The sequence below is a fragment of the Eleutherodactylus coqui genome, chromosome 6 (assembly GCF_035609145.1).
Source record: "Eleutherodactylus coqui strain aEleCoq1 chromosome 6, aEleCoq1.hap1, whole genome shotgun sequence".
NCBI lineage: Eukaryota > Metazoa > Chordata > Amphibia > Anura > Eleutherodactylidae > Eleutherodactylus > Eleutherodactylus coqui.
In genome coordinates, this window is record NC_089842.1 from 13,604,517 (window position 1) to 13,675,437 (window position 70,921).

General features: G+C 50.0%; 3 protein-coding genes across 7 annotated transcripts in view; 2 read left to right on the forward strand and 1 right to left on the reverse strand.

The window, feature by feature from the left end:
* Positions 1-9,226: 9,226 nt before the first annotated feature.
* Positions 9,227-11,899, reverse strand: LOC136631851 (uncharacterized). Its single transcript, XM_066606295.1, has 2 exons — positions 10,941-11,899; positions 9,227-10,398 (listed from the first exon to the last, which is right to left on the reverse strand). Exons 1-2 carry the CDS (start codon positions 11,393-11,395, stop codon positions 9,495-9,497), a joined length of 1,359 nt encoding a protein of 452 aa, XP_066462392.1. The 5' UTR covers positions 11,396-11,899; the 3' UTR covers positions 9,227-9,494.
* A 143-nt stretch (positions 11,900-12,042) lies between these two features.
* Positions 12,043-43,520, forward strand: PLEKHM2 (pleckstrin homology and RUN domain containing M2). 4 transcript variants are annotated; one of them, XM_066606296.1, is made up of 20 exons: positions 12,043-12,164; positions 17,395-17,501; positions 17,777-17,886; positions 17,955-18,054; positions 18,334-18,421; positions 20,635-20,821; positions 20,949-21,008; positions 26,193-26,574; positions 29,899-30,564; positions 31,104-31,173; positions 32,423-32,513; positions 32,588-32,652; positions 32,724-32,812; positions 33,545-33,677; positions 37,829-38,019; positions 38,100-38,165; positions 38,242-38,401; positions 39,469-39,648; positions 40,370-40,486; positions 40,609-43,520. In XM_066606296.1, exons 1-20 carry the CDS (start codon positions 12,105-12,107, stop codon positions 40,741-40,743), a joined length of 3,057 nt encoding a protein of 1,018 aa, XP_066462393.1. In that variant the 5' UTR covers positions 12,043-12,104; the 3' UTR covers positions 40,744-43,520. The 4 variants fall into 4 exon arrangements, with proteins under 4 accessions (XP_066462393.1, XP_066462395.1, XP_066462394.1 ...); XM_066606298.1 differs by having other exon boundaries at positions 26,331-26,574; XM_066606297.1 differs by lacking the exon at positions 20,949-21,008.
* Positions 43,521-55,012: 11,492 nt separating this feature from the next.
* The window catches only part of SLC25A34 (solute carrier family 25 member 34), an 18,088-nt gene continuing 2,179 nt past the window's right edge, over positions 55,013-70,921 (forward strand). The window contains exons 1-4 of one of the 2 annotated variants that reach the window (XM_066606301.1): positions 55,039-55,124; positions 55,213-55,615; positions 61,019-61,084; positions 69,773-69,925. In XM_066606301.1, coding sequence (XP_066462398.1) covers positions 55,078-55,124; positions 55,213-55,615; positions 61,019-61,084; positions 69,773-69,925 — 669 coding nt within the window. In that variant the 5' untranslated portion in view covers positions 55,039-55,077. Of the gene's footprint in view, positions 55,616-61,018; positions 61,085-69,772; positions 69,926-70,921 lie in introns of both variants that reach the window. The other variant, XM_066606302.1, reaches the window with a different exon arrangement.

A 70,921-nucleotide genomic window follows, 5' to 3' on the forward strand; every position in this document is an offset into this window, starting at 1 on the left:
TTCTTCCTCAAACATAATGGAACAAATCTAAAGACTCATTTATATGAAAACCATATAACATCCTCACGTTCCGTTTTTGTCCTGTTTCCCCAACAAGCGCTGAGCTCACCAGGCCATCGCCCATTTCCCCTCCCTCCTCATCGCAGGCTTACCTGTCTTCCTCCCCTCCCGTTCTGTGCAATGCTATGGGGCGGAGCTAAGCGCCGGTCCGCCTCTCCCAATGATAGCTGTGGCTCCACCCTCATCCCACCCTTGTCCATAGCATCAATGGGAGGAGGTGGGGTGGACCAGTGCTTAGCCCCGCCCGGCCCCCGCCCATTACACAGAACAAAAGAGGAGGAAGACAGGTAAGCCTGCACGTATGGGGGGGCAGCCACGCTTCTAAACTCCCTCCCACCTACGGTCGCTGCCATGGGCTCCCATAGGAGCCCGTGCAGCGGCTGGATGTATTCCGGCCAAAACATTGTTCCAGAACTATGTTTTGGTCCGACATAAAAACGCCCGGCGCTATATTGGCCTGGCCGGGCGTTTTTACATCTCACCAATACGCCTATGTGATCTGATGCATTGTAATCCAATGCATCAGATCACAGCGCATATCGGCTGGCCGTGAAAACGCCGGCTCATGTGAAAGAAGCCTAAGCCTGAGGAAGAGCCGTAAGTAGGTGTGAAAGCTCGCTGTAACATCATGTATTTTTGTTAGCCATTAAAAGGTATCATATCTACAAGATTACTTGGTTCCTCTCATGGAGAACAATCCCACTAAACATTTAATTGTAATTATATCACTTCTTCCTTCTATTGTTAAAGGGAACTTGTTATCGAGTTTTTACAATCCAATCCATGATAAACCTTCAGCAGCGCTGCGTATGAGATTTCCTTATGGCTATTTGGTTCTGTAATCCGCGCCCCGGTATCTTTCACAATCTGCTTTTGAAGTTTTCCTGCACTGTATTCTCCTATACTTATCCATCGACGCGGCCCTCATACAGCGACGTCAATGGATAAATAAAGGAGTTACGATTTTTGTAAAAGGGGGGGGACGAAATTGGAAGAACAAAAAAAAAGGTTGGTCACCAAGGGGTTAAAAGTCAGATTCTTTTTCCCTCAGCGCTGCGCCAGACACGCCCGTTCTTGATTGACATGCATACAGACTTCTATTCTGTGCATGCACCTTGAGGATCGTAATTCACACTGCAGCCGAGGTCAGATGACTGTCCTCAAGGCACATGCGCAGTACGCTGCTGAAGTCTCAGCAAATAATGGGAGAGCTGAGGTGCACGGGCGCGAGAAGGGTTTGGTACGACGGTTGCGCGGGATTACAGCGAAGAAGAGAAATCCGTATGCAGAATGCATGCCAATCAAAGACGGGTGTTCTTGGCGCGGCGCTGAGGCAAAAATCTGACTCTCTTCAACTAATTGAAAGAAAACTTCAAATTAGTGACAATGAGGCGCTGCTAAAGGGTTATCGTGGGTTACATTGTAGAAGCTTGATGACGGGTTCAATTTAAGGTTATTGTCTGTAAATTTGGTATTGGCACCCAAAACTCTCTAAGAAACACACAAGTTTGTTCAGAGAAGATAAAAAGCACTTCTCTAACGCAGTGTAATCGCGTCACACATGCAGCCATACAGGTTTGGGTCCATATCGGCCGTTAAAGGTGTTTGAACCGGCCGTGGATTCAGACGACCGTATATCGGCTTGGTTTTCACGTCGAGCCGATATACTGTGTCCTTACCTGCAGGGGGGGGGGGGGGGGGGGAGGATGGAAGAGCCAGGAGCAGGAACTGAGCTCCAACCCTTCCTTGCCCCTCGCCACTATTTGCAATGGGAGGGGTGGGGGTGGAGCAAAGAGCCGGGACTTAGCTCCGCCCCACCTCACCCCCTCCTATTGCAAATAGTGGCAATGGGCGGAGAGGGATCCGGAGCTCAGTTCCTGCTCCTGGCTCTTCTTCCCCCCCCCCCCCCTGCAGACAAGGACATCCTATATCGGCTCGCCTTGAAAACCGTCTCAATCCACCCTAACAGACAGAAATTTCATGTGCTGCTGACTTTTTTTGGGACAAAGTCGGTGCACCATCCGTTTTACACGGTCCAATTCATGGAAGAATGTTTGCTCAGGGAGCGTTTGATCAAGCAGAATGCTCATTCGTGGGTTTACGCTGCAGAGAATGATAATCGTTGGCTCCAGCGCTCCTTATGTCAACGGGATGAGCTGCCAACACTGATAAAGTATGGGAGATACAATCGTATTTATGATCATTCATTTCCATTACAGTCGGCATCGGTCTGTGTAAAGCCATTTAAATGAACACCCATCTCGTTGATTGGCACATGTTGTAGGGCCGTGTAAAAGGGTCTTTAAATGATCGTTCCTTGTTAATGTCCGCCTGATGAACAATCATATTGGGTCAAGTCATCCATTTTCATCGACTTTTAGTCTAATGTGTACAGGCACCCTAATGGTGTACAAAGAAGTTTGAAGATTTGTACCACTGAGTCTTGGACTAAAGGTTGCCATACGTACGAGACTCAGGGCTCTTTCACACGGGCGCTGTGTTTTTTCTGGCTGTGTCACGGCCACAGCGTGACCGAAAATCGCATGAATGAGAAGCAGACATGTCCAAGTCACGGGTGCATCTTCCATTTATGCGCCCATTCAGACAGCTGAGTGCTGCCTGTATATGCCACACACGGAATACCAGAACTAAACTCTCTCCCCCTTTCCGCCCCCTGCCGGCTGTCTGCAATGGGAAGGGGCGAGAGCTAGTTTTCTAAACTCCCGCCCCCTCCCTTTGCCAATAAGGGGCGGAGGGAGTTTAGCAGAAACGCTGCTAAACTCCCTACCACTTCCTTTTTCCGGCAGCTCTCATAGGTGCCCATAGGAGTCTATGGGAACGGCCACCGTATTCCAGTCGAAAGATAGTTCCAGAACTATGTTTTCGGGCTGGCGTAAAAATGGACGACTGGAATGCACACCATATACACTGTCTTCGCCGGTCGGCCGTTTTTTACGCACCGGGAAAATGCCCATCTGAACTAATGTATTGGAAGCCAATGCATCAAATGGGTGGCATATATCGGACGGCCGTGAAAACGGAGCAGATATACGCTCATGTGAATGAAGCCTCAGGTTGATAAAAATGGATGATTTCAACCAAAATGATTTACTCATCATGTGCAATTTAACAGCTGAACAATCATTTTAGTTGATTGATGATGGATTGTCAGCCATGTTTGAAATTTTTGTCCTACAGTCAAATGAAAAATCTTTTGATCTCAAACAATCTCTCTTTGAAGAAACATTTCCAGAAATGACTTTCGTCCATCGCCTGGTGTCACTGCAAATGTATGGACAATTCGAATGGCTGATGACCAATATGGACTGAAATGTGTACGCTTGTGTCTGCAAAATGATGAATCACCAGATGATCGCTTGTTCAGTGGTCGATCGACCATCAATCTGCGTCTATCTCATGTGCATGGCTATCTACTCTACATAACACATGGCTGTATATCTCATAGCATGGGTTGTAGGAGGGCAGTTCATTACATACAAAAGTGATGGAACTTGATCTATCTAGAAAGGGAAGCTTTACTTGCTGACAACCCTTTTCTGGGCCCTTTGAAACTGCACAAAGAGCGGGTTCATTTTACAGAAGACGCTGGTCCAATCCAAGTGCCCCACCACAGCCTGATCTAAGTCCAGATGAAGAAGAAGGCTTGCTCTTCACTCCGAATTCTCAAGAAGATCAACAGATAACAGCCCTGATTAAGGTACCTAGCAGAAGACCCATTAAGTAACAAAAAAGAAGGTACAGTCCGTAGGAGGAGGCCACCCGGGTGCGCCCTTAGGAAAGGTTCTCTGCACAATAATGCTTGCAGCTCAGAAACTCTTCGAGCGGTAGACATCACCGCCAAGTACTTTTGCAAAGAGGGGAATTATTCCTACCGATAGTTCCTTTCCCATGAGTCCATCATGACAGCACACATGGAGGTTGCCCTTTGACCTTGTTGGGACAGGAAGAGGGGAGTTTAAGGCCACCTCCTACTGCTATTCTCCAGTGACTTTCCAATCATCACAATGGGTATGCAGCCAAATCCTTTTTATTGTTACTGCAAAACAAGCAGGTGTACTGAACATTACACATACAGTAATCACAATAAGGTGGTAAAGTATGTGCGGCCATGATGGACTCATCAAAAAGGGACTATCGGCAAGAACAGTTCTCCTTTTTCCACTACATCCATCTTGACAGCACACATGGAGGCAATACCAGATTATTATGGACACATAAGGGGGGGACAATAGCCTGAAGGACCTTCCATCCAAAGGCCAGCTCCCTCTCGGAGTGTAGGTCCAAACAGTAATGCTTAGTGAAGGTGTGGATGCTAGACCAGGTAGCAGCCTTACCCATCTGTTTGGTCAAGGCTTCTGTGCTCGGCCCATGAAGAAGCGAGGGCCCTTCTTGAATGGGCCCTTATTCCTTCTGGAACCGCCAAATTTTTAGATTTGTATGCTTCCTGTATGGCTAATCTCAACCATCTAGCAATGGCATCCTTTGTAGCTGCCTTCCCTTTGTTTCTACCTTGAAACTGAAGAATAATTTCTCAGAATTTCTGAAGGTTTGTGAAACTTGTAAATAAGTCAATACTACTTGCCTGACATCTAGGCTATGCATGCGCTATTCTCTAGCATTTTTAAAGTTTTGACATAAGAGGGCAGGACAATTTCCTTCTCCATGTGAAAGCTAGACACTACTTTTGGAAAAAACCCCGGGTCGAGTTTTAAAATCATCCTGTCATCCAAGACTCTTAGATAAGGTTCTCTACAAGACATATTACCCAGAGAAGCGTGCATGGCCATTTGAGTCTCCTTACTTAGTTTATAGTTGCTCTCCCTAAGGAGAAAAGATAGCGTTTTTGACCCCCCCCCCCCCCCCCCCCCGTCCCAGGCCTCTCACTAGCAAAGCCAGACTCCTACTGTACACTGATGAAGGGCAAAAACCCTGAAACAGCTGTATTTACATGGAGTCTGGCTTTGCTTGTAATTCCCAGTCATTGTAACAAGGCTTGTATAAAACGTCTGACTTTCAGTAGGTGGCACTGTGGAGGATTTATTCTATCTCCCTTAGTTGGGACAGGAAGAACACTAGAGAATAGCAGTGGGAGTCGGCCTTAAATACTCTGCTCTTTCTGTCCCAACAGAGTCAAAGGGCAACCTCCATGTGTGCTATCAGGATGGACAAAGTGGGAAAAGAGTATTGAGAGGAACCTTGGAAGTTTGCAGAGTTTCAATGCAGCAGTGAGATTTCTGGTAGGACATGGATTCCTAAGAAAGGGTTCAGAATTCAAAGCTCTGAAGAATTTGCAGTCTACCTTGAGAAGCACCTATGATTACATAGAGCATTGATTTCTGCAAAATAGACCTTCAAGATGTTAAGCCTGAGATCTTTGCAATAAAATGGTAGAGTTGGAAGGGACCTCCAGGGTCATCGGGTCCCCCTGCTCAATACAGGATCACTAAATCATCCCAGGAGATATTTGTCCAGCCTTTGTTTGAAGGCTTCCATTGGAGGAGAACTCACCACCTCCCGTGCCAACCTATGCGACTCATTGATCCCCTCACTGTCTAATATCTAATCTGTGTCTCCTCCCTTTCAGTTTCATCCTATAGCTTCTGGTCTTTCCTTGTGCAGATGAGAATAGGGCTGATCCCTCTGCACTGTGACAGCCCTTCAGATATTTGTAGACAGCTATTAGGTCTCCTCTCAGCCTTCTCTTCTGCAAGCTAAACATTCCCTGATCCTTTAACCGTTCCTCATAGGACATGATTTGCAGACCGCTCACCATCTTGGTAACTCTTCTCTGAACTTGCTCCAGTTTGTCTATGTCTTTTTTAAAGTGGGGTGCCCAGAACTGGACAAGGAATTCCAGATGAGGTCTGACTAAGGAAGAGTAGAGGGGGATAATGACCTCACGTGATCTAGACTCTATGCTTCTCTTAATACATCCCAGAATTGTGTTTATCTTTTTGGCTGCTGCATCACATTGTTGACTCATCTGGTCATGATCTATTAGTATACCCAAGTCTTTTTCACGTGTGCTGCTGCTTAGCCCAATTCCTCCCATTCTGTATGTGCTTTCTTCATTTTTCTTGCCCAGATGTAGGACTTTGCATTTCTCCTTGTTAAATATAATTCTAGTCGCTGCCCACTGTTCAAACTTTTCTAGATCTTTTTGAATACTCTCTCTTCCCTAGTGTTAGCTATCCCTCCTAGCTTTGTGATGTCAGCAAATTTGATCAGCTACCCATCAATTTCCTCCTCCAGATCATTTATAAAAATGTTGAACAACACTGGGCCCAGGACAGAGCCTTGTGGTCCCCACTTGATACATTCTCCCACTTGGATGTGCAGCCCTTTATGACCACTCTTTGAGTACGATCACTCAGCCAGTTGTGAATCCACCTAACAGTTGCCTTGTCAATCCTATATTTGGTTATTTTTTCAATAAGTATGGCATGAGATACTTTGTCAATTGCTTTACTAAAGTCAAGATATACTATATCCACCACATTTCCCTGATCCACCCAGTCGGTGATTGTCATAGAAGGAAATTAGATTCATCTGGCATGACTTGTTTGTTACAAACCCATGCTGGCTCTGGTTAATTACTCCATTTGTATCCAAGTACTTGCATACATGCTGTTTAATAATTTGTTCAAAGATCTTTCCCGGTATAGAAGTCAGGCTCACAGGCCTGTAGTTTCCTGGATCCACCTTCTTCCCTTTTTCGAAGACAAAAGGACATTTGCCCTTTTCCAATCTTCTGGGACTTTTCCTGTTCTCCAGGAATTTTCAAAGATTCTGGCGAGTGGTTCAGCAATTACCTTCGCTGCTTGCTTTAGTATCCTTGGATGTAATTCATCTGGACCTTGAGACTTGAATTCAATTAAGTTAGTCAAGTGTTCCCTCACCATCTCTCGACTTATAGACAGCCTGCATTCTTTTGTTTCCGCAATAGCACAGGGAAGATCAATTGATGTTCCATCTACTTTCGGAGAGAAAAGAGATACAAAATAGAAATTTACGGCTTCTCTGCTGCTTGTTGGAGGTGCTCAGGAGAAATAGGATCACTTACTCACATTTGGTGGTCCTGCCCTGGGATTAGTGGTCTAGGGACGGAGACACTGGCCCTATATAATGTCTTGAAAAGAAGCTCATTAACACTATCCCCGGAGATCGCTCTCCTCTCGGTCTTGCCGGGCTCCATCGCTGCCAGTAAAAAGGATATTCTGAGATTTTTTCTTCTAGCCATGAGAACGGTGATCCCTAGACTCTGGAAGTCCCAGACGATGCCGACACGCCTGAATTGGGCAGTGGCCTTAGAAGACATTAGGTACATGGAAGAGCTGAGAGCCAAAAGATGACGACAAATGGTCAAAGTACTATGCTGTATGGGAGGTTTGGACGATGTTCCGTAGTTCCACCAAGTTTGAACAGTGGCTCGAGAATGGGGTTTTACCCACTTAATTGACGGTAGGGGTCCAACAAGAGGCTTTCCTCTGAGACGCTATTTCTTATTTCTCTTCTTCGCTATCCCTTTACTCTTTCTTTCTATCCTTACCCATTTTCTTCCCTCTCAGCTTCTTTTCTATATCCCATTTTTCTTTTCCCTAATACAACACTCGTTTTGAGTTGAGGATCGTTTTGAACCGATCCGACTCTCATAAACTTTCTAAGATTTAACTGTATTACAAGCAATCTACACGGTTTAGCAAATTGAAGTTGGTATTTTCTAGTTGACTGTTTAGTATAAACCCTGAAGCTTAGCGATAATAAAATGCGTAACAATGGCTGGAGAGATCCTGCTGCTTAAGGCATAGTCATCCATCTGCACTGATTTCCCAGTTTTGAAAAGTAAGGTTCACACCCGCAGCACAGAGGTCGCCCCAGTTATGCATCAGGCTAGAGAAATGCAGCGCCAAAAATAGGAGACCAAAAAGCAGAAGGGCTCCAAAATCGTAATCCAGTAATAAAGTAAATGGCAGCATATGCGGATGTAAATAGTGCAAAAAAGTCCTTTAGTGCCCCATCACATGTAAAGCGACGTTTCAGCCGTGATGGCCTTCCTCAACCTCATGAGTCGAATAGGTTGGCACGGGAGGTGGCGAGTTCTCCTCCAATGAGCTTGAGGAAGGCCATCACGGCCGAAACGTCGCTTTACATGTGATGGGGCAATAAAGGACTTTTTTGCACTATTTACATCCGCATATGCTGCCATTTACTTTATTACTGGATTATGATTTCCCAGTTTTGTCATTGATGTTTCCATCGTAATTGCCACCTGTATTCTTTCCAACTGATATGTTAATCTGACTTCAGGGTCTGTCAATCTGTATGTTATATGTAATACTTTGAATAAACATATTTTGACACAAAATAGAAATTTAAAAGTTCGGCCTTCCCAACATCATTCTTCACCAATTCACCATTTTCATCTCGTAAGCATCCAATAGCTTCTTTTGACTTTTCTTTTGCTTTTGACATACACCCCAAATTTTTATTGCTTTTGGCCTCGGTTACAAGCCTCAATTCATTATCGGCTTTAGCTTTTCGGACACTTGCCCTACAGTTTCTGCAGACCACATTATATTCTTCTTTAGATATTCTCCCCCCCTTTTTTCATTTGATAAACATATTTTTTTCATTTTTAGCATGTATGTAAGTTCTGTGTTCATCCATCCGGGTCTCTTTAAATGCTTCCCATTCTTCCTTCTTTTAGGGATTGTTAACCATTTTGCTTTGAGAATCTCATTTCGCTATATTTCCCAACCATCTTGGACATTTCTGTCCTTAAGAACATCCAGCTATTGGATTCTTCCTACCCTTTCTGAGTTCATTGAAATCTGCCTTTTTGAAATCCCACCTTGAGGTCTGAGTCTTCTCAGGTCTTCCTCCTCTCTGCTGAAACTAAGTACATGGCCAACAATTCCATATAGGGGTGTCTCCAGGGAGGAGACCTGCTATTCAAGCAAGTCATCCAAATTGAATTTTTTGAAACACTCAAATTTTGCTCTTTTTTAGAAGCGCAGACATTCTGAGAGATTAACGCCCTACGAGAAGGCTTAGTACTTAGTAAACTAGCCTTGCTTTTTTATTGTACCAAAATGTGTGAAGACTCGTGGTTTATATTTTGACGAAGCAGACAATGTTTGGCCAATTACCGTCAGAAATTTAGACAAATTTGCCTATTTTTATTAAATTTAAAAAAAATTAAAGAAAAAGAATTTGTATTGTAAGCAAGAGTCAACTAGAGAAAGACATTCGAATTACAAACGATTACCAACATAAGAATGGTCAAAAACACAACGGATCGCTACACACATCAAGGATAGCCATTGCTAAGAAAGTGCCAAACTAAAGTCACACTTAAGAAATTTTTGGCAAAGAAGTTTCCACGGAAACTAAAAAAGGCAACTTAAAAAAATTTAACGCCTTCCCTGGAGACATTCATTCTGCCAAGGCACAGAACCCACCGGTGACGAAAAATAGTCTGCAAACTGCTCCCGGATGCGCAGGCCAGATTCTGGAGCTCTTCCAAGAAGTGGGCAATCTTCAGAGCCGAAAGCCATATTGGGCGGAGGGTCAACCACAGGGTCACATGGCCCATCATGAAGACGACTAAAGTTATGGAGGACCACACATGCCTGAATGATGGCGGGCACCTTCTCCCGATCAAGCTGTAGTGTGCCCTGAACAACGCGCCACTTGGCGACTAGCATGCCAAAGGCACACTCCACAAACCGGCGCGCCCGAGTGAGCCTGTAGTTAAACACTCGCCTCTTTTTTTTCAGGCCGCGGCGGGGAAAGGGGCGCAGCAGATGTTGGCTGAGCTTGAAACCTTCGTCTGCTACAACAACAAAGGGGGCAGGAGGGCCAGCGGATCTGGGAAGCTTGCGAGGAGGCGGGAAGAAGTGTTGCTGTGACTGTAGCAGCTGCCCCATCCGGGAAGCCATGGAGACTCGCGCATCCGCCATGTTGCTATGAGTCCCAATATCCACCATAACAAACTGGTAATTACTGTCAGCCAAGGCCGATAGGACCACCGAAAGATACTGTTTGGACCTGTGGTACCGGGACCCCGAGCGTGGCGGCTTCCACACACTAATGTGCTTCCCGCCCAAAGCACCAAGACAGTGCGGAAACTGTGCCGTACTCCGGAAGCCATCGGCAATCTCTGACCAGCGGGCTGCGGTTGGCGGCGGCATCACTTCCGGCTGAAGACGGTTCCAGATCGCCTCGCAGGTTCGATGGACAATGTTGGAGATGGTGGAGATTTCCAGCAGAAACTCGAAGCGTAGCAAAGCAAAGGAGTTCCCCGTAGACAGAAACCTAAACAAGAAAAAGAAAAATGAGGCTACGCCAACGCGGCCGCGCCACAAGAAATACCCAGTGTCCTCAAAAATAAGACCTACCCTGATTTTTCAGGGAGGCTTGAAATATAAACCCTAGTTGCATTACATTAAAAAAATTAATAAATAAATAAACTTACCTAGCAGGCTTGGGCCGGGTCCTCCCGCTGCTCTCCGGAGTGCCGATGGGCATCCTGCAGTCCTCATTCACCCATAGAAGATCACTTCCTGGTTACGGGATTCATAAATCCCACCTCCAGGAAGCGATGGCTGTCATTGGTTAATCGAGCGCTGCATTGATTGGCTGGGCAGCAGTCGAAGAACAAATCACAGCCATCAGGTTGTGGAGGCGGGATTTATGAATTGGCCAATCAATACCACAGCTCAGCGTGTTGGCGCTCCAGAGAGCAGTAGGAAGGGGCCTGGACCGAGCCGCTAGGCAAGTCTAATAAAACCTAGCGCCTCTTTTGGGGCAAAAATTAATAAGACAAGGTTTTTTTTTCGGGGAAACACGGTACTTACCTGAGAGTCATCAACAGCCTCTCCTCTGCGGAAATACTCCTCGTCATGCTGGTATCCCGGTAGGTGAGATCGGAGCGCACCGCCGCCAGGAGAACGTCAAACGTGCCGACCGACAGCCGGCTGAAGGCAATAAATCTGTCAGGGTGCCGGCGCAAATCCGAGAACAAGGACTGGAAGTGGCCATTATCAGAGGGCGGAGCCACCGGGGGAGGCGCACACACCCTGCGTGTTCTTTGTGGCTCCTCCTCCATCACCCTGGGTGCCCTTTGTGGCTCCTCCTCCAATATCCTGGGTGTCCTTTGTGGCTCCTCCTCCAATATCCTGCGCCTTCTCTGTGGCTCCTCCTTCAATTTCCTGCGCCTCCTCCGTGGCTCCTCCTCCATCATCCAACGCCGCTCGCCAAACCTCCGGGAGATGAGCCAGCACAGGAGGACATTGTTGAGCTTGGAATTCATGGCTGAAGATCCCAAAACGGAGCCGACGAATCACCGGAATATCCGATCACTCTCTGTACTCCACCAAAACAGCGACGGCCGCAAGCTAGCGGCGCTGCATGTGTGCGGGCGCAGGGGGCGGGACTACTGATCAGCAAACCTGCATCCCTTGGTCCGCGAGACTATTTTCAAAGCGCAATAAAATGGCATATCCACAATCGCGCTCGCCCGGGAGGATGTAGCCTCCTGCGCCGTGACGGCACGGAAGTAGAACACTTTACAGCTTCTGGAAAGTCTAAACAAAAATCCCCCAAAACTTGTTGGGTCTTTATGGCTAAAATGGGCCGCGTCACTAAGGGGTTAAGTGTCCTTCCGGGGGGCCGTTGTTGTAGCGGTTCTCCTCGTGACTAGACGCTCTGCAGCGGTCAGGCTCTATTATAACAGCTCACACGCGGTGCATACTGGGAGTTGTAGTCCGGCAGGCTCTCACCACTATGGCACAGGCCACTACGAATGTTAGTCACGTGTCCGGAACCAAAACAACGTTGTAGCCCCGCCTTTGACGTTTCACGACCAATTACTGACTTGCTACGGTATGGTCACGTGCTCTGATTAGAATAGCCACGCCCTGACGCCCTCTGCTTCGGCTCTGCCCCGCCCTGGTGAATGATGTCATTTCCGGTGTGTCACATGACGGGCCCGGAGGTCGGGAGCCGGGCGGTCGGGGCGGATGGATCCGCGGGAGGTGAAGGACCGGATCCTGGAAAACATCAACCTGTCTGTCAAGAAGGTGATCTATATAAACCTGTATACCGCCGCGGGCACGTTATATAGTGCTCCCGTAGACTGTATCTAGTGGCTCCCACAAACTACATTATATACAGCGAGTCCATCAGAGTGGTCATATAGGCTATATGATATACGTAGTGTCGTCTATAGACTATACATTGTATACATGACCCCTAAAGACCATACAGTATATATGGTGGTTCCTGTTGAACATACATTATATATAGTGGTGCCTATGGACTGTACAGTATAGACGGCTCCTATAGACCATACAGTATATATAGTTGTTCTTATGGACTGCACAGTATATACAGTGGCTCCTATAGACCATACATTATATATAGTTGTTCTTATGGACTGCACAGTATATACAGTGGCTCCTATAGACCATACATTATATATAGTGGCTCCTGTAGGCTGTACAGTATACATATAGGGGCTGTAGTGGTCAGCATATATAGCGGTTTAATAGCATCCATGCTCCTGTAGAGGGCGCTCCCATCATCTGTATATAAGGGGTCTGTATGTCTCTCACTATCCTCTATATATCTATAGGTCCGGCTCTCGGGGCATACTGGGAGCTGCAGGCTGTGATGCCGGTGCAGACAGGCGATTAGAGTGCGAGCTCTGCGGCCCAGTCCTGGACATCACAAGGTGCTGCAGCCGCTCAGTAGATGTGTGTGCAGTTAGCAGGGCCTGATGTGATGCAGCAGTGCGGGGGTTAACCAGACAGACCTGTTTTTTTAGGTTCCTCCCTTACAGGTTGGTGCAGCCAGGGGCGGCAGGTGCTGCAGAGCATCGCTCCCAACCCCTGCTGTGATTACTGTGGATCACCGGCTAAGCCAGATCAATATCGTTAAATCAAGCTCTGAGCCGTGGGGCATTGTGGGCAACTGGTGCCAGCCTTGAGCCAGGTACATCATGGGCAATGTGTGCCAGCTGTGAGCCGTGATACATTGTGGGGCAATGGGTGCCAGCTATGAGCTGTAATGCATCGTTAAGCAACTGGTGCCACCCTTCAGTTATGGTGCATCATGAGGCAAGTAGTGCATTTGTGGCTAAAGGGTGCCAGTCGTGAACCGTGGGGTACGTAGTGCATTGTGGGTAACAGGTGCCAGCCATGAGCCTTGATTCTCCATGGACAATGGGTGCCAGCCTTGAGTCATGGTGCATTGTGGGCAATGGATGCCAGCTGTAAGCAGGAGATCCCGTGGTTGGCTGTTGTGAAAAGCCCTGGCATCAGACCCCTCTCCTCCTCTTGTGGTATTCTCTGGGCATCTCGCGGGATCTGCAGGCTACATTGCGGCGGGCGAGGGCTGAGCTTTGCCCCTACTCTTGGTTTTGGGCTCAGACACTGCTGTTTGCCCAGTGATGACTCCTTGGATAATCCAGGTTGCAGCTGGCGCCCCCCTCGGTCACTGGGGCATCCTGACCTGTAGTGACCCTTCCAGTCACTGTGCCAGCTGGGAAGGTCAGAGGTGCCAGCAGGGCGCTGCAAATAACCAGCCCGGGGCTCGCAGCTATTTTTGGTGGTCTGACCTCTTGCTTTGGAGGGGGTGAAGGAGTAGGGAATGCTGGGACTTGTTTTCCGGTAAATTACGACCGTCCTCTCATGTCTTGCGCTCAGACTCGATGTTGCTGCGTCCATCATGGGGCGCCATTTCCCCGCTTGCTGTCACAGTGACCCGGTGATAAAGGAAGCCGCTGTATCGGTGGCAGGCGGGCGTCATGTGACGGAGGGGGGTGTGGACAATTACCGGAAATGCTGCAGAAAGTCTGTCCGGATTTGCGCAGCACGGCGGTTCTGGCCACGTGGCGGAGGGGCGGACAAGTCTCATCCATGCGCCGCAGAACTTGTCACTACAGATTTCACCCCTTGAATGCAGAATGGCGACATCCGCTTGTTACGAGTGCAAATTCCGGGCCCAGTTTTCGGTTGCGCCCGCAGCGGGTTGGTGAAATGTCACATGACCAGTTTGCATTTCTGGAGCGCCTGCCTGTGTATGTAAGGAAGTAGTCACCTGGCCGAGGCCGTTAATGAGCAGTGTAATTGGGGTTCATGTCCAGATGGTTGCTCTGCGTTTGTTACTCCCTGTTATCAGCCATGTCAGGCTGGATGAATGACAGGAAGGCCAGAGACCTCCCGTTCCCCCGTATATTACGTATCTCCAGTGCTGAGGACCTGCTATGACTGATATCAGCTGCCCCGGGGGTCGCTCTGTATCTCTTAGGCCCTCGTTATATGCGGGCTCCGTGTGCCGTGGGGCCCCTCAGGTCTGAGGCTGACGAGGTGCGGGCCCTTTAATATTCAGTGCTGCAAGCAGAGTCTCGTGATCACTGGTAGTGTGACTTTGGGGCAGAAGTTCCCTTTTTTGGGATTTGTAATGCAGTCATTGTCAAAACAATACCCCCCCCCCCAAAGGAATGTATGTGTATATATGTATAATATATATATATATCCACTCCTCGTCAGTACCCCCCCCCCCTTGAAGTTGTTGGATGACACTTTCTCTCTGATTGTAACGTTGATATAAGTGGTTACAATATCAGAGCAAAAGGGTCATTTATGGTGGAGAACTGACTCCGTGTAGGGAGACTCTAATAACCTGTTGTACCGCCTCTAGCTTGGATACAAGATGTGATACGGGGGGCATGGAGGCTCTAGTACCCCGTTGTACCACCTCTAGCTTGGATACAAGATGTGACACAGGTGGGCATGGAGGCTCTAGTACCCCGTTGTACCGCCTCTAGCTTGGATACAAGATGTGATAAGGGCAGGCATGGAGGCTGTAGTACCCTGTTGTACCCCCCTAGCTTGGATACAAGATGTGATATAGGAGGGCATGGAGGCTCTAGTACCCTGTTGTACCGCCTCTAGCTTGGATACAAAATGTGATACGGGTGAGCATGGAGGCTCTAGTACCCTGTTGTACCGCCTCTAGCTTGGATACAAAATGTGATACGGGTGAGCATGGAGGCTCTAGTACCCTGTTGTACCGCCTCTAGCTTGGATACAAGATGTGATATGGGAGGGCATGGAGGCTCTAGTACCCTGTTGTACCACCTCTAGCTTGGATACATGATGTGATACGGGCGGGCATGGAGGCTCTAGTACCCTGTTGTACCGCCTCTAGCTTGGATACAAGATGTGATATGGGAGGGCATGGAGGCTCTAGTACCCTGTTGTACCGCCTCTAGCTTGGATACAAAATGTGATACGGGTGAGCATGGAGGCTCTAGTACCCTGTTGTACCGCCTCTAGCTTGGATACAAGATGTGATATGGGAGGGCATGGAGGCTCTAGTACCCTGTTGTACCACCTCTAGCTTGGATACATGATGTGATACGGGCGGGCATGGAGGCTCTAGTACCCTGTTGTACCACCTCTAGCTTGGATACATGATGTGATACGGGGGGGGGGGGCATGGAGGCTCTAGTACCCTGTTGTACCCCCTTTAGCTTGTATACAAGATGTGATATGGGGGGGCATGGAGGCTCTAGTACCCTGTTGTACCACCTCTAGCTTGGATACAAGATGTGATATGGGAGGGCATGGAGGCTCTAGTACCCTGTTGTACCACCTATAGCTTGGATACATGATGTGATACGGGGCACATGGAGGCTCTAGTACCCTGTTGTACCGCCTCTAGCTTGGATACAAGATGTGATACAGGGGACATGGAGGCTCTAGTACCCTGTTGTACCGCCTCTAGCTTGGATACAAGATGTGATACGGGTGGCATGGAGGCTCTAGTACCCTGTTGTACCGCATCTAGCTTGGATACAAGATGTGATATGGGAGGGCATGGAGGCTCTAGTACCCTGTTGTACCGCCTCTAGCTTGGATACAAGATGTGATATGGGAGGGCATGGAGGCTCTAGTACCCTGTTGTACCGCCTCTAGCTTGGATACAAAATGTGATACGGGTGAGCATGGAGGCTCTAGTACCCTGTTGTACCGCCTCTAGCTTGGATACAAGATGTTATATGGGAGGGCATGGAGGCTCTAGTACCCTGTTGTACCACCTCTAGCTTGGATACAAGATGTGATATGGGAGGGCATGGAGGCTCTAGTACCCTGTTGTACCACCTCTAGCTTGGATACAAGATGTGATATGGGAGGGCATGGAGGCTCTAGTACCCTGTTGTACCACCTCTAGCTTGGATACATGATGTGATACGGGCGGGCATGGAGGCTCTAGTACCCTGTTGTACCACCTCTAGCTTGGATACATGATGTGATACGGGGGGGGCATGGAGGCTCTAGTACCCTGTTGTACCACCTCTAGCTTGGATACAAGATGTGATATGGGAGGGCATGGAGGCTCTAGTACCCTGTTGTACCACCTCTAGCTTGGATACAAGATGTGATATGGGAGGGCATGGAGGCTCTAGTACCCTGTTGTACCACCTATAGCTTGGATACAAGATGTGATATGGGAGGGCATGGAGGCTCTAGTACCCTGTTGTACCACCTCTAGCTTGGATACATGATGTGATACGGGGCGCATGGAGGCTCTAGTACCCTGTTGTACCGCCTCTAGCTTGGATACAAGATGTGATACGGACGGGCATGGAGGCTCTAGTACCCTGTTGTACCGCCTCTAGCTTGGATACAAGATGTGATACGGACGGGCATGGAGGCTCTAGTACCCTGTTGTACCGCCTCTAGCTTGGATACAAGATGTGATACGGACGGGCATGGAGGCTCTAGTACCCTGTTGTACCGCCTCTAGCTTGGATACAAGATGTGATACAGGCGGGCATGGAGGCTCTAGTACCCTGTTGTGGGTCGAATCTCTTCTCTGCGTCGTAGAGGCGTCTAGTGGCCAACAAGCTCTACGAGAGGAAGAAGAGGTCCCTACACACAAGGGGCCTCCGAGGGGCTTTTATAGGGCCTCCGGTGACCGTCCATCTAATCACCACAACTCCCATCATTTACAGATCTGCCTGAGATGGAACTGCAGGACGGGTTTTGCAGCACAAACAACTTCTTCTGAGGGTCGGAGTGTTTATTGTCATAGTGTATATAACTGTGCTGTAATAACTGCTTGTATTATAATGCGTGCGGGGGAGGGGGGGGGGGGAGGGTACAGAGGATTTTAGGAGGGGGATATGCTGATCTTCAGAGGATGGAGCCGTATCCCCCAGCAGCACAGATGACGTCCGGGGGGAGTTGTGCCGCCGGCCCCTTGTCTGCAGTAACGTCTGGTGTTTTCTCTCCCCATCAGTTACAGAGTTACTTTGCGGCGTGTGAGGATGAGACCCCCGCTATACGCAACCACGACCGGGTGCTGCAGAGACTGTGCGAGCACCTGGACCACGCGCTGCTGTATGGGTGAGTGCAGCCTGGGGACGTTGGGGTGACGGAGCAGCCTGGGGACGTTGGGGTGACGGAGCAGCCTGGGGACGTTGGGGTGACGGAGCAGCCTGGGGACGGGACGTTGGGGTGACGGAGCAGCCTGGGGACGTTGGGGTGACGGAGCAGCCTGGGGACGGGACGTTGGGGTGACGGAGCAGCCTGGGGACGTTGGGGTGACGGAGCAGCCTGGGGACGGGACGTTGGGGTGACGGAGCAGAGTCGGTGACCGGGTCCTGTCTGTCTGTCTGCAGGTTGCAGGACATCTCGTCTGGTTACTGGGTGCTCGTCGTTCACTTCACCCGCAGAGAAGCTGTGAAGCAGATCGAGGATCAGCAACATGTGGCGACGCTGCTGGGCCGCAGTGAGTACTGGTGATCTATAACTGCCCATAATGCACTGCAGACTACTAACTTCTTCTGCCCCCTACAGGTCGCGCCTGGCTGTACCTGGCGCTCAACGAGAATTCACTGGAGAGTTACCTGAGGCTATTCCAGGAGAACCAGAGTCTCCTCCAGAAGTACTACTACAAGTGAGTGTGAAGAATCCCTCCTCTGCTGCGCTGGAGCGCTGCTCCTGTCCCCCCCCCCCCAACCACCTCCATGCAGCGGCGCCCTCCTCCCCCCAGTGTCGCAGCGGCGCCCTCCTCCCCCCAGTGTCGCAGCGGCGCCCTCCTCCCCCAGTGTCGCGCGCCGTCTGTTGCAGCGGCTCCAATTCCCCTCTCATTTGCTGCAGCACCCTCTCCACCCCCCGTCCACTACCTGTTGCAGCGCCCCAACACTAGATGTAGCGCCGTGTTGCTCTGTTCCAGGAACGCCTTGGTCTGCAGCCATGATCATCTCACCCTCTTCCTCACCCTCGTGTCCGGCCTGGAGTTCATCAGATTTGAGCTGGAGCTGGTGAGTAGTGGTGCGGTCCCAAATTCAGAAAATGGAAGTGACCGGAGTCGTTCTGTTCGCTGCAGGCGATATCGGGGGAATGCTCTGAGTCTATGATATATTTAGGGAAAACAAAAGGGGGCGAGAAGACTCCCCAAATCGGAACGTATGATCACATCTGCATCCTACAAGTCATCATATATGGACATTGATATGCATCGTGAGCTGAATCCACACTACAGCACCCAGGATCAGTAATTACATACACAGTGACTCCACTAGCAGAATAGTGAGTGCAGCTCTGGAGTATAATACAGGATGGAACTCGGGATCAGTACAGGATATGTAATGTATGTACACAGTGACTCCACCAGCAGAATAGTGAGTGCAGCTCTGGAGTATAATACAGGATGTAACTCAGGATCAGTACAGGATAAGTAATGTATGTACACAGTGACTCCACCAGCAGAATAGTGAGTGCAGCTCTGGAGTATAATACTGGATGTAACTCAGGATCAGTACAGGATAAGTAATGTATGTGCACAGTGACTCCACCAGCAGAATAGTGAGTGCAGCTCTGGAGTATAATACAGGATGTAACTCAGGAGCAGTACAGGATAAGTTATGTATACAGTGACTCCACCAGCAGAACAGTGAGTGCAGCCCTGGAGTATAATAATAATAATAATCTTTATTTGTATAGCGCCAACATATTCCGCAGCGCTTACATAGACAGGGGAATACAGAAAGACAAAAGTACAAAAAATTACAGAACCACGGTTACAATCGTAATCAGTTGGTGGAAACAATAGGGAAGGGTCCTGCTCCAACGAGCTTACATACTACAAGTAATGGGGGAATACAGAAGGTAAAGGGCTGGAGATGTACACGGTATGGCGGGGTGGAGAGTGAGGGATTCTATACACAAACAATGGTCAGATGTTTGGCCGTGTGACGGCAGAATCGGTATGACTGCAGGGGCAGTTTATGACAGCTAGCAGGGATTGCAGTCAGTAGGTCAGGGAGCATGTTATCAGGTGGCATACAGAGGAGTCGGTTTAGGGTATGCGGTATGCCTCCCTGAAAAGGTGCGTTTTTAGAGCACGCCTGAAGTTTTTCGAGTCCTGGATTGCCCGGGTATCCTTTGGTAATGCGTTCCAGAGGACCGGTGCTGCTCTGGAGAAGTCTTGGAGGCGGGAGTGAGAAGTTCGAATTAGAGGGGTGCGCAGTCTAGTTTCGTTTGCCGAGCGGAGAGCCCGGGCTGAGTGATGGATTGAGATGAGGGAGGCGATATAGGGGGGCGCTGCACTGTGGAGAGCTTTGTGGATTAGGGTAGTAAGTTTAAATTGAATTCTGTATTTAACGGGCAGCCAGTGCAGTGACTGGCACAGGGCAGAGGCGTCCGAGTAGTGGCTGGACAGGAAGATGAGCCTGACTGCCGCATTCAGGATGGATTGGAGAGGGTAGAGTCTGGTGCGGGGGCCGATCAGCAGCGAGTTGCAATAATCGAGTCGTGAATACAAGCTGTAACTCAGGAGCAGTACAGGATAAGTAATGCATGTACACAATGACTCCACCAGCAGAATAGTGAGTGCAGCTCTGGAGTATAATGCAGGATGTAACTCAGGATCAGTACAGGATAAGTAATGTATGTACACAGTGACTCCACCAGCAGAATAGTGAGTGCAGCTCTGGAGTATAATGCAGGATGTAACTCAGGATCAGTACAGGATAAGTAATGTATGTGACTCTGTACTGTTTATGGAGATTTAGCGAATATGTGATACACAAAATATCTGATTGAAGTGACTCTCTTTCCAGACTGATTGTCTTACATATTCCTTGAAGTTTTTTTTTTTCCCCTGAAGATGTCACACTTTGTATGATGGAATAGATGCGAGTTTCACCAGCAGGTTATAGATCTTGCAGTATGCGGCCCTACAAAGCAGGGTTCGGGTTTGCAGTACCCCACTCCACTGGTCCTAGTGTGCAGCTTCGTCATGTTTTGCCGCCTCCAATTTGCAGCAGTTACTGTTGTTTGAAGCTCCATCTTAATGGGCGCTTTATTTTCCTCAGGGTTTTTACCCCCCTATGCGCAGCTATGAGTGGTCTTCCCTCCACCAGGTATATACGGGGATGCAGATATTAGTAACGCACAGGTCATTACCAAGTCTCTGAGTTTGCTCCCTGGAATGTTGTCCGCTGCAGTTAATGAGTGTTCTCCTCATATGCAGGATGTTCCTTACCTGGACCTGGCCCCTTACATGCCGGAGTACTACAAGCCTCAGTATCTCCTTGACTTTGAGGACCGGCTTCCCAGCAATGTTCGTGGTTCTGACAGTCTGTCTCTCAATTCCTTCAACTCTATCAACTCCACCAACCTAGAGTGGGATGACAGCGCCATTGCTCCATCCAGTGAAGGTAGGAGCGCCACTGTGGGGTATTGTGTGGTAAGGGAGCTGGATTACACACACAACGTGGAGCTGCGGAGACTAGGCGGCTGTCTGCGCTGATTTCTAATCCACTCTTTTGTCCCTGGTCTCTGTAGATTATGATTTTGGAGATACTTACCCTGCAGTGGCGTCCGTCCCTAGCACAGACTGGGAAGGTGGGAACCAGCCGTCTTTCTGCATCCTGCCACTGCTTCTTCCTCGTGTTGTCATTTCTTCCTGCTCCTTATTCTTCCTGCTTGCATTGTGTTCTCCTACTTGTGTTGTATTCTCCTCCTTTCCTCCTCCCAGCGCTGCCCTCCTTTCCTCCTTCTCCTCCTCCCAGCGCTGCCCTCCTTTCCTCCTTCTCCTCCTCCCAGCGCTGCCCTCCTTTCCTCCTTCTCCTCCTCCCAGCGCTGCCCTCCTTTCCTCCTTCTCCTCCTCCCAGCGCTGCCCTCCTTTCCTCCTTCTCCTCCTCCCAGCGCTGCCCTCCTTTCCTCCTTCTCCTCCTCCCAGCGCTGCCCTCCTTTCCTCCTTCTCCTCCTCCCAGCGCTGCCCTCCTTTCCTCCTTCTCCTCCCCCCAGCGCTGCCCTCCTTTCCTCCTTCTCCTCCCCCCAGCGCTGCCCTCCTTTCCTCCTTCTCCTCCCCCCAGCGCTGCCCTCCTTTCCTCCTTCTCCTCCCCCCAGCGCTGCCCTCCTTTCCTCCTTCTCCTCCCCCCAGCGCTGCCCTCCTTTCCTCCTTCTCCTCCCCCCAGCGCTGCCCTCCTTTCCTCCTTCTCCTCCCCCCAGCGCTGCCCTCCTTTCCTCCTTCTCCTCCCCCCAGCGCTGCCCTCCTTTCCTCCTTCTCCTCCCCCCAGCGCTGCCCTCCTTTCCTCCTTCTCCTCCCCCCAGCGCTGCCCTCCTTTCCTCCTTCTCCTCCCCCCAGCGCTGCCCTCCTTTCCTCCTTCTCCTCCCCCCAGCGCTGCCCTCCTTTCCTCCTTCTCCTCCCCCCAGCGCTGCCCTCCTTTCCTCCTTCTCCTCCCCCCAGCGCTGCCCTCCTTTCCTCCTTCTCCTCCCCCCAGCGCTGCCCTCCTTTCCTCCTTCTCCTCCCCCCAGCGCTGCCCTCCTTTCCTCCTTCTCCTCCCCCCAGCGCTGCCCTCCTTTCCTCCTTCTCCTCCCCCCAGCGCTGCCCTCCTTTCCTCCTTCTCCTCCCCCCAGCGCTGCCCTCCTTTCCTCCTTCTCCTCCTCCCAGCGCTGCCCTCCTTTCCTCCTTCTCCTCCTCCCAGCGCTGCCCTCCTTTCCTCCTTCTCCTCCTCCCAGCGCTGCCCTCCTTTCCTCCTTCTCCTCCTCCCAGCGCTGCCCTCCTTTCCTCCTTCTCCTCCTCCCAGCGCTGCCCTCCTTTCCTCCTTCTCCTCCTCCCAGCGCTGCCCTCCTTTCCTCCTTCTCCTCCTCCCAGCGCTGCCCTCCTTTCCTCCTTCTCCTCCTCCCAGCGCTGCCCTCCTTTCCTCCTTCTCCTCCTCCCAGCGCTGCCCTCCTTTCCTCCTCTTCCTCCTCCCAGCGCTGCCCTCCTTTCCTCCTCTTCCTCCTCCCAGCGCTGCCCTCCTTTCCTCCTCTTCCTCCTCCCAGCGCTGCCCTCCTTTCCTCCTCTTCCTCCTCCCAGCGCTGCCCTCCTTTCCTCCTCTTCCTCCTCCCAGCGCTGCCCTCCTTTCCTCCTCTTCCTCCTCCCAGCGCTGCCCTCCTTTCCTCCTCTTCCTCCTCCCAGCGCTGCCCTCCTTTCCTCCTCTTCCTCCTCCCAGCGCTGCCCTCCTTTCCTCCTCTTCCTCCTCCCAGCGCTGCCCTCCTTTCCTCCTCTTCCTCCTCCCAGCGCTGCCCTCCTTTCCTCCTCTTCCTCCTCCCAGCGCTGCCCTCCTTTCCTCCTCTTCCTCCTCCCAGCGCTGCCCTCCTTTCCTCCTCCTTTTCCCCCTCCTGCCCCCTTGGTAATCACCATTTCATGTCTGCAGGCTGCTAATTGCTGATACTAACCCACCCTGTTCCACAATCGGTGATGATTGCTGTAGACGGGTCTGCGTCACTCAGAATCCACAGACAAAAGAGAGGAACTAAACCTTATAACGGTGGCTCAGGGCACAGAAGCCGGCCGGCTTCCTTGCACCGCACTGTGTAGATGGGAGGGGAAGTCCAGTAGTTGTCTGGTTAGAAGCCTCCGCAGCACAATCCTCTGATACTTAGCGGGAAAGTCCAACTGCAGCAGTGCAGACCAAACGTAATGAGATAATGTGCAGACCACATGTATAGGCCATGCGGGTGCCGTGCTCCTCTGCACACGTTTCTTGTTCCGCGTGGTTTCTATATGTGATATGCACGGTCTTATTGGGTCTGGTTTTGCTCTTCGTCAGTGAATATTCGAGGATTGTGCCGCGGACGCCTTATTATTGCTGCATTGACCCTCCCATGTGTGCGGCGCAGTACGATGCAGTGGTGGCTTACTGAAGAGAGAGGAGTTAGTTATCCATCTACATGCAGAAGGCTTGTACCAACCTCACCAACGTTGGCTTTAGATAGATGGCTCCATGAAGCCAAATTATATAAATTAGGACCTTGCTGCGTCCCACCAGATGTTGGTTAGGTCCTTGACTGCCATGCAGAGACCCGGGGGCCCGCATGGTATTGGATAGAAATGTCACAAATATGAAAAGGATGTTGAAGAATGTTGTAATCTCAACATCTGGAGAGCCCTGATGTAGAAATCCTCATGGTGGTGTGGCTGCAGTACCGCAGACTGACAGCAGGGGCGCTCTCAATCTTCTTTATGTTGATGCTACTTTGACTTGAGGTAATTTGGATACTAACCAACAAGTTTTGTGCTTTGCAGCTAACTAGATAATCTGCACTTCTATCCTCTCGTTACCCTCCTGTAGCTTGCTCTCGCTGTGTGCGTGCCGCGGGCACCTGCTCTCGCTCACGTTTCCTCTCACGTATTTTCTGTCATCTTGTTCTGGAATCACATTTGTAACTTTCGATTTAAATTTTGTATTACGAAAAAGTCTTTACACACAAAGGCGCACCTCTACAGCCACTTGTCTTGCGCCACTCTGAGGGTCCTTATACGGATTATCTAGCCGTGCAGCGGGTGCGGACCAACAGCAAGCACGTCGGTCAGCGCTAGGTTATTATGCTTCACAGGGGCAGATAATCTGCGGTCTGGGGTTGAATGAACATTTATACTATCGTCCATCCCCGTAGAGCTCTGGCGGTTGGCAGAACATCTCCCCATTCACACGGAGAGATGTGCAGCCAACCACCAAGGTTTTTCATTGCTCACGTTAACCAGCCGTTCACCCAACGAACAGGTGTTTTTTTTGTTCGTTGGATGATCATTGGCATTTACAAGGCTCAACAATCAAACAAACGAACATTCAGACGGGCATTGATGCCCAATCATACTGAAAGACCCTTAAGGCTCATTTGCACAGGTGTGATTTTTGGGCACGAATGTTTGCCTCTACGTTAATTTTCCTGATGATCGGCCCGTCTGTGATCAGCCGGTGACCCAGCGAATGCTCGACTAGTCATCTGATCTGCTATAAAAGACGTTGCCTGCTGCGCTGCTTATTTCCCCCGACGTCAACAAATGAGGACCAACAATTGTATTAACAATCATTTGTCCCCCCCAAAAATGATCACCTTCTATAACGAGCACCAATTGATATACTTTGTTGATTGGCGTTGGTTGCGGTGATCTGCTTTTCAGCCCGTGGGCCATAAACTGCCAGCCATAGGAGAAAACAAAAAGAACACATGCTCGTCTGCCTTGGGCCCTCTGGGACACAGCTGAGCGGCTCCCGGGCCCCGACACACGATGCAGGCGTCCTCACAATTGGGTAAATGTGCTGTGGTCTTTGATTGGCTGCAGCAGTCACCTGACTCCCGTAGGATGTCTGCGCCGGGGATAGGGCCCACGGGAGCCGCTCTGCGGTGTCTTGGGGAGCTGAAGGCCGGTGAGTATGTTCTCTTTTTGTTTTCTCCCATGGCCAGCCAATATTTTAAGACGTTGTACCACAATTGGCTCATCTCCTAGCCACACGATAGGTGATAAAAGACCCCCACTGATCTCAAGAAGAGGCGTCCTGTGTCCCCCTCCTCCTCGCTGCACCCCCTGCAGTGACGTGGAGATTGAATGGAGCGGCGGTTGCACAAACAGCATCACTCCGGCCATTTCTGTCAATTGCATTGGAATGAATGATTGCAAGCGCTTGCCACCTCCGGCAGGCCCCTGGGAGATGAACGGAGCAGCACCGCACATGTGCGACTGCCAGTCCATTCAGTCTCCCCTTGCTGGGGGTGCAGTGAGCCAACAGTGGAGAGGATGAAGGACACGGGACCCCCGCTACCGGATCACATCCTTACCGGTCAGACTTATTATCTATCCTGTGGATAAGTTGATTGTAGTTCCCCTTTAAGTAAGGGAGATGGTTGGAGTTACTTGCGCCAAATGTATGTATTTGGCAGATGTGGGACTGTAGAACCAACTGAAATTCATATCTACATCTGCTTTGGGTGTTCGTTTTCACCATTTTTTGGCTTTATCAACTACATCTTGGTAGACGCCAACTTTTCTAGTCACATTTCGAAATTGACAAGCGATGAGAAAAGTCTAAATTTTCATGACCATTTCTGGCACCATCTTGCGCCAAAACACTGACTGCTTAGTAAATGTGGGCCTCACATAGTGGCTGCTGACCCCAGCGCCTGGCATGTAGTCGTGCCATCGGCTCTGGCGTTGTCGGAGATGCAAGAAATAGAGGGTATGTGCAAATACAATACAGAGACCTCCAAAGATGGGAAAATACCAATAATCCAGAATTTGGCATCTTCTGGGCGCTTTATAACTCCACGCCAACCTAGATCCTAAGACATGGCTGCCAACAGCAGAGTATGGCTTGCTGTGAGGTGGCTGACTGTAACTTTAGAGGGGTTGTACCAAGATTACAAGTTATCTCCCGTTTACAGGAAAGGGGATAACTTGCTGATCGGTGGGGGTCTCACCACTCTGACCCCCATCGATCCACTGAAAGGAACCCCCATGTCCCGCTCTACCTGTCACTGCGGGAATCCCTTCTCCCACCGCTCGCTAGATCTACAACGTCAGTGAAAGTCTCCTGCGCGGGTGCAGAACTGCAGCAACTTACCCCCTACCTTGTGGATACCCTGTGGATACGGGATAACTTGTAATCTTGGTACAGCCCCTTGAAGTGCTCCTTTCTTTCCCTGTAAGTTCTCTGGATCCAGTTGTGTGTAGAATGACCCCCTCCGCTCCTGTAAATGAGTAACGCTTCTTTCTGATCTGCCGTCCCTGCTCCTTTGTCACCTGCCTGTCCCTCACAGAAGGAGACCTCCATGATGGCGGCAGCTTCCCCAGCTCTGCGCCATTTGTGCTCAATGGCCCCAAAACGCAAGGGAAGATTTCAGTGCACCGACACAACCCGTTTACACAAGACCTGTCACCTTCTGATGTCACCCCAGGGCCAGGCACGGCGGCCGACACTCCCGACACCAGTGACCCCATCACACAAGACTCAGAGCTTGAAGTCACTTCCTCGGAAACCCCCCTGTCTTATAATCGACCCCTCCAGGGCGCTCACCAAGACGTGTCTGATGGCCTCTCCACCTCCGAATCAACCCCGGTGCACGGCGCATCGCAGAAGACGGGAGGAAGCGCCAACTTCACTACATATACGGAAAACAACTGTGAGCTGGAGGTCATAAGGTGAGTGATAATATGACGGGAAGCGTTATACGACTGCGCCAGATACCAACCAGTTGTGTCCCCGCAGGCTTCCATCTTACCGTCATACCAGATACTTATCGCTCCTCTGGCACAAGCATTCCAAGTGGTCAGCGAACTGCCATGATGTCACCATACAGCCCTGGAGTGGTGACATCTTCAGTCGCAGCCGAGGGCGGTTTAACTTCAGGACCGCCGAACGCCTACAAAGTGTCCTTCGGTCCTAAAGTATGTATGGAGCGGGTTCAGGAGCGGAGTCCACTCCGTACCTGGAGGCTGCCGGTTGCTAGTAACTGCCACGATCAGAGCTGGCTCTGATCCTAGCCGTTAGCTATTTAGATGCCGCGGTCGAAGTTGACCGCGCATCTGAACCATCAGTGGGAGGGGGTTTAACCCTTTCCAATCCAATTTGTATCCTGGTTTTCCTAGGGGGGGCTTACTCTTTTTCTGCCATTATACAACAGCGCTATCTGCTGGCTAAAGCCAGTACTGCATGAGGTGACACGTTGGATAGGCTCTGACAGCAGAGAGGCTGGCAATATACAGTAAGAGAACCCCGACGGACGTCTTCCACCATTGGAGCTGTACAGCCTTAAATCATAATGTCTTAAGACTGGAAAGGGTTAACAGTAAAAACCAAACAAAAAACTTTCTCTTATAAAAGAACATAAACCAGTTTCAAAACCCCCATCTTTGGTGTCGTTATCTATGTAAAAGTCTGAACTAATAAAATATCTCAATATTTATCGTGGCCTTACCGTACTCGTCCTGACCCGCCGTACAAAGTTCTTATGTCCCTTTTTTTTTTACTGCGCTGTGAAGGCTGAAAAAACTAAACCCACGAAAAATTGCAAAATTCCTTTTTTTTTTTTTCCCCATTCTTCCCCACCTAAAAATGTTTTAAGGTTTTTTTGTGCATTATATGGTACTATTAAGAAATGCAACTCGTCCCACAAAAAACAAGCCCTCATACAACCATGTCAATGGAAAAAATTAAGAAGTTATGGCTCTTGGAAGGCGGGGACGAAAAAAAAAAAATAGTGATAAATTTCTGGTAGTGAAGGTAACATAGTATGTAAGGCTGAAGGAAGACAATGTCCATCCAGGTCAGCCTGTTTTAACACCCTTGTTGATCCAGAGGAAGGCAAAAAACCCCAAGAGGCAGGAGCCAATTAGCTCATTTGGGGGAAAAATTCCATAATGGCAGTCAGACTAATCCCTGGATCAACCCCTAATAGTTCCTACTTGCCTGCATACCCAGATCAACAACCCGCTGGTCACCTAATGTCTATATCCTGTAATATCACAGCGCTCTAGAAAGACATCTAGTCCCTCTCAAACTCCTCTATTGATTTTGCCATCACCACGTCCTCAGGCAGAGAGTTCCACACTCTCACTGCTCTTACAGTAAAGAACCCCCTTCTATGTTGGTGATGAAACCCGCTTTCCTCTAGACGTAGCGGATGCCCTCTTGTTACCGTCGTGGTCCTGGGTATAAACAGACCATGGCAGAGATCCTTGTATCGTCCCCTCATGTATTTATACATAGTTATTTGGTCGCCCCTTAGCCGTCTTTTTTCCCGGGTGAATAATCACAGTTTTGGTGCCTCTCTGGGTATTCCAGTCCCGTCATTCCATGTATTAGTTTAGTTTCCCTTCTTTGAACCCCCTCAAGCACTGTGACATCTTTCCTGAGCACCGGTGTCCAGAACTGTTCGCAGTATTCCATGTGGGGCCTGACAAGTGCCTTATATAGTGGGAGGATAATGTTCTCATCCCTTGTCCCTATACCTATTTTAATGCACCCCAAGACTTTATTTGCTTTCGCAGCAGCTGACTGGCATTGGTTACTCCAGTTTAGTCTACTATCCACTAGTACCCCCAGGTCTTTTTCCATCTCACTTTTCCCTAGTGGTACCCCATTAAGTGTATATTGGTGACATCTGTTTTTGCTGAACCTTACGTTTATCAATATTAAACTTCATTCCCCCCCCCCCCCCCCCCCCAAGCCCCCAGCTTATCCCGGTCCGTTTGTAGCCGCACATTGTCCTCCATTGTATTAATCATCTTATATAATTTTGTGTCATCTGCAAATACTGATATTTTGCTGTGCAGACCCTCTATCAGGTAATATATCTATCAGGTATATCAATAAATATATTGAACAGAATGGGGCCTAATACTGAACCCTGTGGCCCCCTACTAGTGACGGTGGCCCAATCAGAGTATGAACCATTTATTACCACCCTCTGCTTTCTATCTCTGAGCCGGTTCTTTACCCAGATACATATTTTTTCACCCAGTCCGAGCTGTCTCATTTTATATATCAGCCTATTATGCGGCACGGTGTCAAATGCTTTAGAGAAGTCCAGATATACGAGATCAATAGACTCTGCCAGGTCCAGCTTAGAGCTTACTTCATTGTAGAAGCTGATCAGATTGGTCTGACATGATCGACCTCTCATGAACCCGTGCTGGTGAGCAGTTATACTGTTGTTTTCCTTGAGGTATTCTAGGATGGCATCTCTCAGAAACCCCTCAAATATTTTTCCAATTATTGAAGTAAGACTTACCGGCCTGTAGTTACCAGGTTCTTCTTTGAACCACATTGGCAATGCGCCAATCCAATGGTATAAGCCTGGTTTTGATAGTGTCCATAAATATAAGAAATAGTGGTCTAGCTATCACATCACTTATGTATTCCACCTGGGCCCGGCGATTTATCGATTTTAATACTTTAACCGGCTCTGCACTTCCTCCTGTGTTAGGTATGCAATATAATTTAATTCTCCTTCATCTCGTGTGACATTTCCTTTTCGTTATATACACTTAAAAAGAAACCGTTTAATAGGTTTTTCTCCCCACCCATCATCTTCTATGATTTCCCCTGCATTATTTGTTAAAGGGCCAGCGCTCTCAGTGCAAATCCTTTTACTGTTAATATAGTTGAAGAATAGTTTAGGGTTATTTTTGTTCTCTTTGGCGACCAATCTTTCTGCCTCCTCCTTAGCATTGTTGTTAAATGGGTTTTCCATACGTTTGGATGTACAGACTGGAGACTTCCTGCAGCCTGATGCACTACCTGCTCTTTGCCCCATCCAGGGTTGGCATTATGTGACTGTGCAATTCAGTCCCCCCCTTTCCTCTAAAACCACTGTAGAACAAGGTGGAGGGGAGAGGCATGGCCCCTGAGGAGAAGGTGCTGGGTCAGACAGCAGTATGGCGCCTCCAGTAGGTCAGCTGGCCTTCATGAGGGTTTTCTCCTCCTTTTGTTGCTTTGTTAATTTTATGGTTTGCGACTTTCAGGATAGTGCGAAAGAAAAGAAGCGGAAAGCGTAAAAAAGCTCATTCCGAAGATGGCGGTCCGCCGCCCCTCCTCAGCACCTCAGAGCCCGATGACTTGGAGAGCGAGCAGAACACAAGTGTATGTAACGGCGACATGGAGATGAAGGCCAGTGAGCTGACTGAGCCGGCCCTCCGACTGCCCAAGATGCAGGACACGTCCATGGAGAGAGTGGGGCAACCTCTGAGTGACGTCATTGAAAAGCTGAACGGCCAGCTGAACCCTCAGAGTTGGGACTCTCACCTGGAACCCACAGACCATTCCTTTCGGACCGGCTCCCCGGGGGAGACCCCCGGTGCTATCCCGAGCCAAGACCTTAGCCAAGGAATGCAGGACCCCAGGGACTTCTACTACTTTACCCCAGAAAGTCCAGACGCTTCTACAACAGGTGGTGGCGACCATGACCCTGCAGGCCAGAGCCAACCAGCACATGTTCCTGGTGGCCCTGAGGATGCTAGACAAGAAGAAGGGACCCAAGGAGACTCGCAGATTAAAGAACTCCTAAAAGAGCCGCTCCTTCCCACGGACTCCGGCGGGAATAGTAGTCCAGTGCTGAGCATCGCAGAAGACTCCGGAGTAGAGGAGGGACAAGGGAGTCCTGCTGAGGCTCCGCACCCCTGCGAGTTCAGGTAAGCGGCTCGTGTCGTCCCGGACCACCTTTAAAGGGGTTCTACCAGAATTAGACGTTATCATCTATCCACAGGAGATAACCTGCAGATCGGTAGGGGTCTCCCCACTGGGACCCCCATCAACCTTGAGAACGGGACTACCATGTCCCGTTCTCCTGTCTCTGGGATTCTTAATTCTGCAGCGTGCCTACTTTTTGCTGCGGATATTAACCCTTGAAATACAGGGATTAAAATCCACTGCAGTTTCATATGGAAGACTATACAGGTCCGCCGCACATAGCTATGGATTTGTGGCTTATTTACTGTAAAGAAAAACCCGCAGTGAGTGCGCTATGAGAGAATGGGATTGTCCTGGATTAGAAGGAAGGATACAGAAATAGCGCCCCTCCCCTGTCCAAGGCCTGTGTCTGGTATTGCAGGTCACCACTGCTGAAGTTATTAGTAGAGGGGGTATCTGGACATGCTGGGAGGTGTAGTTCTCAGTGGAGATCCTGGAGTAATTCAGTTTCTTTGTGCTCTTGTCATGTCCTTCTCCGTAGGGTGGATAATAACCTTCTCCTGCTGCTGATGATCCATGTATTCAGAGAGAATGAGGAGCAGCTGTTTAAGGTGAGGAGGAGCGGGGTGTGTGTACGTGGGGAGGGGTGCCCTGGGGGGGAGCCGAGTGTGTGTGCGTGGGGAGGGGTGCCCTGGGGGGGGAGCCGAGTGTGTGTGCGTGGGTAGGGGTGCCCTGGGGGGGGAGCCGAGTGTGTGTGCGTGGGTAGGGGTGCCCTGGGGGGGGAGCCGAGTGTGTGTGCGTGGGGAGGGGTGCCCTGGGGGGGAGCCGAGTGTGTGTGCGTGGGGAGGGGTGCCCTGGGGGGGAGCCGAGTGTGTGTGCGTGGGGAGGGGTGCCCTGGGGGGGAGCCGAGTGTGTGTGCGTGGGGAGGGGTGCCCTGGGGGGGAGCCGAGTGTGTGTGCGTGGGGAGGGGTGCCCTGGGGGGGAGCCGAGTGTGTGTGCGTGGGGAGGGGTGCCCTGGGGGGGAGCCGAGTGTGTGTGCGTGGGGAGGGGTGCCCTGGGGGGGAGCCGAGTGTGTGTGCGTGGGGAGGGGTGCCCTGGGGGGGAGCCGAGTGTGTGTGCGTGGGGAGGGGTGCCCTGGGGGGGAGCCGAGTGTGCGTGGGGAGGGGTGCCCTGGGGGGGAGCCGAGTGTGTGTGCGTGGGGAGGGGTGCCCTGGGGGGGAGCCGAGTGTGTGTGTGTGCGTGGGGAGGGGTGCCCTGGGGGGGAGCCGAGTGTGTGTGTGTGCGTGGGGAGGGGTGCCCTGGGGGGGAGCCGAGTGTGTGTGTGTGTGCATGGGGAGGGGTGCCCTGGGGGGGAGCCGAGTGTGTGTGTGTGTGCGTGGGGAGGGGTGCCCTGGGGGGGGGGGAGCCGAGTGTGTGTGCGTGGGGAGGGGTGCCCTGGGGGGGGGGGAGCCGAGTGTGTGTGCGTGGGGAGGAGTGCCCTGGGGGGGGGGGAGCCGAGTGTGTGCGTGGGGAGGGGTGCCCTGGGGGGGGGGGAGCCGAGTGTGTGCGTGGGGAGGGGTGCCCTGGGGGGGGGGGAGCCGAGTGTGTGTGCGTGGGGAGGGGTGCCCTGGGGGGGGGGAGCCGAGTGTGTGTGCGTGGGGAGGGGTGCCCTGGGGGGGGAAGCCGAGTGTGTGTGCGTGGGGAGGGATGCCCTGGGGGGGGAGCCGAGTGTGTGTCTGTGTGTCTGTCTGTGTGTCCCTAGCTGTGGGGGGGGGGGACGGTGAGTGTGGAGGGGTCCTCTGGGGGGGGGGAGGGGAGGCGGTGTGTGGGGGTTGCCCAGCTTCCTGTCGTGTTACACTTTCTGTCCTGCGGCTTCTCTAGATGTTTCGGATGAGCACCGGACACATGGAGGGAGACCTGCAGCTCGTATATGTGCTGCTGACTGACTGCTACATCTACCTACTGAGGAAAGGTCAGACCTCCTGCATTCTCCCGCTGTGTGGCGCCCCCTAGTGGTTCCTCCTGTGACTGTCTTGTCTCCCTCAGGTGCTGCTGACAAGCCGTACATGGTAGAGGACGCTGTGTCGTACAACGAGCTGGACTACGTGTCGGTAGGTGTCAGATGGTGTCTTGTTTTCTGTTATCACCCGTGTCACACGCTCACCACTCCTCTCCCTGACAGGTCGGCCTCGATCAGCAGGCGGTGACCCTTGTGTGCACCAATAGGCGGCGGCAGTTTCTAGTGGACACTGCGGACCAGTCGCTGACTGAGTAAGTCATGGAGCGATGGCCGGCGTCTCTATCCCAACTTATGGACGGACAATATGGGGCTCTTGGCTTAAAGGGATTGTCCAGGAATGATATAAAATGGCTGCTGTCAGTGCAGCTGACAGAAACCAAGAGAATTCAAGTGCAGATGGAGAGGATGGAGCCTGACTGTACTGCCAGGGGAATTCATCTGCAGACCGGAGGAACGACAGCTGCAAATGGGGTGGAGCCTAATGCCGAACTGTTCAGAATGGTGTAGCTTTAGGCTCCACCTCCATTCCTGGCCCCACCTTTTCCTTCTCCAGTTCTGACATTAATTTCCCTGCCCTAGGACAGGTTTCCATTGTCTACACTGACAGCAGCCATATGATGTTACTCCTGGAAAACCCCTCTAATCGTTCTTTCTGTAAGAGGTACTTACCTATATGTGCCCCATGATGCCACTGGGATGTTTTTATGGGTCACATGGCTGCTCCATCCCAAGTTCGCCAAGGACCCGGTGGTCACATGACATCCTGAGGACACAAAGCAGCTGGTCTGTATGGTAGATTGTGTGTCGGGCCACCAGGGGGAAGATATGTAGGTGACTGTTGTGCACAAACGTCCTGAAAGCCCCTTTACTTCTCCGTCTTCTCTCCTCACGGATGTTTATGTTTCGGAGATCATTGGTCCTGTAATTTGTTTCCCGAAGTTCTCCGGTTACAGATAGAGAAATGTTCCTTCTTCCCCATTTAGAATCTTCATATCTGCGTTGAAGTCGGCCATGATAAACGGCTGTCGAGAGCCTCCATACCCCGGCGTGCTGACCGATGCCACGATGGAGAGACTCGCACTGGCAAAGTTTGTGTCTCAGGAGTCAAAAATTGAGGTAAAAATGAGAGGCTGACACAGAATAGCGGTGCGGCGCCGGGGCCCGTATGGACTTGTGCGGCGCCGGGGCCCGTATGGACTTGTGCGGCGCCGGGGCCCGTATGGACTTGTGCGGCGCCGGGGCCCGTATGGACTTGTGCGGCGCCGGGGCCCGTATGGACTTGTGCGGCGCCGGGGCCCGTATGGACTTGTGTGGCGCCGGAGCCCGCATGGACTTTCCAACAATGATAAAAGCCAGAAATGGCTGTGCCAAGTGCAATAATAGCACTGCGCGTCATTTATCAAAGCTGTCTAAAATAACTGTTCTTGTTGCCTGTAGAAACCAATTGCCGACCGTTTTGATAACTGAGGCCGAAAAAAGTTTGGTCCGGTGTCGCCAGTAAAGTGCAATTGTTCTTAGTAAGAGAAACCAAGTAATCTTGTAGATATGAGACCTTTTAATGGCTAGCAAAAATACATGATGTAATAGCGAGCTTTCCAATCTACTTATGGCTCTTCCTCAGGCTTAATGGAATAGATCTTAAGAGGCATTTATATATTTTTGCGAGATAAGAGAATCTAGAGCAGAGGTAACACGCTGGCCTGCTGACCCCCTAACTTCAATTTAGAGGCCATAAAACTTTCACATCCCTTGTCACTGGACTAACTAAGTTTTCACTGTTCTGCTCATCCCTTTCTGGTATTTATTTAAGTGCTATTAATCATAGTTATTAGGTCGCCCCTCAGCCGTCTTTTTTTTTTTTTTTTAACGAAATAACCCCAATTTGATAACCTCTCTGGGTATTGTAGTCCACCCATTCCAATTATTAACTTAGTTGCCCAGCTTTGAATCCGCTCATGCTTCAGCAGGGCTGTGCCATTTGTTCAGAACCATAACAGATTGGAATCAGACTGAAAGTATTGCTTTGTGTTGTGTTTTTTTTTTTCTTAAATACATTGAAATCAATAGGGGTAAAATGGAAAAACTGAAAGGGGTTGGCCAATTTAAGTGTGCAAAATTTCACGTTTTTTGTCCATTGCATCGGGGGACATGGCTGAAGACTGTGTACAGATACTGCCATTAGAAGGTGGACACTAAACAAAGTAAGGTATTCGCTCCTTCCACTAGCCATACCCCTCCGGCAGACACCAAGCTAATCAGTTTTTAGCTCAGTGTCCATAGGAGGTAGACCTCTTCACCGGTCGTCATTCCATTCTAGGCTGGCACTGGACTTTCCCTGTTACACCATCAAGGAGGGCGAACACACTGGAGTTAACCACTCTCTTGCTAGCCCAACACTCAACATCAGTTTGACCCTGACCCACCAGCCATAGTGGCCCCCTTATGGGAACGCTCCCTTCCTACCCAAAGGCAGGCAAACACACAGGGGCACTGCTGGAGTCCTGAAGCTCTATAGTCTACAGCAGAAAGATGAGTATTCTCTCACCGGGGTAAGTATCCTCTTCCCCCTCTCTTTCTGCCCTCTAGCCTCCACCACTAATATAGGGCCCGGCTTCGGTCTAGCCGCAGCACTTCCAGTAGCATGGGTTGCACTGCTGCAGGGTACAATCGTGGCTTACTCTGGTAGGGGGAGGGCCTTCTGCCTTTCCTCCTATCCTCCTCCAGCACGCCCTGTATCGGCATTCCTATTGGCTCACGCCTCTTCACACAGCCCGCCTCCTTGCCTTCCATCTGTCCTGCACTTGGTCTCACATTCCTCTGCAGCCTGCTGAGACCAGTAGTGCCTCTTACGTGCTCCTCTCACATCTAGTAACTGGCAGTTTAGGAACAGCTGCGGACCAGTTAGGCTTTGCCTGGCGGCTAGCTCCCCTTCCCTATCGCTCCTCCTGCAGTGCCCCTCGCAGTAGACTATATACAAGTACCTCTACTGACTACTGTCTGCAGGCCTTCGGCACCATGTCCGACTCCAGACGAGGCCCAGCCGGAGCCACGTATTTTGCATGCTGTCACTGCTGTAGCAAATTTTCATGTTGGCAGTCTAAGCCGTTGTGCCACAACTGTCTTTTCTCGAGAGCGGCTGCCGGCGAACCTCCCACAAATGCTGCTCCCGTGTAGCCCACGTCGATTGCAGAACTGTAATGGGCATTGGGCACGCACCCTCTCTCTGACGGGATCAGACCATAAACGGGCTGGGCCGCTCTATCCATCAAGCGTGTCTGATGATGCCAATTTTGCCAAACATGACCTTTCTCATGGTAGGTCCTGGAAGCGGGTTAGCCTCCTTGCTCAAGGTGATTTTCTAGGTCCCTCACATTGGCCCCGACTCAGTCAGACAACCTGAGAAGTCTCACATCACTCTGGACAGTCTGTCCCGTTTCAAGTTATCATCAATCACCCCAAGTCTTCTCTCTCTGGGTCTTTCCTTCGGCACGTGCCCGGGTCCTACTTGCACCACAGAAATGACATCAGGGGCTGGCGTGCTCCCTGCAATCTCAAGACTCCTGTGACCATCACTGCATGAGAGTGCTGAGGCTGGTGGTCTCGTCCTTCCAGGTGATTCCGTGCAGCCAGTTTCACGCCTGACCTCTCCAGTGGGCCATTCTCTCTCGGTGGGACACATCTGCGGACTCTCTGGACCAGGAGATCCGGCTGCCTTTCCATCTTCAGCACTCCCTTCTGTGGTTGGACTCTCCACAACTCCACCTGGGGCGCTCCTTTTTGGAGCTCCTCCGTCTGGGTCCAAACCGACAACGTAATGTCTGTAGTTACATCATCATGGCATGACCCGCAGCTTGGCAGTCATGGCAGAGACAGCGAAAATCCTTACATGGGCCAAAGTTCACCTCCCAGCGCTCTCGGCAGTCAACAATCCAGGCGTGGACAGATGGATTTTTTGAGCAGAGAGACAGTCGACCCAGAAGAATGAGAGTTACAGTCAAAAATGGGGTCACCCGGATGTCTATCTAATAGAACTCCCAACCTTTGTGTCCCGGTCTCAGGACAGTGGATGTCATTATAATTCCCTGGACTGACTTCCAGTTGCTGTACGTCTTCCCTCCGTTTACACTTATTCAACGACTTCTCAAGAAGGTCAAGATGGAAGGCCTCCCTGTGATTCGTCGCTCCAGACTGGCCTCGATGTGCGTAGTACGCAGATCCCGTCGTCTCTCCGTGGCGTCTTCAAGATGATTTCTGACTTGGACCCCTCTTCCACTTGAGTTTTTCCGCGCTTCGTTTACCAGCGTGACGATTGAAGCCGCGGTCCTCAGAGCTCGGGGATTTGTGGAACCGTAATTCAGACTATTACGAAGGCTAGAAAGTCCTCCTCTTCCAGGATTTACCATTGTGTCTGGAAGACGCGCCTCCTGTCCTTTCTTCAGAAGAGTCCGGTCGTGGGATCGGGCCTCAGTTCTCCGAAGGGTCAGGTGTCAACGCTGTCTATTGTTTTCCAGCACCCCTTTGCTTCTGTCGGCTGTCCGTACCTTTCTACAAGGGGTTGACCAAGCTGTTTACCAAGCTGCCACACATTAGGACATACGTGAAGTTTTGCCTCCTGAACTGGCGGCCGCCCCCGTTAACCCTTTCCAATCCACTGTCTGACGTCTGAAGACATTCTGATTGAAGCCTGTACAGCTCCTATGTCAGAAGACGTCCATTAGAGTATTCTTACTGTATATTACTGGTCGCTCTGTTGTCGGGAGCCTCTCAAGCATGTCCCATATTGCAGTACTGGGTCTAGCCAGCAGATGGTGCCATTGTATAATGGCAGAAAGAGAAAGTCCCCTAGAAAACCCTGAATCCAAAATTGGATTGCAAAGGGTTAATGCTGTTTGAATCCAGTTTTTCTGCTCCAAAAATGGAACAGACAGAATAGAAATGGGGATCTTTAGCGCAGATGTGAACGCGCTCTTAGTCTATTTTGCGCCATCGTCGGCTCTCGGGTTATTTTTTCCTACACCTATAAAACCCTTTAAATGTTTTCGGGATTAGCCTGTTCTCAGAAGCCGCCCGTCTCCCTGCACCCCCGCGGTGGGGCGGACCGGCTCACATCCTCCGTGGTACCACATTGGGGCGCAGTTTCTGTACATGAAGCTTCCGTGTGTTGTGGAAGGTTCCGCAGCTTTGTTATATATACTTTGTGCTTCCACTCCTCACCATCTCTGCTTCCTGACAGTGAATTGGCACATTCTTGATTTGCTGTCTTTTAGGCCTCAGAAGTGGTCATGCGCTACTACGGACTCGTACACTGGGAAGATCCTTTAGAAGAAACCGTAGCGCCGTCTGCACCAAACTGCTCGTTCAGAGAGCAGAGTGCGAGCAAAGAAGGCGTCCTGTATTACAAGGCGAGCACATCCTACCTGGGCAGGGAGACGTGGAAGGCCTGTTACGTGGTCCTCAGGTGAGGCGTCGGGGGGCTGCAGGGATTTTGCTTTTAGTCCCCCGTCTTTGCTGTGATTGACATGTATTGTTGTTCTTCAGTAATGGCATCTTGTACCAGTACCCGGACAGGACAGACGTCATCCCCTTGCTGTCCATCAATCTGGGGTAAGGCTCTGACACTGCAGTCCTCTTATATTGTTCTTAGTTCCACATTGATGGCTACTTTGCCTGTACTCTGCAGGGGGGAGCAGTGCGGAGGGTGCAGGAGGGCCAACACTACGGAGAGAGCCCACACATTTCAAGTGATCCTCACCGATCAGCCCTCCCTGGAGCTAAGCGCTGACAACGAGGAAGAAATGGCGGACTGGATGTTACATCTGTGCCAAGCCGTATCTAAAGGGGTTAGTCACTGCTATCATGAGACGCCTCGTGTCCGCTAGGCTACGACTAATACCGTATGTCATCTCTGATCACCATTACATGTTTAGAAATAATCTACATACATCGTGGAGCCTACATTATACTCCAGAGCTGCACTCACTATTCTGCTGGTGGAGTCACTGTGTACATACATTACTTCTGTACTGATCCTGAGTTACATCCTGTATTATACTCCAGAGCTGCACTCACTATCCTGCTGGTGGAGTCACTGTATACATACATTACTTATCCTGTATTCTCCTCCAGAGCTGCACTCACTATTCTGCTGGTGGAGTCACTGTGTACATACATTACTTATCCTGTACTGATCCTGAGTTACATCCTATATTATACTCCAGAGCTGCACTCACTATTCTGCTGGTGGAGTCACCGTGTACATACATTACTTATCCTGTACTGATCCTGAGTTACATCATGTATTATCCTCCAGAGCTGCACTCACTATTCTGCTGGTGGAGTCACTGTGTACATACATTACTTATCCTGTACTGATCCTGAGTTACATCCAGTATTATACCCCAGAGCTGCACTCACTATTCTGCTGGTGGAGTCACTGTGTACATACATTACTTATCCTGTACTGACCCTGAGTTACACCCTGTATTATACTCCAGAGCTGCACTTACTATTCTGCTGGTGGAGTCACTGTGTACATACATTACTTATCCTGTACTGACCCTGAGTTACATCATGTATTATCCTCCAGAGCTGCACTCACTATTCTGCTGGTGGAGTCACTGTGTACATACATTACTTATCCTGTACTGATCCTGAGTTACATCCAGTATTATACCCCAGAGCTGCACTCACTATTCTGCTGGTGGAGTCACTGTGTACATACATTACTTACCCTGTGCTGATCCTGAGTTCCATCCTGCATTATACTCCAGAGCTGCACTCACTATTCTGCTGATGTTTCTGAAAACAGCACACTCGTAACAGATTAGCTGACCTGTTCTAGTTCTTGGGGTGGGGGCACTTAGTTTCCTGCATCATGTGACCCTGCAGGTCCTCTCTGTCTCCGCAGGTCATCCCTCAGGGTGATGTCCCCTCTCCATGTATTCCCTGCTGTTTAGTGCTGACAGGAGACAAAATCATCACCTGCCACCAGGATTGCCAGACCAGTTTCTTCCGAGCCCTCGGCATCAGCGAATTAACGGACCTCTCCTGTGTGAGCACCGTGGACGGGAAGGAGTACTGCACACTGGTGAGGACTTGTTACAGTGTGCCAGCGTGGCGCCCTCAGAGTGCCGCCATTTTTGCTGGACCAGACACGTTCCGGCTTCAGGGGCAAAGAACCTTTTTGAAGAGACCGGTATTCTCTGCATATCGACGCGTTCCACAACTATGTATCGCTTCCATAACTTTTCAAGATTTCTGCTTGCTGTCAGTGAATGGAAACCTTCTTCTGTACATCTAGAAGCTGAAAACCCGCACATAACTAATATCTCTCACAGCTGAGGATGTGTTACAATGTAGACCGGAGACCTGGAGGGAGATTTGTTCAGATCGCAGAGGCTTGTTTACACTCGCACGCAGTAACAAACCCTCAGCTGTGAGCTGTATTCATCAGGACAGGTTTTCAGCTTCCGTGACCGTTCAGTCGCACCGGCGTTGGGCGCAGTCAGCCGTTTCCGTTTCTCTGTTTCGTTAGTGGAGCAGATCAGCGGTAATAATTATGGAATTAAAGGTTTCTATTTGCTTCCGTTTCCGTTTTTCCTTGCGCCATTTGTTTTATTTGAAGACCGGAACGGAAGCGAATGGAAATGGTTTACTGGGGTAACGCCAGTGTGAGCGAGTCCTAAGCATCGTATGTTTTCATTCACTGATGCAGCAAGCGGAGATCTTACAGAATAAATGGTGAGAAATTGTAAGACCCAGCCGATTAGACCGTTACGGAGCATTCTGACCGCGGTCTGTCTCCGCAGGAGTTCGCGCAGGAGCGCCGTCACTTCCTGTTCCCCTGGGTCCTGTACTTCAGCTGCACACAAGAGCTTGAGCGATTCCTCTCCTGTCTCAGGGCAGCATGGAAATCTATATACCAGGTAGGTGTGCGAACAGTGAGGGGGCGGTCTCTGTATAAGTGCCAGCCATGCACCAGGAGGCTCAGGATGAGCCCCCATGCCCCACCAGGGCTCACCAGTCTTTGGCGCTCTCTGTGTTCCAGGTTGACCTTCCTCATAAGCTGCTGCCAGAGTCATCGGTGAAGAAGTGTGAAGATGCCTTGTCCTTGATCCACAGCATCTGGCAGCGTAGTGACAGCCTGTGCCGCGGCCGCTCCTCCCGGGACCCCTGGTGTTGATATCTAAGCCAACGAGGTGGTGCATGACGACTGGTCCCGGTGGTTGGTGGCCTCTGGACATCTCTGTATACGCTATACATGTATATTTATATATAGGACCGTGTGTATATATGCTGCCAACTCACCCGCCCCTTACAGAAGATGGGGCTCAGCGTAACCCCGGGACACGTTAATCCGTACATTGCTGCTACTAACCCTACAGCTGGCATCACCCGTGTGTACCTGCTGCTCAGTGTCATGCGGTGGCGGGTAAGCACTGTGCCTGGGGAGTATGGGGTGGAGGAAGGCAAGAACCCGCAGGGTAGCGTACAAGCTCGTGGGCACGAGGGACGCTGCGGGTTCGGGCAATTACAGGGGGCTCGGTCATGTTACTAACGGGGTGTATTGTGCCCTAACATACTGCTGCTTTTAGATTTTAACAATTTTTACAAATGTCATCCCTGCCATCATGCAAGCGGGCGAGCGGGCACAGCGCCCGTTCAGGGGTGTCAGGCGAGTACAGGAGGAGACTGGTGACTTCCACATTGTGCCTTCTATCTGTGTACAGGACGAGGCAGTTTTATTGCTGTTTTCTCTGCTGTCTGACCCATCATCAGCTCAGACAGCCTCGCACCCGGCCCGACCCACAGCTGCTGGGTTTGTTACAGTGTGTCAGTACCCGTCTGGAATCCAGGCTCTTTAGCTCACAGTATTTCTGGGTACAACTGTAACAAACCCTCCGCTGTGAGAAGAATCAGGTCAGGATGAGTTTTCAGCCTCTGGATGTTAAACAGTAAATACTGTAATTAGTGACAGCAAGCAGAGATCTTAAACGGTGAGGAATTCAAACAATAAGGGGGAGTTTACTTAGATGGATCCGGAGTGCAGCGTGCCAAGTTTATTAAAGTGACCTTCCAGTCCTGGAGAAACAAAGATGGCCGACCTGGTACTACCTGATGCACGTTGGTCGCCTGCGGCTGCATTTACATGAGTGTTTGTTTCTTTCCTGTGCAAGTTTTGCGTGTTGCAAGACAAACGGCGCACCGGAGATGGAACCCATTATTTTTTTATCTCGCAGCATTTTCTATTTTTGGGCGATTCGAATTGCCCAGAAGTAAAAAAAAAAAAAAAAAATCATACATGTGATATATAATATTTTTTTTTTGTGAATAGCCTGCGATTTTTACAAGCGCGGTGATGAGATGTGATTCGTTTTCTTTGCAGTTGCATTAAAAAAATCGCAGGTTTGTAAGTGCAATATTGTATCCGCCCGTGTGCCTGCACCCTAAGACGCCACTTGCTGCTCTGATTGGCCAGCGCTGTTTTTGTGAGCATCACTGGCCGGTCCGAGCACCTTGTAATATCTTGGAATACTGATGTATAGTGCACACAACATGGTCAGAGAACCGGGGCGGCCATCTTTGTTTGTCCGGGCCCGGAGGGTCACTTTAAGTGGTGCACTCCTTTTTAATAAGCCCGGTGTAGCTGGCGTAGATCTCATGCTGGCTGATTTGTGTGCCAGCATGAAATCTACGCTGGCTCCAAGTTGGCACAAATTTCCGTTATAATTGGCGCCAGCTTCTGGCATTAATTATGGTAAATGTCGTGGATCTGTGAGGCCACGCCTCCCCCTTATTGTTAAGACCACCTACTTTTAATAAAGTGGAGATCGTGGTGCAGAAAGGCGCACACTTTTCAATAAGTAGGATTTGCGCAAAAGATTGCAACTTTAAAGGGTCTGTTAGAAAGTTGCCAAACTTTCCATAATTCTGAAGTTTGACTTTCAGGCTGCATTTGCCCTTAAAGTGCTGTTTTGCTGCCCCCTGCAGGTGGTGGGGTGAATGCAGTTCGGGAGCGGCTGTATACATATAGTGTGATTGGAACGTCCCGTCTATAGTCTCCCCGCTGTATTTCCTATATGCACATATATACTGATGTACAATCATATTGAAGCCTTCGTCCGTGCGCCGACCGCTAAATCCCTGCACTTTACTCTGCGGCCCCTTCTGCAGCCGGAAGGTCTTCTCACAGGTCTGTCTGCACGGCGATGGCAGCCGCTACATACGGAGAGCCTGCATGGAGGCGCCATTCCTTGCTTGCGTTTTCTTGTCTGCATGAATCCGAGTCTTCCACTACACCTTTATTTAACCCTTTGCACTGAATGATGGTGGCTCAGACAAGTCCGTGGAGTTTTTAATAATTTGCGCAGGTGGCGGGGTTATACATGGCGGTAATACCCTGATCTCTGCGCACGCCTTGCGTTTTATTAGTCTTTTTTATTTTGTAGGGAAGGTTCTGGATTTCTTCCCCCTTTTTTTGCACCTTTTTAAGGCCAACGGTTGTGCAGTTCCCGGTGTTGCTGTTCAGCGCCGGCGGCGCCATCCTGAGACGTTTACTTGGATTGTTCTGGACTCTGGTGCCTTTTTAACCTTTTATATTTATTCGTCCTCCATTGAAGGATGATGATGATGATGGGGAGGGGGAGGGGATGGTTGGACGGAGGTCACCAAGTCTGACCCTTACGTGTTGCAGGGCAGTTAGGTGACCCGGTCGTCCAAACTTCTGAAGTTCGCTTTGCATGATTTGGGGGTTAATGGGTTAACAAACGGGGGTCTCGGTACGATGTTTTAGTCCTGAGCTGGGAGACTTACAAGGTGAAGATCGGCGGCTGCTTGTACCACAATTTCAGCTCTGCGTCCTCCTGACCTCTTATAATATCTGCGCCGTGTCTGTATATAAACACTAAATGTTCTCCCTCAGTGATGGCTACGTGTAAATAAACCGCTCCAACACTTCTATCCTGCGCCTCAGTCTTGTTTCCACGGTCCCCTCTGACATGCGAGAACGGTGACATCGCCGCTCTCCAGGTATATGGTATATTATACAGCAGTGACATCATCACTCTCCAGGTATATGGTATATTATACAGCAGTGACATCATCACTCTCCAGGTATATGGTATATTATACAGCAGTGACATCACCGCTCTCCAGGTATATGGTATATTATACAGCAGTGACATCACCTCTCTCCAGGTATATGGTATATTATACAGCAGTGACATCATCGCTCTCCAGGTATACGTTGTATTATACAGCAGTGATGTCACAGCTCTCCAGGTATATGGTATATTATACAGCAGTGATGTCACAGCTCTCCAGGTATATGGTATATTATACAGCAGTGACATCATCACTCTCCAGGTATATGGTATATTATACAGCAGTGACATCACCTCTCTCCAGGTATATGGTATATTATACAGCAGTGACATCATCGCTCTCCAGGTATACGTTGTATTATACAGCAGTGATGTCACAGCTCTCCAGGTATATGGTATATTATACAGCAGTGACATCACCGCTCTCCAGGTATATGGTATATTTATACACCAGTGACATCACCGCTCTCCAGGTATATGGTATATTTATACACCAGTGACATCACCGCTCTCCAGGTATATGGTATACAGCAGTGACATCATCGCTCTCCAGGTATACGTTGTATTATACAGCAGTGATGTCACAGCTCTCCAGGCACACTTCATATTATACATCAGTGACATCATCGCTCTCCAGATATATATTACACCATCATTCTGTGTAATATATTACTATGTATCCATTAGGAGGTAGAGAGAACAGAACGATATTCTGCAGATCTCTAGGGGGTCAGTGGTGCAATAATCTGCAGGACATATCAATGTAACACGAGGCAGTACAAGAGCACTGATCTGCAGCTCTCAAGACGTCCGTGGTGTAAAAATCTGCCTTATATATCACCATGTATCCGACAGGAGGGGCAGTTGTTCTGCAGCGTGCCGTGAGTGGCTGGATTAAGGTTTTATACCCAGGATTAGATGATCTTCACACTCCTGATCTCTCACAATCCGTTTCACTCTTCTTCTTTTTTTTTTTTGTCCACCAGGTGGCAGAGTAGCTCGCCGGTACTAGGACTACTGCAGCTCATTTTCCTGCAGGCACCACATGTCTTCTCTTAATGCCTCCTGAGATTTGTAGTTCTTTATCTTCCGTTTTTTTCTTCACCTTTCACAGCTGTATATTTCACGATGGCGACATGTTACACTTAAGCCTCCGCCACATTCGCACTTTTTGTTGTCCGGGTGGACAGTTTAAAAAAACGGACTACACCCAAACAGCATACAGATCCGTATTACGTAATGTGGCAGCACACACTAATGAGTTTTTTAACGCATGGACTGTATGAAAAAACTTACCGTATTCACTATCCTGATCAGTTTTACGGGAGCAAAAAAACCAGACGCCATCCGTGTGCCGGCCGTGTGGTGGCCGCGTGGTGGCTGGCCTATTAAAAAGGTGCAGAAGAAAAATTGGGTTTGTTTCAGGTTTTTTGTTTTTGTATGGACTGAATACAGAAGCCCTACGGAGCCGTACGCGGACGGGAAAATGTACGTTTTTTGCAGATGTAACACTGACTATATTTTTGGGCAAGTGTGTAACTAGTTTTATACAAAAAGTGCCCAATGGTTCAATGACTTATCAAGTTGTACTAAGCATCTTATAAACGCTCTATGCGCCTCCATCTGGGCATTTCGTGGTTGCATAGATCTAGCGATTTCAGTGGGGGCCATCTTTTTGAAACCCCCTGTACAAGTAATCTTCACATGATGGAAAGAGAGGCGCACAGACGGCGTACTGGATATGGCAGCGATTCGGAAATCCCTGGTAGATCTTGGAGTTAATGGCTGGGAGTTAGAAAGGGAGAGCCTGAATCCGCACTCTGCAGCAGGAGATACGGATGTGCGTCCATAAGGGAACAAACGTGTTGTTTGTGGGCGGCGACTAACAGAATGATATTTAACAAGGGGAAATGCAAATTTCTACATCTGGGCAAGAAAAATGAAGAAAGCACATAAAGAATGGGAGGAATTGGGCTAAGCAGCAGAACGTGTGAAAAAGACTTGGGTATACTAATAGAGCATAGACTGAACATGAGTCAACAATGTGATGCAGCAGCCAAAAAGGCTAACACAATTCTGGGATGTACTAAGGGAAGCATAGAGTCTAGATCACGTGGGGTCATTATCCCCTCTACTCTTCCTTAGTCAGACCTCATCTGGAATACTGTGTCCAGTTCTGGGCACCCCACTTTAAATAAGACATAGACAAACTGGAGCAAGTTCAGAGAAGAGTTACCAAGATGGTGAGCGGTCTGCAAATCATGTCCTATGAGGAACGGTTAAAGGATCTGGGAAGGGGGCGTGGCTAGCCGGCAACGGGAGCGCACGCACAGACCGGGGCTCCTGGCAGCAGGAACATACCGGAGAGTTTTTGCCGCGCCTGGAGGCTTCCACCGCGGCAAAATCATTACCCTGGGCACCTCCGGACCGAGACCTGCAGAAGGAGACCCTCCGCGGGTCTCTAGCTGAATTTTTGATTTTGAGGCCTGCAGTTCCGGCCGCATCCCCGGCCTAAATTTACAGACGCGGCCGACCGGAAGTGAGGGCCGGCCGCGGAAGACAACGGCAAACCCTCCCTGGGGAGCGGCGGAGGGGAGGGGGCAGCTGCTGGGACCTGAGGAGAGCCGGGGAGCGGGCAGAAGGAGCAGGAAAGAGAACGGCAGGCCCACAAAACAGCAGATTGGGTGAGTGACGCCGTGACTGCGGCCACCGGACCCTGCGGCCCCCCCCTGCGCTCCCCCACCCCTACTGGACAGTAGCACCACGCTGAGGGCACTGAAACCCCCTGGAGGAGCTCCCTGCCGTGCAGTAAGCACTTTGCACAGGCAGACATATTAAGGGGCCCCCTCTGCCCCTCCCCCCCAGTCGGACACCACCTAGACGAGGGAAGAGAAGGGGTGCAAGAGGAGAAAGATTGGGGGCGGCGTGGGGGAAAGAAGTGAAGGGGAAACACAGCGGAGACCCACGCACACAGTGAGGAGCACCGCGCACGGAGCCACTTTCCCTCAGGGGAGCACTCTACTCCTGAACAGAGAGGTGCGGAGGCGGTTGGCGGCCCCCTCTTTCTGCGTATCTCGCCTTTTAACACACGTGGTACCCAGAGACTGCGGCCGACTGCTTCATGCGCACTCAGAAACCAAGCCCGGAGCTGCCGCCTGCAAGTGTCGCGCTAAAGGTGCATAAATGCTACTACACTATGTTTGCACCCCAACGGCTATGCATTAAAGTTTAAACTGCGCATGAATCCCCCCCTGTGACATTTATAAGTTCGGACCGGTGGACATCCCCTACTACTATCCTTTGACAAGATGGCGCCCACCAAGCAAGCCAAAATAACTAGCAAGCTGCAGCAATATTCACGGCCCAGCACCTCAACGGACTCCCGACCTAACGCGCCACCCAGCCCGCAAAGTGCGCCCCCTGAGGCAACAGCACCAGCTTCACCTCCCGCATCTGGCCCAACTATCGCCGATGTGCTGAAAGCGATTACAGAGTCGCGCTCTGCCCTCACAGAAAAAAGCGACGCACTACAGTCGGACTTTGGTCTGCTGCGAGCGGACGTCCAAACGCTGAGAGAGCGTACAACAGAAGTTGAGACGCGAGTCTCCAACTTAGAGGACTCTGTTACACCACTCTCAGATCAAGTGCGCACCCTCAACTCTAACATCACGGCGCAGGGGAGAAAAATGGATGATATGGAGAACCGCCTGCGCAGATGCAATCTGAGATTCATAGGACTACCGGAGGGCGCTGAGGGCAGAGATCCCTGTGATTTCCTGGAATCGCTCCTCAAACAGGAGTACGGCCCCAACTCTCTGTCACCCCTATTCTGCGTCGAGAGAGCACATCGCATTCCATCAAGAGCCCCGCCGCCCGGAGGCCCTCCACGCACCTTCATTGCAAAACTGCTTAACTATAGGGACAGAGACAAAATCCTGGCGCTCAACCGCGAGAGAGACCCGATAAGGGTTGACGGACAAACAATCCGTATCTTTCCGGACTTTTCCTTGGAGGTGCAGCAAAAGCGCCAAAAATTTGTAGAGGCAAAGAAAATGCTGCGCTCAAAACAACTTATCTACGCCATGTTATACCCCGCCAGACTAAAGGTGATCAAGGATAACCGTTCCCACTTCTTTGAAAACCCAGAGGATGTCCTAAACTGGCTCGAACAAAATTAACCTACACCGTGAGACTTTCACAAATGCGCATTTGATGCGGCTGGCCGTTCATTGCTTTCTCAGAATTATTGCGGCATAATGGTGGAGGGTGGCACCCACCTTTCTCCCACTCCCCCCCCCCCCCTTTTTTTTTTTTTTTTCCCTCTCTCCCCCCCCCCCCTTTCCCCCCTCTCATTTCCCGTTCCCACCCCCCCCCTCCCTCCACTCTAGATAAGATGGCCGGCAGCTGAAGATGATGAAAATGCAAAACGATGTGGGCTGCGTTAAAGTTGCCCCTTTTTTTCTCTCTCTTTATTTGGACTGTGGGGGCCCGACTGGACTGAGGGCCTACGCAGCACCCGCGGCCCGTGCCGGGTACCTATAGCCCACACTGACGCGGCCCACACTCACATAACCCTGTCTCTGTTTCTTCACAGGGGGACTTTATTTTCATGCTCGTAACTGCTATTACTGTTCTACATTTTTCTGTTATAGTCTGTTGGTGATTCTCGATTGGGGCTAGGTCTCACGCCCCCTACAAAGTTGTGAGTTATGGGATCGAAACCTGTCCGAAGTTCGGGGGGATGGGTAGGGTGGGAGGGGAGGGATTGGTTTGAGGCTGGTAAATGTGAATTGCTTTGTAATTTTCTATTTGTTGTTGTTTTTGGCGCGACTCTCTTTCGGATGCTTTATAAGAACTCATGGGAATAATGGCTACCCCCTTGAAAATGGCACATACTTAAAACTGGTCTCCTGGAATGTCAGGGGACTAAATTCTAAAGTTAAAAGAGCATTGGTTTTTGACTTCCTTAAAACCCACTCCCCCCACATGATACTACTTCAAGAAACACACCTTAGGGGCTCAAAGACGCTGGCGCTTAAACGAGCAACAATAGGCTCAGCGTATCACGCGACTTACTCAAACTATGCCCGAGGAGTCAGTATACTGGTGGCCAAATCGGCCCAGTTTGCCTTCCGCCAAATACACATAGATCCTGGGGGGCGCTACCTGATCCTACAGGGAACCTTCCATGGCCGTCTCCTCACGATAGTAAATGTTTACCTGCCACCACCTGCTAACATTGAAATACTTCACGAGGTGATGGCACGAGTGGTCCTCCTTGAGGCGGCCCCGATAGTAATCATGGGAGACTTCAACCTGATTTTGGACCCGGTGCGGGACCGTCTCACCCCAGCCGCCTCCACACAGGCTCGGCTGCCTGGGTGGGCCGACTCCTACTCAATGCAGGAAATATGGCGCACGCGACATCCACATGACAGAGCCTACTCATGCCACACTCCGACCTACAATGCCTTCTCGCGCATAGATCTCTGTTTTGGCTCCCCGGACTGCCTCCCTATGGTTCGGGATATATCCTATCTACCCAGAGGCATTTCAGATCACTCTCCGCTCCAATTAGTTCTTGACCTTGGGGTTGGGGGCAGTCGCCCTGTGTGGAGACTGAGTCCGCTGTGGCTGGAACAGAGAGAAGTGCATGAGTATGTAGAACAAGAGGCTGAAATGTACTGGGAAGTCAATGAGGGGACGGCCTCGGAGCTGGTGGTATGGGACGCATTTAAAGCCTTCACCAGGGGATCCTTTACCTTGGCTATTGCCGAGCATAGAAGATCCCTGGGAGCCCGCCGCTTGGACCTGGAAAGGCGCCTTGATTTAGCAGAGGCAAGGCACATAGCAGACCCCTCCTCGGAAACTACTACAATTCTGGGTGCCCTGCGACGGGAATACAAACTACTGCTTATCGAATACACCAAGAAGAAACTCCTGTATTCCCGCCACCGGATTTTTGATCAGGGAGACAAGAACGGCCACTTACTGGCCTACTTGGCTAGAGAGGATCAGACACTGCCACCAATTACGGCGGTGCGGGACGGCACGGGTATTCTATTAAATGATCCCAAACTAATTAATCAAACGTTTGCCCAATTCTATGGAGATTTGTACACCTCCAGACTGAGCTACACTGAAGCGCATCTCCTGGCGTACCTGGGTGACATTCCCTTCCCCACACTGAGTGGAGACAGCGCGGCCCACCTGGATGGGGATCTAAGTATAGAAGAAATAACTGAGGCTATTAAGGCACTCCCCAATAGGAAATCACCGGGCGTGGATGGGCTCCCCGGGGAGTGGTATAAAAAAAATGTGGAAATCCTGGCCCCGCGACTCATCACACTATATAATTCTATTTTGCGGGAAGGGGCGCTACCGGACACAATGCGTAAAGCTCTCATAATAATGATCCCTAAAACCGGAAAGGATCCCACGGACTGCGGCTCTTACCGTCCCATTTCCCTTTTCAACAACGACGTAAAAATACTCGCAAAAATACTGGCGACGCGTATAAACTCTGTACTAAAAGAGATCATACACGCGGACCAGTCCGGCTTCATGCCTGGCAAAAGTACGGACATGAACCTGAGGAGGCTCTTTAACCACTTGTCGTACAAGCACACTAACTGCGGGAGGCGCACCCTGGTATTCATAGATCAGGCAAAGGCCTTCGACTCAGTAGAGTGGAAGTACCTATGGGCGGTGATGCGGCGGTTCGGATTCGGGCCAACTTTTATTAAATGGATCGAGATCTTGTACGACTCCCCGGTGGCCAACATTAAAACTAATACACATGTCTCTGCCCAATTCTCCCTGAGCAGAGGCACAAGACAGGGCTGCCCTCTGTCCCCCGCCTTGTTTGCCCTCGCCATAGAGCCTCTTGCGATCCAAATCCGAACGTCACCAACAGTGAAGGGATTTAAACTGAACAACTACGAAGAGCGCATAGCGCTCTATGCAGATGACACCCTACTCTTCCTCCAAGACCCGGAGGCGTCTCTAGACGCAGCCCTGATTATATTCGACGCATTCGGCGCACACTCTGGCGTTAAGGTCAACTGGGACAAGACTCACTTACTGGCAGTGGACCCTGCGGCCGCCGAGCTCCCTCTGCCCGCCCCGCTGAGCTGGACAACCCAGACCACCTACCTGGGAGTAAAGGTCTCAGCAGAACTGTCCGCCTTTTACAACTCCAACCTGGTCCCCCTCTTGGCATGGGCCGGGGAGGCAGCGACACGCTGGGCCTCTCTCCCACTCACGCTGGTGGGCAGAATAAACCTGCTAAAAATGAAATTGCTACCAAAATTCCTGTATATACTGCATAATTCTCCTATGTTAGTCCCTAAAAAATTCTTCACTAAGCTCCGTGGGATCGTACTGCGCATACTGTGGAGGGGCACTGCACCCAGGATTAAATTGGAGACTCTGTGCCTCCCATCGAGTGGAGGGGGACTGGCCCTACCGCACTTCTATTACTACTACCTGGCCAGCCAACTGGTTTACGCGGGATGGTGGATATGCTCGTCAAATTACAACCCGGCGGTGGGCCTGGAACGTAGAATGGTGGACCCTGCTCAGAACCTACGGGGACTGCTATTGAGCGGCCCCTCATCCTCAATCGCCCCTCTGCCTACTCCCATGCTGGTGACACTGGAGACCTGGCAACGGGTCACGAGACTGTCCACTACAGAGGAGACTGCGCGATCCCCACACACTCCCCTCTGGAATAACCCCAAACTGCCACACTTCCAGCGCTTCCCGGAGTCCGCCTTTTGGAGACGCCGGGGCGTCAATGTCCTCTCTGACATAGTCAGCGAGGGCAAGTTTTGCACCTTTATGCAGCTACGGGTTGCCCACGGCCTGCCTGAAAACTCCTACTTTAGGTACTATCAATTGCGAGATGTAGCCGGGGCTCAGTTTGGAGGTTTGTCTGTCCCACTATCCATGACACGGCTGGAGAGCCTGGCGCAGACGTGCAATCTTGTCAAACCGCTGTCAAGTTTTTATGCCCACACGGTGCGGTGCTTGGCCCCGCTAGGCGAAAGGGCCGTACAGAGATGGGAGGGAGATATTCCTGACCTGACCTCAGGGGAGGACGAGGATATACTGGGTGGCTCTGGTCCCCCCCTGGTTAGCGCTAGAGACAAGCTCATCCAAGTTAAATTTCTGCACCGCATATATTATACCCCCTCCAGGTTGTGCACCATGGGCCTGCTCCCTACTGCAACGTGCCCACGATGTTTGGTGGCGGATGGGACGGTCATGCATGTGTTCTGGGAGTGCGCGGTCCTACAGGAATACTGGAGAGACGTGCTTGTCTTCATGGAAACACATCTAGGGGCACCGAGGATCATGCATCCTGGAACGTGCCTCTTTGGGCTTGTGGGAGACCTGCCAGTGGCGGCAGCAACACGTACATTATACAAGTTGTTACTCTTCTATGCAAAAAAAGTGATCCTACTTAATTGGAAACACCCTGGGAGGCCGACTAGGAGCGCATGGATCCGGGTCGTTAATGCTGAAATCCCAATGTACAAATTGACATACATGGCCAGGGGGTGCCCTGAAAAATTCGACAAGATTTGGGATAGCTGGGTGAGTTGCCCCGCGACCGCGTCGGGAGAGCCAGGCCAGGCGGTAGGGGGGGAGTGAGGGAGAGAGAAGGAGGATAAAAAAAGAGAGACATCTGCTAAATCTGCTTTCTACGATAAAAACCCTATGCTCAGAAAACTAATTTTTTTTCTCCTCTATTCCCACAGTTGCTCTTAAGAGAGTCGCGCCAAGGGGTTGGGGGGGGGGCTAAGTTTAAGTTTTTGGGGGTTTTTTTGGGTTTTTTTTTGGGTTTTTTTTTCTCTTCTTCCTGATTGATCACAGCTGATTTATTCAAGGTTAAACTACTGTTTAGCAATAACTGATAAAGTTAAGAGTTTAAAGGGGGGGGGCGAAAGAAATAAAAGTACTAGCCAGGTATAGCATGCCAAGAAGAAATATGTATATGTACGCAGGCAAAGGTTATCTCTACCCTGTTTCTCATGATATGTACTATCTGCTGAATCTGACACCTGCGGTGACAGCTATCCGTGTTTACGTGTTTATATGCTTGTTAATTTCTGGCTAAATAAAATTCCTTTAAAAAAAAAAAAAGGATCTGGGAATGTCTAGCTTGCAAAAAAGAAGGCTGAGAGGAGACTTAATAGCTGTCTACAAATATCTGAAGGGCTGTCACAGTGCAGAGGGATCAGCCCTATTCTCATCTGCACAAGGAAAGACTAAAAGCAATGGGATGAAACTGAAAGGGAGGAGACACAGATTAGATATTAGACAGTGAGGGGGATCAATGAGTGGAACAGGTTACCACAGGAGGTGGTGAGTTCTCCTTCAATGGAAGTGTTCAAATAAAGGCTGGACAGATATCTGTCTGGGATGATTTAGTGAATCCTGCACTGAGCAGGGGGTCGGACCCGATGATCCTGGAGGTCCCTTCTAACTCTACCATTCTATGATTCTAATGGAAAAGCCCTCATTGTGTTTGTTGCAAGACTAGATCAGTGAAATGTACATTCATTGACCGTGAGATAGATCTTCCTGATCATCGGATCATTCCAGTCAGCTTGAACACTGTGCATATATATGATCACTAGGTTGTCCTGATCTTGGGGTCCTCCGGATTACTGTTGGCCGTCCTGATGTGTGTAAATGTGTGCCCATCGTGCACTTTTTGTCCATCACTGAGTTCAGCTCAGCTTAAAATCCATCAGGAATGATAAGACGGACCGCACACTGAGTTCTCCACGGGCAGCGCTGATAACATTCTTTCAGCTGCTATCCTGCTGGAGAACAATAGCGATGTATTTAGAGAACAGACCACACACACTTCTCTTAATACATGCAAATGAAGCTAATTAGCTAGTAATGGCTACTGATTAGCCCATTAGTAGCTAATGCAAAATGATCGCTCAAAACTGTCAGTTTCTAACTAATTCTGAGCAATCATCTGTGTGTGTAAATGGACCTTTAAACTTGCATCCCACACTGATCATTGTTTACTGTGTGGCAGCCAATCACTAGAACCCCCCTTTAAGTCCACAATGTCCTCCAGACTTAAATACACGGACATGCCAAAACTTAAGGGACAGGAACTAATATCGTATAGGACCCCTCTAGCCTGACAAAGTGCAGAAACTCAACATGGCATCAATTCCACAATGGAGTAGAAGACATTTGGATAGCACCCACAGCTCCGTGGGGTTTGTAGGTGCAGGATCTTGGGTGTAAATGGACGTCTCTACCACATCCAATAAATACTCCATTGGGCTCATGTCGTGTGAACCGGTCGGCCACACTAGTCATAGGAACTTCCCAGAATGCCCCTCCAACCAATTCTGGACAACTTGGCTCTGGTGGCACAGTGTATTATGCTGCTAGTATATCCCACCATTGTGGGGGAACATGAAGTCCACGAATGGCTGCTAATGTAAAACACGGCATCAATCAAGGACTGTAGGAGGACGAGTGGACCTCATCTATGTCTTGAGAATAGAACCCAGCACCAGCCTGCACAGTGCCTTGTTGACAGCTGGGGTCCAGGGCTTTATGGGGTCTGCTCCACAAACAAACCCTACCATCAGCCCAGATGAGCCCAGTACCATTAGTACCCTGATGAGCCCAGGTGAGGCGCTGTGCCCGGTGTTGGGATGATAGCAGAGGCGCTCTGGTGGTCTTCTGTTCTCATATCCCATGGAAGCTGCGCTGATCTGCGGGATGTACGTGGGGGGACAATGGACAATTCTAGCAGGGAGCCGCCGGTAACAACCATTAATCCCCCGTTGTCGGCCACTGTGGTTGGTAATGTCGTCTATGATGTATTCCTGGTACACATGTGACACTGTGGATCGAGGAAGGTTAAATTCCCGCACAACTTCGAAAATGGAACATCCCATCCATCTGGCATCCATCATCCTAACTTGTTTAATCACGTTGCCTCGCCATGAGCACGCTGGGCGGTGTTAACCCTCACTGACACAATAAGACCTCACAACCTTTACAGGTGGGGCGTTCCCGAGTGTCGCCTGAGGCAACGCCACTTCATCACCAATTTACATACTGCTATCCCATGACTTTTGGCACATCACTGCAGTTCATTCACATGAATTTCCTTTTTGTCGCACTTTTTTGCTGTGATTGCTTGAAGGACAAACCAGGAAATCCCAGAGTAGCAGCCGGTGACCTTTCCTCTATATGTGACGAGTGGCTGCGCCGGCCCACTACCTCCCTCCTGTGGGTGCTGGAGGTGTGTGCAGGCATAAGAGGCCGCAGATTGGTCGGGCCCAGGATGGAGGGTTGGACGCTGGGAGTTAGGATCCCAGAGCTGATGAGTGTGCAGCCAGGAGCTCTATGGCTGCAGCCTCATGTGTTCTCTGGTGTCAGCCCATGTGATGGGTGGGCTTCACTGCAGGTTGTGCTGTCTCCGCTGTGACCCGCTGAACCTGTTGGACATTTGATGTCTCTTTTTAACTTTTGCGTTGTTTTTCTCTACATATAAGCATGGCGACCCCTCCGCCCGGTGAGGCCATCTCCATCTCCCCGCCGGTGGACTTCGTGCTGGGTGCATCGGCGTGCTGCATGGCGTGTGTGTTTACTAACCCTCTGGAAGTAGTGAAGACGCGGCTGCAGCTGCAAGGTGAACTGCGTGCCCGGGGGTCCTACACGAGACATTATCGGGGGGTTCTGCAAGCCATGGTGGCGGTTGGTCAAGCAGATGGACTGCGAGGGCTGCAAAAAGGGCTGACGGCGGGACTGCTGTACCAGGGGATGATGAACGGAGTGCGCTTCTACCTCTACTCGCACGCTGAGGACATGGGACTGACCGCGCAGCCCGGGGGCAACGTGGCTGCAGGGGCAATCGCTGGAGCTCTGGGGGCATTTGTGGGGAGTCCGGCATACCTGGTAAGTAAACTATATGTGAACCACGTATGTAGCAGAGCTGAGTCTGTCACTTAACGGACTTGTGATAGCTGAGGACAGATAATATAATAGATGTGACCTGCAGTCCTATGTAACCCCACACATAACACAGGGATAACTGAGGACAGATAATATAGTAGATGTGACCTGCAGTCCTATGTAACCCCACACATAACACAGGGATATCTGAGGACAGATGATGTAGTGGATGTGACCTGCAGTCCTATGTAACCCCACACATAACACAGGGATAACTGAGGACAGATAATATAGTAGATCTGACCTGCAGTCCTATGTAACCCCACACATAACACAGGGATAACTGAGGACAGATAATATAGTAGATGTGACCTGCAGTCCTATGTAACCCCACACATAACACAGGGATATGAGGACAGATAATGTAGTAGATGTGACCTGCAGTCCTATGTAACCCCACACGTAAAACACAGGGATATCTGAGGACAGATAATGTAGTAGATGTGACCTGCAGTCCTATGTAACCCCACACGTAACACAGGGATATCTGAGGACAGATAATGTAGTAGATGTGACCTGCAGTCCTATGTAACCCCACAAATAACACAGGGATATCTGAGGACAGATAATGTAGTAGCTGTGACCTGCAGTCCTATGTAACCCCACACATAACACAGGGATATCTGAGGACAGATAATGTAGTAGATGTGACCTGCAGTCCTATGTAACCCCACAGATAACACAGGTATATCTCAGGACAGATAATGTAGTAGATGTGACCTGCAGTCCTATGTAACCCCACACATAACACAGGGATATCTGAGGACCGATAATGTAGTGGATGTGACCTGCAGTCCTATGTAACCCCACAGATAACACAGGGATATCCGAGGACCGAAAATGTAGTAGATGTGACCTGCAGTCCTATGTAACCCCACACAACACAGGGATATCTGAGGACTGATAATGTAGTAGATGTGACCTGCAGTCCTATGTAACCCCACACAACACAGGGATATCTGAGGACTGATAATGTAGTAGATGTGACCTGCAGTCCTGTGTAACCCCACACATAACACAGGGATATCGGACAAACTTGACTCCATATGTTCCACTACATAAGTGCTGCTCTCCTCCTTCCCATCACTGCTATGATCTGGGGGTGCACGCTCTTCTCCCCCCATTATAGGCACAGACCACCCTGTACAATAATTTCACTTGTCCTTTTCAATTCATCAAACCAAAATAATGTCAGCTCTTGTAGAACTACAACTCCCATCATGTCCAACTAGAGGATGGGGCAAATGTTACGCCTGTGCCGTCTGCTCCTGACATCAGAGGGTTAATCCTGTTTGTTGCAGTAGATCTCCCAGTGGATCACCTTTCTGAGTTTAGATCCTGCAGTAAATGACTAATGGGGGGCGATGCTGCACCGTGTACCCCCCACCTGCGCTCCCCTGGCCGGTTCTGGGGATCTGTTGGGGCGATCGGCTTTTCCATCTCCTACGTTGCAGTCTGCCATGTATTGCCTCGCTGGGATGTTCGGTTCTGGAGTCGGGGAATGTTGGGCGAGGACCCCTGTGGGGGCTGTAATGGCGGCCATATTGGTATTGCACTGCTTACGCAGAATGACCCCCATTCGCTCCGTGCCCTGGGATCTGCACGCAGGCCTCTGTAAGGACGAGCACGCAGCTGGGGTGAAACAAACCAGATCTGCAGCTCCCTGGCATGGGTGGCACTGCCGCTGCCCAGTTCCTGTAACAATAATGGGGGAGGGGAGTCTGATAAGTTCTGCACCACCTGGAGGCCGCAGATCTAAATACAAACCTCTCCTGTGCTGAGCGGGTGTTACAATGTATCAATGCTTATGCCACATCCAGACCTAGACTGGATACATTGTAACACACCCTCAGCTGCGGAAATTATTAGGCCTCTGCAAGTAAACAAGGATGTTTCCATTCACTGACAGCAAACAATAATTCTTGTTAGTCTGCAGCGGACTCCTCGGAGAGCACGACCTGTTAGTCAATGACGACAGTCACCTATTCAAGTCCATAGCATCCGTGTGCGCTCTGGTTTTCACGGACCGTTGCTTAGTGACGCTGGGGGGGGGGGAGGGGGCGCTTCCTTTTTTTACCTGCATGCGATACAATTGGATGGCGCAGGAAGTGAGACGGGCGCACATTGGGGTTTATTATTCAAAGTATGAGTTTTCTGGCGCAAATAATGTAAGAAAACGGTCTCACCTGCTTTGCGCCACATTTACTGTGTGTGTTAGATACTTTCGGACAGTTTTTCGTTTTTTTTTTTACTTTTCTGAAAAAGGAACGTGGCCTAAAATGCGCCAAAATTTTGGCACAAATTTTGGCATAATCTAAGCCAACTAAAGGGTGGCCTAAATGTGGGCGGTCCTAATATTTGCCAGATTCACATTCAGCAGATACTCTGATAGATCTCGCTCGCTTTAAGACCGTCTAGTGCCCCGTTTACACATGGCACCTGCTGGGCACATTGGCACTGCCAGCCATCCCAGTGACTATCGCTCTCGTGCTTACCCAGTGACGCCAACGAGTGAGCGATTCCTCAGCGCCCCGTTGGCAGCCGCGTGCACACCGGACCATTTACTATGACTTCCAGCCACAATTCAGGTGATAAACGAAGGAATAGTTCGGCACCAAAATCCCCATTCAGGCCGGCTTCCCCCCCCACTCCCCCCATGACGGTGGGGCCAGACAACTCTCTGATGTGTGCGGCTCCAGATTCTCCCCTGACACCATAAAAAGGATCGGGGGACATAGTTTCCGCACTTGATGCTATTGTTTCCTGGGAGATAATCTGCACCAGAGCTGACTGCGGCTTACCTCCCTAAGCACACCGATAATCATGTAGGGGGAAATGGCTGTTGGTCAAAGATCATTTGCTGTTTACGAGTGTTAAGGGGGTTTTCTGAGACAGACATTGATGTCCTTTCCTCAGGATAGCTCTTCAATATCACATCGGTGGGGGTCTGCCACTCTGGACCCCACTGATCAGGTGTTTGAAGAGGAAGTGGCGCTCACATGTGTCGCGTTGATCGGTGACGTCGCCGGAGAGCAGCCAAGTCCCATTCAACAAAGGAGATAGAACTTCTATAGCGGGCACTGCCAATATACAATGTACGGCGAAGTGCCCTGGCATGAGATGAAGTGACCGCAACGCTGACCCGGGCACCACAGCCTCATTAAGTAGCGGATCGATGAAACTCTTGAGCAGCGGACCGCCATCGATCTGATGCTGATGACAAGTCATTAATATCTGAGTTTCGGAAACCCTTTTAACCACTTAATGCTTTTGGGCTCTCTTGCGTCTGGGTTTGTATGGAGCGGCATCGTGAGCAGATCTCACTGGGTACCCGCTATCTGTGACAGTTGACACCCGCTTGCCACAGCCATGATCAGTGCTGCCTCTGATTGCTGCTGCTATTGCTTTAGATGCCCCAATCGGCATTTAGGGATTCTGAACAGCCAACATCCCTTCCCCCACCGATGATATCATGAGATTCCGTCACTGAAGGTTCGGGGCTGCCATGTTTTTTTGCCTATTAACCCTTTCCAATCCACTGTCTGACCTCTGAAGACATTATGATTTAAGGCTGTACAGCTCAAATGTTGGAAGACGTCCGTCGGGGTTCTCTTACTGTATATTGCCAGCCTCTCTGCTGTCGGAGCCTATCCAACGTGTCACGTCATGCAGTACTGGCTTTAGCCAGCAGATAGCGCCGTTGTATAACGGCAGAAAAAGAGTAAGCCCCCTAGGAAAACCAGGATACAAATTGGATTGGAAAGGGTTAAGGGCAGCTTCACGCGGACGTATTTGTGCGCGTATTATCAATGCGGTTAATTTTTGTTTTTTCGCGTAGCATGCTCTATTCAAATGCGTAATTATGCACCTGAAACCTATGGGGTCGTGGGGGAGATGCGCACCCAAAACCCACGTAATTGCTCATTACGCTGCGCAATTTTGCAGAAAAAAACATCTGGAACTAATTAGGCTTAAAAGCCTTTTAAATCGGGGTGCAGCTGTGTCCCACACCCATGTGCAATGTCCCCGTCAGCCCAAAAAGTACAGTAAAATGCACAAAAACATGCGCAAAAACACATGTGTTTTTGTGCACGCACTTATGTGAAGCTGCTCTTAGGATAGGCCTGTCCTAATAGAGTGCTTGCAGAAACACCATATAGTGCAATACTGAAGTACTGCAGTATATGGTATAACTGATCAAACGATCACAAATTGATGTCCCCCTATGAAGACTAAAAATAATAAATGGGAGGGGGAAGGGAATGCTTCATTATAAAAAATATATAATATAAAAATATATATTTTACAAAAAGTTCAATCCCCCCCTCCCCCCACACTCCATCCTTTTCCAATATTCAAAATAAAAATATTTAAAAAAGAATCAAAACTAAAAAACAACTCAAAACATATTTGCTACCTTCTTGCTGCATCTGTAAAAGTCCGTTCTATCAAAATAATGGATTATTTATCCTAATGGCAGAAAAAAAATAAAAAGCCAAAATTGTCTTTTGGGTTTTTTTTGTCTTTTTTCTCTCTTGGTCATCCTGCCTTCAAGAAAAATTGTAATTAAAAAAAAAAAAGCGATCAAAATCTCTTCCAGGCTCCCAAATGGTACAAATAGAATCCGCGGCTCGCCCTGTAAAAACATGAGCCCTCACACAACCCCATCAATGGGGAGATTTAAAAAAGGCGATGGCGGTCAGAAGATGGCGATTAAAGAGAAAGTAAAGAAAAGCTCTAACAAGCAAAAAAATAAACTTGGTATTGTTGTAATTGTACGGACTCAGAATAAAGTTCTGCACACACTAAAATGAATAAATAAGACCCCCTGCAAAGATGGTAAAGTTACATCTTACCCCCCCCCCCCCCCCCATTTCACTCCCCTTAGAATTTTTGTAAAACTTTTTCATTACATTAAATAATACCATTGAAAAACTGATCCCACAAGCAGCGAACCGTCTGACCGCTGCGATGATTGGGGGGGGGGGGGGGGGGGGGGGGGATTGTGTAATTAAGGGGCTATTAAGACTCCCACCGAATTACATTGGGGTCTATTGGGTTCTGGTACGGTGGCAATCTTTTACCCCAAAAATAGTGTTGCTCTTTTTTTTTCACTGGATGTGAATGCAGCCCAAGTCAAAGGGGTCTGTCCTAGTGCGAAGAGGTGGAACGAAGCAGAACAGCGCAGCGTGCGGTAGTGTAGTCCCTCCCCCATCATGCCACATGTCTGGCAACGGTTCTGGGCGATGACTCCATGTTACCCCAATATTGTCATGCTCCTCTCATTTCCCAGAACGTCTCCATACGGACCCCCGTATATTCATATAAAACTCTTCTACCCTGCAGATAAAGACACATCTCCAGGCGCAGACGGTGGCCGCCATTGCTGTAGGACATCAGCACAATCACCAGGTGAGACTGCAGGAGAGGCGAGCTCTAGAACGCCCGACTGATACCTAGTGGTAGATTCTGCAGAGTATTGCACCACTGACCTCTGCAGGACATCGCTCTGCCCCCTCTGGGAAGGGGGTGTACTGGGATCTATATGTCTGTATGTAGTCACTAACTGGTTATTGTTGGGATACAAAGTCCAGAGGAGGTGGGAGCCGCATCTCCTGCCCTGAGTGGTTCAGTCATTGTGACACCGGCCGTTCCTTGTCACCCATTATTAACCTTTTCCCGACATCCGTCATACATAAACCTGCACCGCTGGCGGTTCTATATTACAGCTGACTCTTCTGTAGTGGAAGAGCGACTAATGCTGACCGTGGCATCTAAGTGGTTAGACAAGGAGCGCTACCTCTGTCACCCCTCTGTCACCCCCACAAAATGAAAGCGTTATTTATACGGCGCTGTGATCGCCACTTAAAAAAAAACGTTCTTTTTTTTTTTTTTTTTTTTTTTTATCTCCCAAAAAGTTGTTTGTACCGCAAAATGGGGTGAGGGGCGCGGTAAAGTAGCCTGGGCACCACAACCTAGGGGTACGTTCACAAAGGGCAGGAATGTTGTGGATTTTCAGCAGTGGACATTTCCACATCAAAATAAGCACTATTGGTGCAAAACTTCAGCCTACATACAAGCGCTCCTCTCTCCCAAATACTGCGCCGCTGCCAGCCCCAAGAGCGAGCCGCACCCCACCTTTAACACCGGACAGAATTACGCAGCCGGATTTGGCCAAATCAACAGCAGGATTCCACATGAAGATCTGCAGGTCTAACAGGGGATTTTGATAAGGAATTGTAGGGATGTTTCAACCCATTCTGAAATCTGCAGTAAAATCTGAGGGTATCTTGCGGATTTTGATGCGAAATTTACCACAGCTTGCAGTGCGTCATGTGACCTACTCTGTCCCATGTGAAAGATCCCTTAAGGGGCTCTCGGAGGCTCCTTGTGTGTAGTGACCTCTTCTTCCACTTGTAGAGCTTGTTGGCCACTAGATGCCTCTACGACGTAGAGAAGAGATTTCACCCCGTTACCAGAGTCTGAGAGGGGCGTATTATTGGGATGTGAGAAGCTGGATGGTCGTATCCATGAATTGTCCCCCACCGGCCGTTCTGTCCAGACTGTTAGGAGGTGCTGGGAGCAGTGGATGTGTGAGGGCACACAAGGTGACCGGGCTCAGGACCCCCCAACAGACCACCAGTAGAGAGGAGTGTCTGACCAGACTGTTAGGTGTTGGGACCAGTGGATGTGTGAGGGCACACAAGGTGACCGGGCTCAGGATGCCCCATACAGACCACCAGTAGAAAGGACCGTCTGACCAAACTGTTAGGTGTTGGGACCAGTGGATGTGTGAGGACACACAAGGTGACCGGGCTCAAGGCGCCCCTACAGACCACCAGTAGAAAGGACCGTCTGACCAAACTGTTAGGTGTTGGGACCAGTGGATGTGTGAGGACACACAAGGTGACCAGACTCAGGACCCCCTACAGACCACCAGTAGAGAGGAGCGTCTGACCAGACTGTTAGGAGGTGTTGGGACCAGTGGATGTGTGAGGGCACACAAGGTGACCGGGCTCAAGGCGCCCCTACAGACCACCAGTAGAAAGGACCGTCTGACCAAACTGTTAGGGGGTGTTGGGACCAGTGGATGTGTGAGGACACACAAGGTGACCAGACTCAGGACCCCCTACAGACCACCAGTAGAGAGGAGCGTCTGACCAGACTGTTAGGAGGTGTTGGGACCAGTGGATGTGTGAGGGCACACAAGGGGACCGGGCTCAGGACGCCCGACAAGTACCAGCAGCTCCAACTGTTATATTGTCCGCCATCCAGAGACAGGGGGCGCCGTCGTTACACCCTTGTCTGTCGGAACCATTTCCAGGCACTTGGCTAAAGGACATTTGGTCTCACGGCCCCCATTACATGTACGCCCTCTGACCCCCCCACTGTTGCCTCTGTTGGCAGTGATGTCGTAAAAGATGGACCTGGACGCTACAGAGGGGAACCGGGTTATCTTCAGTGATGAATCAAGATTTAGTTTGGGTGCTGACGACGGCTGTATTCGTGTCTGGAGACCTCGGGGTGAGCGCCTCAATCCTGCCTTTGCTGTGGAGCGGCACACTGCCCCCTGCTGGTGTGATGGTCTGGGGGGGCCATCGCAAACAGCAGTCTGTCCCCCATAGTAGTGGTACGAGGGACAATGACAGCTCAGCGATATGTTCAGGACATCCTGCAGCCACGTGTGTTCCTCTCATGGTGGCTTCCAAGTGTGGTGCCCCCAATGGTGACCTAGGCACAAGGAGGAGCTGGCGGCGTAGAGTTGACACTTGTCACGGTGGCTCTACCAGACTCATCCCCAGAGTGACGCACAGACTGTTACGCCTCTTTCAGGCAATGCTGATAACACTGATAAACCTGAATACCTCCATCACTGGGAACGGGCAAGGACTGGAAACTACTGTAGAAGATGCAGCAGAATACAGCTTACTCACACGTGCAGGAAGGACATGGTCCTAGTGTTAGGTCAGGGAGGATAGCTCAGGATGATATCGGGCCTGCAGTCTCAGTTATCTGCAGCGCTCTGCTCCTGGACAGGGAACACTCCGGAGGAGGGAACACTCCACTGACACTCACTCTGTACTCTAGTAGACAGCTCTGCACAGCGGACTCCTCACTTCTCTCTCTCCTCAGAGGTGGCTCCTGGCATGGAAGGCCTCAGGATACCTTTCCTCCTCTTCCTTCACTTCACCACATGAGGGTTGAAGGTACCCCCATGTGGCTGGCACTCTCACTACCCAGACACATCTCACTCATATTTATAGGGTACAGACATCATGTGACGAGACAGATACATTTCCAGACATATCCCAGCCACTTTCAGACAGTAACCTCTCATATGCTGCAGCAGTGCAATACACATAACAGCAGACAAGCCACTTTGCACAGTGCATCCACATAAAAGACATGACATGTATGACACCAAGAGGCAGCAGGATAATGCTCGGCCGCACACACAAGGGGGTCAGTCACCCCCACAACATTGTCACATTTCCATGGCCACCCGGTCACCAGATTTATCACCAATAGAACATGGGTAGGACCAACTAGGGCACCAACCTCCACAGCCTACGAGTGTACATGATCTAGAGGTTCAGTTATGCTGATATGTTGCAGGATACCAAACAGAACCTGTATGCCTCCATGCCCACCTGTATCACATCTTGTATCCAAGCTAGAGGCGGTACAACAGAGTACTGGAGCCTCCATGCCCACCTGTATCACATCTTGTATCCAAGCTAGAGGCGGTACAACAGGGTACTAGAGCCTCCATGCCCACCTGTATCACATCTTGTATCCAAGCTAGAGGCGGTACAACAGGGTACTAGAGCCTCCATGCCCACCTGTATCACATCTTGTATCCAAGCTAGAGGCGGTACAACAGGGTACTAGAGCCTCCATGCCCACCTGTATCACATCTTGTATCCAAGCTAGAGGCGGTACAACAGGGTACTAGAGCCTCCATGCCCACCTGTATCACATCTTGTATCCAAGCCAGAGGGGGTACAACAGGGTACTACAGCCTCCATGCCCACCCGTATCACATCTTGTATCCAAGTCAGAGGGGGTACAATAGGATACTACAGCCTCCATGCCCACCCGTATCATATCTTGTATCCTAGCTAGAGGTGGTACAACAGGGTACTAGAGCCTCCATGCCTGCCTGTATCACATCTTGTATCTAGGCTATAGGCGGTACAACAGGGTACTAGAGCCTCCATGCCTGCCTGTATCACATCTTGTATCCAAGCTAGAGGCGGTACAACAGGGTACTAGAGCCTCCATGCCCCCCCGTATCACATCTTGTATCCAAGCTAGAGGCGGTACAACAGGGTACTAGAGCCTCCATGCTCACCCGTATCACATCTTGTATCCAAGCTAGAGGCGGTACAACAGGGTACTACAGCCTCCATGCTCACCCGTATCACATCTTGTATCCAAGCTAGGGGCGGTTGTTAGGAAAATACTAACTGTATGATTATTTAGATTTCATTCAGCCATTTTGATTACAATTTTGAGCCTTTGACCAGAAGATACTGAGTAGGTTTCTAAACCAGTTCTATGTGCAGATCAGTAGCCATGTCCCCTCTTGTGATGTGTAAATTCTATTGACTTGAACACAAGGGTGACAACATGATGGTCACCTGAGATCACATCCTGGTCTAGGCAGAGCTGTAAGGAAGTTTGTATTCAGACAACTTGGAGTCAATATTTAGGACCATATGCAACTGTTTGATGTCCACCTCACACAGGATGTGCTGGTACCTTTTTGTTTAGAAGGCCTTGGTTTGCAGCTATATGGTAATCTGTTGGAGTGAGGACTCATTAGAATATAAAAAGGTCCTATCTTCTCAAGTTAGTAGGAGTAGAAGCTATGAGAAGAGGTCCTGGAATCTCTGATGGAAGGATGAGAAGCTCTGAGTAGCAGAATGAGGATGTCCTCTGCTGAACCCCCAGAAGTGAGGGAACCTCTGGTGATGTAATATGTGACCTCTAACCTTTTGGTTAATAATATGCAGCTAATGAGGTCATGTAACTTGCCATCTTTATACTTTGTGATGTGACATCTGCAACCTTTATGTTTTGTATATAGATCCAATAGTTTACAGACGTAGGACAATTATTCACCACTATGCTCAATTATCGTTTGGTTTAATAAATTCTTATTATTAAACCTTTTATAGTGTCTTACTCTCTTTAAAGCGTAATATGAACTTAAGGGTGGATTCAGACGACCCTATATCGGCTCGGTTTTCACGCTGAGCCGATATACGGTGTCCTTGTCTGAGGGGGGGGGGATGGAAGAGCCAGGAGTAGGAACTGAGCTCCCGCCCCTTCCCTGCCCCTCGGCACTATTTGCAATGGGAAGGGTGCGGGCGGAGCTAAGCGCTGGTACTTAGCTCCGCCCCACCTCACCCCCTTCTATTGCGAATAGTGGCAAGGGGCAGGGAAGGGGCTGGAGCTCAGTTCCTGCTCCTGGCTCTTCCATCCTCCCCCCCCCCCTCTCAGACAAGGACACCGTATATCGGCTCGGCGTGAAAACTGTGAAGTACGGTCGTCTGAATCCACCCTAAGTCTTGCTCCTTGCAGCAATACAGCGGTACAACAAGGGGTCCGTTTTCAAGGATTATAAGCAACAGCCGGACACATCTGGCTCCACTTATTTTCGGGCAGACAAAGGATAAAATCTAATATACCCCAATCCTGGTTTTCCCCAATATCGGGGGACAGTGGGGCGCCCCCTGCCAACAATATGTGATCTGCATGGCACTCATACTCTCATTCTTCATCTGCCCTCTGCACTCCCAGGTAACACTCTGCAGGGCATCTCATGTCTGCCCTCTCCCTGGCAGCTGGTCTTCCTCTGCAGATCTTCTTGCCTCTATTGGTCACATTTATTATTATTATAAGGTTGATCCTGGAGCTTCTTAATCTGGAATTGACATGATTAGAACTGCAGATGCCGAGACCGAACATCTGTACCGCCGCCATCTCTATGGAGAGACAGGCATGAGCAGAGAGATTAAGGAGACGGAGTTGTACTTTATATATTGTGAGGCTGAAACCGTAACCTGGCATCAGGACTGACAACGTCAGACAAGATATACAGGCCGGTTGTCAGCAGTAATGGATATTACTGTAGTATAAAGTGTGCGGATCTCATGTCATATCAGTGATGTCATCACCAGGGGGCGGAGCTGTGACTACCTCTCAGACAAGATATACAGGCCGGTTGTCAGCAGTAATGGATATCACTGTAGTATAAGGTGTGCGGATCTCATGTCATATCAGTGATGTCATCACCAGGGGGCGGAGCTGTGACTACCTCTCAGACAAGATATCCATGCCGGTTGTCAGCAGTAATAGATATTACTGTAGTATAAGGTGTGTGGATCTCATGTCATATCAGTGATGTCATCACCAGGGGGCGGAGCTGTGACTACCTCTCAGACAAGATATACAGGCTGGTTGTCAGCAGTAATGGATGATGTTAGGCCCCCTGCACACGGGCATAATTTATGCAGCGGGATTTCCCACAGAATTTCCACCCGTGCCCACCTGCATAGGATTGCATTGCAAAACGCAATGCTACGCACACAGCCGCGACTTGTCCGCGTGAAAGCAAATCATGGCACGTTCTATTTCTGTGCGGGTCTCGCAGAGGCCCGCACAGAAATGTCAGTACTGCTGGGCCAGCTCCGGACGTGGGGAGCAGGTGAGCCGCAGGCCTCTGCAGGGGCACGGGTCTGCATTTCGCTGCGAGAATTCTCGCAGCGGAATCCGACCCGGCTGTCTGCAGGCGGCCTTACTGTAGTATAAGGTGTGCGGATCTCATGTCTGATCACATGTCATTATATCAATGATGTCATCACCAGGGGGCGGGGCTGTGACTACCTCTCAGACATGATATGTAGGGTGGTTATCAGCAGTAATAGATGATGATACTGTAGTATAAGGTGTGCGGATCACATGTCTGATCATATGTCATTATATCAGTGATGTCATCAGCAGGGGGCGGAGCTGTGACTACTTCTCAGATATGATATACAAGCTGGTTGTCAGCAGTAATAGATGATGCCACTGTAGTATAAGGTGTGCGGATCTTATATCTGATCACACTATAATATATATTTGGGTCTTCCAGTTTTTATATTCCTTGTTCCCCCTGTATTCAGTCCACGGGGTTAAGAATCGCTCAGCGCTGTGATGAGAGGGAATGATGTCAGAGTTTGCTCGCTCGTCGCCTGGTTATACAGGCAGATAAACCATTTGCTCGTTCGCTTGTCTTTTCGTTTAATGATAGTCGGTCCGTCTGAAGGCCCCATTGGATCTTTTCTTCAGTTGTTTTATCTCTTTCACCTTTACTCCAGTAGAGGCGCCTGCTGAAGGTGACGCAAGAAAAACACGCGTTTATGTTCACGGGGCGGATTCACTGCAGATTTTCCGTGCCGACGCTCCACACACAATCGGCTGCATTTACAGTAGCAGCAAAGTGGATGGGATTTTGAAAACCGGCACAAAACCCTGTGGAAACCGACAGGTGGTACAGAATCAGATCCGCAGGGGGTCCGTTTTATCGCAGTTTATGGTGCGGAATCTTTTCTCAATGAGGGGTGAATTCCGCACTAAAATCTGCATTTAAAAAAAAACAAAAAAAAGTCCAAATCCGCTCCCAGTGGTGCAGGTTTTGATGCAGACCTTTAGCGGCAGGCCTTGTAAATCCGTCCCGTGTGAACGTGGCCTCACAGCGTCATATTAACGGTCCGATCCTGTAGTGAGTGGGTGACACTCGGGGTAAAGGTTGTGCAGAAGTGTTGAAAGATCAGTCCTGTGACATCTGAAAAGCGATGTTCTGCAGATCTCTGCACGGCAGTGGTGTAATAAACTGCAGGATATATCACTATGTATCTGAGAGGAGATGGAGAGGACAGAGCGATGGTCTGCAGATGGCAGTGGTGTAATAATCTGCAGGATATATCACTATGTATCTGAGAGGACATGGAGGGGACAGAGCGATGTTCTGCAGATGGCAGTGGTGTAATAATCTGCAGTATATATCACTATGTATCTGAGAGGAGGCTGAGGGGACAGAGCGATGTTCTGCAGATGGCAGTGGTGTAATAATCTGCAGGATATATCACTATGTATCTGAGAGGAGGCTGAGGGGACAGAGCGATGTTCTGCAGATGGCAGTGGTGTAATAATCTGCAGGATATATCACTATGTATCTGAGAGGAGGCTGAGGGGACAGAGCGATGTTCTGCAGATGGCAGTGGTGCAATAATCTGCAGGATATATCACTATGTATCTGAGAGGAGGCTGAGGGGACAGAGCGATGTTCTGCAGATGTCAGTGGTGTAATAATCTGCAGGATATATCACTATGTATCTGAGAGGACATGGAGGGGACAGAGTGATGTTCTGCAGATGGCAGTGGTGCAATAATCTGCAGGATATATCACTATGTATCTGAGAGGAGGCTGAGGGCACAGAGCGATGTTCTGCAGTGTGTGGTGTAATAATCTGCAGTATATATCACTATGTATCTGAGAGGAGGCTGAGGGCACAGAGCGATGTTCTGCAGTGTGTGGTGTAATAATCTGCAGGATATATCACTATGTATCTGAGAGGAGGTTGAGGGGACAGAGCGATGTTCTGCAGATCTCTGCACGGCAGTGGTGTAATAAACTGCAGTATATATCACTATGTATCTGAGAGGAGGCTGAGGGGACAGAGCGATGTTCTGCAATGTGTGGTGTAATAATCTGCAGGATATATCACTATGTATCTGAGAGGAGGCTGAGGGGACAGAGCGATGTTCTGCAGATGGCAGTGGTGTAATAAACTGCAGTATATATCACTATGTATCTCCCGAGGAGATGGAGAGGACAGAGCGATGTTCTGCAATGTGTGGTGTAATAATCTGCAGGATATATCACTATCTGAGAGGAGGTTGAGGGGACAGAGCGATGTTCTGCAATGTGTGGTGTAATAATCTGCAGGATATATCACTATCTGAGAGGAGGCTGAGGGGACAGAGCGATGTTCTGCAGTGTGTGGTGTAATATTCTGTCTGATGATTCCTTTGTCTCTTGCCCAGAGCGTCAGTTCTGCCTTTGAGACCATCTACAAGAAGCAGGGAATCCTGGGACTTTGGCGCGGTGTTAATGGCGCTGTGCCACGAGTCATGGTCGGATCAGCGGTGCAGTTGGCGACTTTTGCTAATGCTAAAGAATGGGTCAAGAAACGTAAGGTAACGGAGACGAGTCACCGGGGGTAGAAAGTAGATCTGCGCCTAAAGGGCCATTTACACGGGACGATTAGTGTTCAGAATTTTTTTAATTCCCGCGCTCCCGGTAGTCGTTCCGTGTAAACGCATGCAGCGGCTCAATGACAGTCTGGTTACTGTGAAAGGAGGTGGGCGGGGGTAGAGCACTTCCCGAATCTATGTCGGCAGCGCTTCCGATGAGGCTAGTGATACTTGCTCCTATGTGACGGCACAGGAGCGAGCATCACTAGGACGAGTGTCGGGCATCATTTGCTGACAGGTCGTCCTGTCTAAATGGGGCATACCACTCCCTAGAGCCATGACCGTTCATAAATGGGAACATCAATGATATCCTGATTTAAGGGGTTGGAACGGAACCCGCTGCTCCAACGCCTGTGTAGTGGCCAACGCTTGTAATTGCAGCTCAGTGTTGCTGCGTAGTTGTCCACTGATCTATAGTCTGTCCAGAAAGTCCCCAGACCCTCTCACTTTATAACATTGTTATGTTGTGTCCTTGTGTTCCCCATCATTCTGCACTCAATACCCCATAATGACAAAGTGACAACAATGTTAGAAATCTTTTGGACATTTTTAAAAAATGAAATGCATTGACCTAAGTATTCACACCCTCTGGGATGACACTTGATATTTCGCTCCGGGGCCTCCGTTTCTCTTGATCATCTCCGAGATGTTTCTAGACCTTGATTGGAGTCATTTGTGGTAAATTCAGCTTATTGGACATAAAAGACCCTCCTGTCTATATAATATCTCACCGCTAACAATGCATATCAGAGCCAAAACCACACCAAGAGGAGGAAAGAACTGCCTCTAGAGCTCAGAGGCAGGATTGTGTGGAGGCACAGATCTGGGGAAGCTGCAAAAACATTTCTGCTGCCCTGAAAGTTCCCAAGAGCCCGGCGGCCTCCATGATTCTTACATGAAAGAACAACAACCAGGACTCTTCCTAGAGCCGCCGACCCT

Bases quoted from the DNA above. Each gene is read 5' to 3' on its own strand.
- LOC136631851 (XM_066606295.1), bottom strand. From the start codon at position 11,395: ATGAATTCCAAGCTCAACAATGTCCTCCTGTGCTGGCTCATCTCCCGG. The intron at 10,399-10,940 runs GTAAGTACCGTG...TTTCTTGTTTAG, and splicing joins AGGCTGTTGATGACTCTCAG to GTTTCTGTCTACGGGGAACT.
- PLEKHM2 (XM_066606296.1), top strand. From the start codon at position 12,105: ATGGATCCGCGGGAGGTGAAGGACCGGATCCTGGAAAACATCAACCTG. The intron at 18,055-18,333 runs GTGAGTGTGAAG...GCTCTGTTCCAG, and splicing joins CTCCAGAAGTACTACTACAA to GAACGCCTTGGTCTGCAGCC. The intron at 30,565-31,103 runs GTAAGCGGCTCG...CCTTCTCCGTAG, and splicing joins CCGCACCCCTGCGAGTTCAG to GGTGGATAATAACCTTCTCC.